This window comes from Lygodium microphyllum, chromosome 29 (assembly GCF_053477565.2).
Source record: "Lygodium microphyllum isolate KBCC chromosome 29, Lygodium_microphyllum_v1.1.10, whole genome shotgun sequence".
NCBI lineage: Eukaryota > Viridiplantae > Streptophyta > Polypodiopsida > Schizaeales > Lygodiaceae > Lygodium > Lygodium microphyllum.
This window is the reverse complement of record NC_141163.1, coordinates 36185110-36257198: the sequence shown is the minus strand read 5'-3', so window position 1 is coordinate 36257198 and position 72089 is coordinate 36185110. Positions and strand designations below refer to the sequence as shown.

General features: G+C 39.6%; 1 protein-coding gene across 1 annotated transcript; it reads left to right on the top strand.

The window, feature by feature from the left end:
- The first annotated feature begins 18021 nt into the window (after positions 1-18021).
- On the top strand, positions 18022-21698 carry LOC148010521 (uncharacterized). The gene is made up of 2 exons (XM_087671297.1): positions 18022-19125; positions 20602-21698. Exons 1-2 carry the CDS (start codon positions 18183-18185, stop codon positions 21273-21275), a joined length of 1617 nt encoding a protein of 538 aa, XP_087527423.1. The 5' UTR covers positions 18022-18182; the 3' UTR covers positions 21276-21698.
- The last annotated feature ends 50391 nt before the right edge of the window (positions 21699-72089 follow it).

Here is a 72089-nt window from a genome sequence, read left to right as displayed (position 1 = left end):
TAAACAAGATTCATGCTACTAAGCTTTAGGGTTTTTTGTGAACCATGTGGTTTTTTTCTAACTTCTTTTCTAAATGAGATATTCGTACACTGAATGAGCATTACAAAACCTTACGTAACTATTTACGTAGTTGATTGAGATTTAAGCCAATTGACTAGAGTTTAATCTACTTCATGCAGCTCAAGAACCATTTCCATGCCTTGCAATTTCCTATGGATTATTAGCAACTTTCTTTAATGAATCATTGCAAAGAAGAGATGTCTAATAATGCGACATGTAATTTATACTTTCCATGCATAATCAAAGTGTACAACAATAAACTCGACTTTGTAAAGATGATCATTAGTTGATCTAATTTCGTTACTTTGCAATGCCTAAAAAACCACTTGCTAGGAATGCATAAAGATCTTATGCTCTTTTTTTCATTCGTTTATTTGAAAAATACAAATGACCGATTCTTTGATCGTAAGCTATTTCCTTTAATTTATCCAAAGTATTTCAATCGAAAAAGTGCATCCTAATTTTCATAAATGATTCATGCACAATTGAAATATTACAACGTAAATCAAAATTAGGAAGAAAACCTGGACTTGTGGATTTGGTGAAATGTCCACATGGATGTTAGGAGATTATCCTCCTGCGGTTGCGCCTTGTGCCTTCTTAGGAGCCATCAAGATTTCGACCTTCTTGCCTTGGCCGCAGACTTATATTCTTGGCCCGTCTCCTTCTCACGCGAAACTTCCTTTGTGATTCGGCTTCCTTGACCGATTGCACCGGCTTTCGGAATCGGGCTTTAGAAGGCTTTATAGGCTTCCTCCTCGAAGTAGGGATTTCATTATTAGGACTTTACAACCGTCCAAAAATGACTTTGGAAAATGTAAGGGAAAGGGGATTTGGAAATCCTGGATATAATAGGGTTTCACGAAAAATGATATAATGGTTTTAAAAGGCTTGTGTGGGAAGGGTTTTTTTAAAAAGAACTTGGCTATGGTGGGATTTAAAAGGGAATGCTAGGGGAAAAAGGGGTGCTTAAAACCCGGGTGTAAAAATCACTTGATAAGGCCTATAGGAAAGGGGCCACTGTGTTCTGGTAAGAGGAGCAGTGTTTCTTTCATTTCCTGTTTTGGGAGCAGATCTCTGCAGGCAGCACAATCGGAAATTGCAAGAGTGCATTGTCTCAGGTTGAGACGCCCTTCGCGGTGAAGCAAGAGGGCAGTATATGCTGTGGGATTGGGCTAAAGCTCTTTGTGACCCTGTTTTTTTTATTTGAGGCCATTTCGGGGCCTGTTTTGGAGGCAGAAGTTTTCTGAAGAGAGGAGGAGAAGATGAAGAGAGAAGATGGAGAGCTTCTTCTCCAAGATCCCTCACTCTCACACAATCACTCCCTCACACTCTCTCAATCCCTCTCTCAAGCACAAGCAAGAAGGCAAGAAACAAGAGAAGAAGAAGAAGAAGCTTTGGCCACACACAAGAATGAGCTTCCCATTCACTTTTCAACTTTATATACATGCCCTATTTTTCATGGGCGGTCATCCCCCTTTTTTACATGGCCGGCCATTAGCCTAGGCCCATTTCTCATTTCCCACCGTTCTAGTCTATCCTATCCCCAACTAATGCATACAATTTGCATAAGAGTGAGCCTGGCGCTCTCTTACAAGGTTTTGGAAGTGTTTTTGCACTTAATGGTGCGCTTTCATTCTTTTACTCTCCTTGGGCAACTCTAAGACTTCTTGAGGGTCATGCCCGTGCATTTAATTTTTTCCAGGGTCTAGTTCCCAGTTAAGGCGCCTTTTCCTTCTTTTCTTTTTTTCCATTTTCCGCTCCTCTGTGTTGCGGTAAACACATCATACCACCATGATCATGGCTGATAGTAGTGGCAATACGCCCACTTGACTCCCCTACAGTATGAGTGCAGCTTGCCTTGCATATGTGCAGGATGCACTTGCTGGCATGCCACCCCTCCAGTGGAAAGGACTTGGATCTGGCTAATGCTGGCTGTTGGTAACCTCCTTCAATTTCTGAGATCAGGTTATGCCCAATAACTCCTGCACCAACCTTAACAACCAATTGAGGAGCACAAGTGACATCGTCTACTGTCTCAGCTTTGGTCAAGGGACCAATGCCAGCACACAGATCACAACTTGCAGCAGACAGAAGTTGACGAGACCGCTTATTGATTTTCATACTCCCAGAGGCATGCATTGAAAGTTTCTTGAAGCGTCGGATCTCCATGCGCTTCAGTCTTGCATTTGCAGGTGCATCAAAGATGACCATGGTTAGTAGTTAATGGATCAAACGATTGGTTACATGTTCCATCTATAGAGGCAGACCCAGTAACCCATGCATTTGAAGGCGTGTGTAGTTCAGCAATTTTTGTGCTGATAAAGCTTGATAGTGCTCCCTGGCCAGCTTGCTTCAGATTAAGAACTTCATTTGCCACTACAGATGATATATCTGGAAAAGACGATAATGACAAAGAGTTCTGTAAATTTAATGGCATGATTGAAGATTGATCGGGAATTTGTTGGGGAGCTCCTTTGTTTTGCAATAGAAAGAGGCAGTAGTGAGGCAACAATGGCTTAATGCTGGAGTAGATACAGGATATGGAGAATCATGGGCAGAAGCATGTATGTTGGAGTAGCGGCTGTAATAGCCAGTCTGCTTTTGTACAGAAAGAAATCTCATATATAGGTAGCAATATGCTGCCAGATGGATTGGGAATGCATGCAGGGTATCTAGACCGTTATGGCTATTACAATGCTCCAGGAGCACCTCTTTATAGCAATATGGATATGTCAAGTGTGAATGACAACCATGCATCACCCCCATATGGGCTTCAATCCATGCATAAACATCAACCATCATCTGGTTTTGGGCAGCACTATGCCTATATGTATGATGTTCATGCTTACTCTCATGGGCAATAGTGTGCATATGGAAAGGTCATCAAAAGTACCATAGAGAAAATTATGTTCAGCAAGCTTGATGCTAGAATGGTTGATATGATGGTTGCATTGGCACATGCGCTCATGATATTTGATGATACAATGATGGCTGCAAAAATAGTAGATGTTGTTCTAGTTGAGCGGGTACTTGTACAACAATTAACACTTAATACCCTTCAGTTGGTACAACAATGTATCGCACATGCTCTTGTAAACCTCTATGGCAATATTGTTTTGCGAGAAGGCCTAGATCATGTACAACACAAGAACATGCTGATTGATCTAATTGCTAGGACTGATGCAGAAGTTCAAGGGGACTCTATGCAATCATTGATTGAATTGTGCAGGAGTGAGTGTGGACAGCCACCCAGAATGCAGGAGTGGCAAGCAAGTGATTATGACCAACATCATGACGATACCTATGCTCATGGACTTGCCAATCTTCATACTTATGGTCAGCCTAGGATGCAAGGACACTGTTGTAGTCATGTTGGACAGTCATCATGCAATCTTGGGCAGCATGTTTATGGGCAACAATATGACCAAAGTTTTGGTAGTAGTCAACAACAAATAGATGTATTTGGACAATAGCATGAACATTTTTGTGACATGCATTCTCATAGAGATTATGGACACCATGACCAATGCTGTGGGATCAATGATCAAAGGCAGCATGCTTATGATGGTTATGCATGTGATGCACAGTAGGGCTATTATCACCACATGCAGTAGTATGGATAGCATGAGTATCATTATGAGCAGCAACCTCATTGCTACGACCATCCATATGGACAGCATGAGCATTATGGTCATGAGCATGGACAACCATCTGTTGTATATGAGCAGCATGCTTATGTACGTGAGCAACAAACATCAGTGGAAGTAAATGCATATGCTCAATCAAACTGTCCCTCTGATGCGCAACAGGGCTATTATCACCATATGCAGTATGGACAGCATGAATATCATTGTGAGCAACAGCCACATTCATATGACCATCCATATGGACAGCATGAGCATTATGGTCATGAGCATGGACAGCCATTTGTTGTACATGAGCAGCACGATGACTATGAGCAACATGTCAGAACTATTACTGAGCTGACCAATGGTGATGAGCAGGTGTGTAAATTGCTATCTAAGGCTAAACGCATTAGACACCTTACTAGTGATACGATATGGGAATTGCATGCTGCGGACTTATGCTATCGATGTGCTAAGCCAATATCTTGTAATCATCAAGCCACATGCAGGGCAAAGACTACCAAAATACTCTTTGTATTAGAATACTATGATGCAAAGGATGGTGAAGATCTTGTTGAAAACCATTTTGGTATGGGTCCACAACAAGAACCTCAGTTCAAGAAAGCAGATCATGGGTAACATGTGGATTTGGATTATCATGACCCCATGCGGGAGCCCCGTCAGTTCACAGACCTGCAGTTTAAATTCTTGGACATCACTAAGAATGTAGGGTCCATGAATATACATCACTTAGGGGTTGATGCAGTCCATGCAATGGTGACTTCAGCTTCATATGCTTCAATCATACAGAGCATGGTGATGCCTGAGAGGCCTATAGAAGAGCCAGAGAATACCACCATGCTGATCATGCTTCCGGCTGTACTTGACTTTGACCTTATGAAAGTTGATCCAATGCATGGCAGCGATACCACTTTCCCTTTTGATCCGGGTGGCTATAGGTTGACCTTGACCCTCTGCATAGACTAGTACTACTCTTGAATATTAGGCAATCTTTTACTGGGTCTATGCGAAGAACCCCCCCCCCACTATCTTTTGCTACTTGTAATGCTATACAGAGTAGTACTCTGTAGCCCACTACTTGGCTATACCAATAAGTCCGATCTTTGTTTTTTAGGACAAAAACTTCATTTTGAGTGGGGATGGATTGTAATGGAGAGAAATACTTAGGTCAAGTTGACCTAATTATAAAAGGTGTAAGGGGCACTGCATAGGCACCATTTGATGAATACACATTTGTCCTTTCACCTTCTTCACCTTCTTTCCTGTCCTTCCATGGCTGCCAGCCATTTCTCTCTCCTCTTCTTGCCTTTCTCTCTCTAGTCCTAGTCTTTCTCTCTCCTCATCACCCTCTTTCTCTCTCTTTCTCTCTCCTATCTGCAGTCTCTCCCTTCTCTCCTTCTCTCTCCATTAGGGGAGTTTTGAGGTCTAGAAAATGCCCTGTAAGAGATCCTAGAGAGAGAAAACAATTTAAGAAATAAAATCATTTTATAGAATTTTTAAAAGGTTTATATTTTGGTAAGTTAAAATATCAAAATTCGTTAATAAGTCATTGTCGTGATATTCTCGTGAGTGAAAAGTAATATTCAATTTGAATTTTGGTGGATACTCGATTGCCTCCCTCCATCGTTTCTCTCTTCTTTTTTTCTCCTCCTTAGTAGTCTCTTCTTTGTTTTCATTCTTGCTTCTAATCATATCCTTAGCTATGGATCAATCACCCAATGATCTCTGTAACTCAGCTATGGATCAATCATCTAATGATCTCTGTAGCTCTCATAAAAGACCTCTCTATCATCTTCATATTGAGTTGGACAGTGAGTATGAACCAATAAGAAAGAGAACAAAATCTATCACGGTTACAGAGTCTATGAAACATATACTGAGGTTTGAAGGAAAGAAGAATATTGATCTTTGGTTAGATGGAAAGCTATATCCCAAAGATCCTAGCAGAAATAGCACTCCTCCTTTCTATAATAGCTCATCATTAATTAGGTTTATTGGTGATGGCTACAATGGATTTTTAGGTTATACACTTAATCTTGTTGCAGAAAAGGATATCCTTGGACTAGAGAATCATCTTTTGATGAAACACAATATAGAGTTGTTGCAGAAGCTAGAAGATTGTCAACAAAAAATTCATTCATTGGAAAAGCGTATCAAAGCTTATCAACGAAAGCAAACTTTATTAGGCCTTCGAAATCGACAAAGAGCTCTTAAAAATATTGAGAATCTCAAACGAGGAGGAGGAGGCTATGGTAAAAGAATCCAAGCAGCAAGGTATATTTTTTTTCACTTGAAAAATCTTAAATATGGCTTTATTTAAACTACTTGCATTGATTTGTGATGTTAATTTTGCTTAGATCTCTTCTACAACCAAATGCAAGTGAAAGAGATTCTTTAAAAGCAGCTCGGTTTTATTATCATCTTCTTTCTTCAGTAGTTTCAAAGGATATTTTGGAGAAGAATAAATTTAAAAATGCAAAGAAACAATGCTTGGAGTCATTTGTAAAGGATCATTCTTTGGATTCTGAGTTAGTACAGAAGACACTGGATAGTATTGGTATTAGTCGAGATGCTTATATGCAACTTTTCCAGCTTTTACAATCAAATATGAAGCAAGGACAGGTACGCAATTGCATACTTCCGAAGCCATTTGTGGTTAGGACTATCAGACAGAGAGTTAATAACAAAGTGATGGAGATTCTAGGTGAGCCTTTTCATATCAAGGCTAGCTTCAAGGGCAAGAAAAGGGAGGTTACATTCAATGAATTTAACAATATTTTCCTTGACTTGCCCACCCTACAATGCTTAATGATCAAATTTTATGACTTGTCAGTAGAGCAGAGGCACAGGGAGTGTCTAGATTTGTGATTAAACTTGATGAAAGTGAGATTCTGAAATGTAAAAAATTGAAGAGAATCTCTATCATCTTGATGAATAGAGCACTTTCGTCAGGTCATTGCAATCACTCAGCATCATTTAGTGTTCAATCTGAATATAACATCTGGTGGCTAGGAGCATTTGAGGTAGATACTGAGAATTTTGATATACTATATTGGGTTTTTCATCAAACATCAATACCTAATGTTATTCAAAGGCACCAAGCAGGAGAAGAGCTATTTGTTGAAGGATTTGGGAACTACAGGATTGAGTGGCACATAGCTGGTGACCTAAAGACACTCAAATGTATGTATAATGTATCAAAGGGAGCTAACTCAAGCAATTGGAATAGAGCTCCCTCTAGGCACAATAAGGATCCACAGTTTAAACCAGTCTTGGACATTCCTTTAGCGAATGCCCATATTTGTACACTTTGTGCACTTTGCAGGATAATTGAAAAGCTTGTTCATCTCTATATAGGATTTGCATGGAAGCTAAAGCCATTATCAACTAGAACAGATGCTATAACAAAGGTTGAAAAAGTTCTCTCTGCAATTGGTTTGCATGGTGGCAATGTTGTTATTGAACCAGATCTTCAAAAGTCTAAGGATGGTAATTGTGTCCCAAAAAAACCATCTATTGGTGGAGTGAAGGCTAGAAGGTTTCTAGGCTTTCATGGGAGACTTGGCAAGATAAACTCGAGAAATGGTGGCTCAACTATTAAATTTAATCAGTGGAAATCCCTACATAATGCAATTAAGGATCACACTGATAATGGACAAGCTCGAAATAGAAAAGCTAAAGTTTGGGAAACACTAAACAAAGTGTTTTTTTATTGTGATAAGCTCGAATGGAATGATGATGATCTCAAAAACTTTAAAAACCAATTGAACCTTTTCAAAAAGGCAATGACAGAAGCTTGGGGTGATCAACACTTTACTCACTATATGGTAAGAAGTTTGTATATGTTTGTTTCTTCATTATCGAACTCATATAATGTTTTTTAATAACTTTCTTTATTTGTTGACTATGCAGCATATTCTATACAACCATGCTCCATACTTTATTAAACAATATGGATCTCTATCTATCTGGTCAACCCAAGGTATGGAAAAATCACATTATCAAGCAAGAACAAAATATTTCAGACACACAAGACATGGAGGTGGAAGACACAAAGCCAACAGTTTATTAGAGGTCTTTCAATGGTTCTATCGACAAATTTAAATTCAAGCTTAAAGATACAACCACATCAAGCAATACATCATCTTTAGCAAGGACTATACAAATTGTTACCCAAAGAAGAAAAGATAGATATTTAAATTATTGCGCAAAGCAAAGATTTACAGAATGGTTACAAACCAAACAAAGAGTTGGGAAAAGATGGGTTTCAAGAAACCCTTAATCTTTGGCATCTTCTAGTCTGATTGTGTTGCAGAAGAGTCCTTAGTTTCAGGCACCTCAATAGGGCCTTCAAAGGAGTCCTTGGTTTCAGGTAGCTCGACAGGGCCTCTAGAGGAATCTTTTGTTCCATCCCACTCAATAAGACCTCTGTATTTCAAAAACTCTTGTTTTCGATAGCCTGGAAGAAGCTTCAAATTCTTACTATCTCCTACATAAGAGAGCAAATAGGAGCTAAGAACTCCAAAATATCCAACTCTAGATCCACTGTATCCAGGCATGAAGCCAAAAACTCTTATGGCTTTTTCCTTCTCCACCAAAATTATCTTGTCCAAACCTCTGCTGAAAACTTGAGATCCAATTACCTTTGAGATAGCTCTCAAAGGCATCATTGGTAGACTTGGAGAGCTTGACAATCTACTATGATATATTACAATTGTTTGATTGTTTAAGTTTCCAATATAATGGCCAAGGCTTTGATTTTTTCCAAGCTTCATTGGCCTAGAGCCCTTGGCCCTTCCAAGAAAGTTGTCCAGATCTTCAATCTCAATCTACAGAATAAACCACAACAGTACAAGATATAAGATATTTATCTATAATGCATAATAAAGTCTAACATAAACTCAATGGGTAACTTCGAATTATATTTCATACCTTAGGGTGTTCGTCTTCTTCAAGAAGACTATCATCATAAAGATTTATTGAACTCTTGGGCTTCTCATCTGATGGAGACTTCAATCTCTCTTCATACCCTACATCATCAATATGAAGTTTCTTCTAGACCTGCAAGAACTCTTCTTCTGTAGGTAGCCCCCCCTTTTCGTATTCTATGATCTGATTAATACATGTATATAAGGCTATAGAGCTATCTTGGAAATTCTCTCGCTCAACATCAAGACTTGCTAGTGGTTCTTGTTCATAACCTATAAAATTCATGTCATTTTTGCCCCAACCTGCAAGGATTGCTAAGCAATAATCTTCTCTAAGATCAAAAAGATGTTGAATATCATTTAGCAACACATATCTGTTCTTGTTGATAAGATAAGTGGGAAATGTTGGAACACATGCAAGAGGACCTTCTTCATCAACCTGTGCACTTGGCTCGATCTCCTTTTCTTCCACCATTGTGATATTGTCACTCTTGAACAAACCTACATCAAAACCTTGGACAAGTTGATTCTCAACATCTTCTTGGAACATCTCCTCCTTCTCTTCGACCTCCTTATTCATACTTGCAATATCCTCTACCTTTCTCTATTGGTCTATATCTAGAGAAGAATTTTCCATGTACTGAAGATACACAATAAATCCAACGTCCTTGTGGATCAGAAGGCATTGGTGTTGATACCTGTGGAAAGAGTAACATGTTTCTTTCTTTCTGAATTCCTCATCAATGAGGTTGAACCTGCCTAGCAAAGTTGACCTGGATGTACTGGTGGCTCCCATGACATCACTATAATGAACAAATCCATTGACTTCCAAACCTTGCATTTGTCTATCATAAAAACATATGTACTCCTTAAGTTTATCTTCAAGATCCTCCAATAACTCCTTCAAATCAAAAGGAACATTGAAAAATTCCGTGATGTAGCCAAACTTGGAAGAATTTCCAGTGGTGTGTAAGAAATCAAAGAGCCTACTCATCAGATGTCTCAATTATCTCCTCCTCATCCATTCCTTCCAGAGATAGCTTCCTCTTTGTCATCTTGACAGGAAAAGATTTATCCCTGAAAACAAAGTAGAATAGAACCAATATCCAATAAAACAACATGGAACCATGGAAAGAGGCCCCAAAATTGCATTTTTCAAGATAAAAAAATCAAAAAATGAGAAATTTTTTTAGTTGACCGATGAAACGCGAAAATTAAAGTGTCCAAGGCAAATTCCTGTGAAGAAATCGTGTTTCACCGGACACTACCTTGAAGACGAAATTTTTTTCAATATCTCACCGGTGAAACGCGATACTTAGCAAAATATCACTAACAGGGACATTATTTCGCGTTTCACTGGTCAAAAGATGCAAATCAAGAAGAGAAACATGAACTATAAATTAATTCTATGGAAACACAAAAATTTATGATAAAATCCTTTCTGGAAAAGCAATCAAATTTATTTTGTTAAAATACTTGTAATTAAAAAAATTTGTTACCTATCAAAGATTGTTGAACTGCTCTCCACACAGGAAGCAAGGACCTTGAAGGGAAGTCGAGACGAAATTTCGGCAAAAAAGAAGACAATGTCGGAGAAATGGCTTTGAAATGCTTTTATATTGACCGTTAAGCATGTGGTGATAGTTCCAACGAAAAACTTTGTGTAATAATGGAAAAATACGTGCACACGTGTCTCACTTAACACACCGTATCAAACTCCTCAGAAGATGTGCGCACTCTCTTTTTTCGAAAATACGTCACACATGTGTTACATAACACTTTTCCAAGTTTTAAAAAAAATCCGGTAAGCGAGAATATGTCACACGTGTGTTATTAACACTTTGCCAAGAACGTTGAGTCCATACAAATTCATCGCCTTCGCCTTTCACCGCATTTCTAGCAAGCAGAAAACATTGCTACTCTGCCTTTACCTTTGGTGTTCCTTCCAATCTCTAAGCATTTCACTGCTTCCCCAACAAAGGAAACCTTCGAGCATATTCTAGTCATTAGGCTGAGATTGTGAAGAATAAGCTAAAAAGAAGGTGTGGTTTCTGCATCTTGCTTTTCAATAACAGGCTCCATTCAATGCATTCTTTTGATACTTTTTCTTAATCCTTTATGTAATTTTAAAAGCTTTCCTTAGATCAAAGCTCTTTTTTCTTGGTTTTGTCAATTTCGATGCTATTCATGAGTTGTCTGGTGAAACGCGAAAATAACGTGCTTCAAGGAGGCCTCCTGTCTTAAATTCGCGTTTCACTGGACACAATGGACAACAAGTCCAGTGAAACGCGAAAAGAAGCAGCTATAAGGAGGTGCCTTGCTTGACACTCGCATTTCACTAAACAGGCTCGAGAAAAATTCAGCTGAAACGCGAAAACGACATGTAGCATGGATACCTCTTGTCTGGGACTCGCGTTTCGCTGGACATGCTGGAGAAGAAGTAACATGTCTTTTTTTGGCAGATGGCTAGGACTAAAGCAACAGCAAGAAAGGAGAAGATTGATCCTAGGGATTTAGCATCAAAGATTCATGAGTCTTCAAAGCCTCAGAAGCTCTCTAGAAAGTCAAAGCCAAAGAGAAAGTTTTCTCAAAATGTCAGGTGCCTAAGGGAGATTAGGAAGGCAGTAAAGGCTCTTGACAATGCAATTCCAAAGTTGTCTTTTCAGAGGCTTGTCAGGGAAATTTGTGACAGATATAGTTTGGATAGTTTCAGATGGACAAGAACAGCTCTTAATTGTATACAAGAAGCCACAGAGGATTTTTTAGTTGAGTTTTTTCAAGATGCCTATATTTGTGCTGCTCATGCTCATAGGCTCACACTCATGGACAAGGACAAGGTAATTCTTAGGAGGCTAAGATATAGATTTTCAAAGGTCCTTGAGCCAATTCCCCTCATTGATGTGAAGACATTTAATATCCTTAATGTGCCCCCAGCTAGGAGAAAGAAAGATGATTCTGGTCTCAGGGTTGAGGATGTCACCCATGAGAAGGATACAAGGCAACATGAAAAAGAGGAGAAAGCTAAAGAGGAACATGCAGATAAATGGAGAGAGTATAGGAGGCAAAGGGTTGAAGAAAGGGAAACAGAGCAACTAGAGTCCTTTGAAAATGAGCTAGCCACCCTTCTTGAAGCAACTAATCCAAAAGGATTCAGTGTGTTTTGTTTCTTACCTAGTGACTTAGGCAAAAGAATTGAGGTTATCTCCTTTGATGTTGCATGTGTTCAGATTCTTAAGGATAAAAGAAGAGAAGTAAATGACAGTATTATTCTTGTTGGCCTAAGGTATATCCATCCATAATTACTTATACTTTTTGATATTTTTTTAACAATAAGATTTTTCTTGTTTATACTCACTATTTCTATGCCTTTTCTAGGTGTATAATGCATGAGTTTCCTTTGGATATACAACAAAAAATTGAGGTTCTTGATCCATCTATCTCATTCTTTATGAGGAACGAGCTTGATACAAGTTTTATTGAGCACTGGCTCAATCTGATTGACTTCGATACTTTGGAGCTCCTTATAATTCCATATAATGAAAAGTAAGTGATTCAATATTCTATTAGAGTTTTTGAGATTTTATCCTACTAATTTGTTGAGATATGATTGCTTTTAGTTCTCATTGGAGCTTGATTGCAATAGATATTGTGGATAAGCAATGTTTTTTAATCAACTCTATGAAAGGAAGCCATGGAAATGCTAAATTGTAAGTTATATTATCCAAGGGCTCCTTGATATTTCAATTCTTTTTTTTGTAAGTACTCTAAATTTCAACATATTTTATATATAGAGGTGCCAAAAGATTAATTGAAGAGCTAGAGAAAAGACCCCCTATGCCGTCTGATTTGCTTGCAACAATGCAATATAGACAAGTTGCGGTAAGTTATTCATTAAAATAATTGAAACATGAGTTTATTCTATGAACTACCATCCATCCTCTTTATAGTTTTACTTTGTGTTGGTGGTTGCAGTGTCCCCATTAGGATGATAGCCATTCTTCTGGGCTGGAGGGTGATCGCAAATGCTAGAAGAATGGTTAACTTTGTTTATCTTAATGATAATAAACATGTAAAGGTAATATAAAAGATGCTAAACTTTAAGATAGATATTAATTGCAAATAGTCCATTGATGATAAAAATATAGTCTATTGTAAGAATAATAATGAATTAAAACTCTTTTTTCTATAAATGTGTGACAATTTTCGAAGGATTGCTATACATCTGAGCATGTTTGGTACATCAGAGCAAAGCTCTTGAAGTATATAATGGTCAATTGTATACAACCAACAACAAAGATTGGTGGGGATTTGCACCATGAAGGAGATGCGGTGCCTATAACCATGGAAGGCAAAGCCACAGCTTCAACACCTTCTATACCCAAGACATCAAAGAAAGGCAAAAGGACTCCTAGAAAGGATAGTTCTCCAAAAAAGAAATAGCTTTGCCATATCGCCTTGTAAGCCTTCATATATAGAAATTTGCCCTTCGGCCCTTGTATATCTCATAGAGATGGCAGATAGACATCTGCTATAAAATTTGTACATATATTTTATATTGATAGTAAAGATATCTTTTCTTGAATGTCCTTGCAGTGTATATTATTTTCTCTCATTTTCGATATCTGTAAAAAAATAAATTACAAATGTTTGTTAGTTAGAAAGTGAGATCTTGATATACATCTAAGTAGATATAATATGATGTGAAAACTTACTCGTTTCTTGTCAAGTTGGAATACAAAGGAGCATGGTAGTTCAATGTCTTCATTTTGTAAATCCATCCTCACTTGATGTAGCGTACATGATTTTCTGATCTTTAAGATTGCAATAATATCCTCGTTGAACCAAATATCAAGATCCACTATAGGATCTTTGCTGAAATCATTAAGATTCTGGTCTAAAGCAACTAGACTACTACCAATAAAATGCCATCGACTATAGTAAAAGCTAAGGATAAAATTTTGAGTAGCAATCATATATTTACAAGCTATAGAGTCTTGATCTATCTTACATATAATTTTTCCTTCTGTCCTTGTATCCCATCCTTCATCAACAAATTGTATGATATGATCATATGTTAGTCTCTTCATTGAAAGCATGGTTTTTGTTATTCTTATCTCCATATTAGAGAAGAAATCAATAAATATATTAATAGGCATAAATAAAGTAACTTTGCTTAGCCTACTTGAGATATTAGATTTTAGTGCTTTCTAGATCTTAGAAAATATCTTACATCTATAGCCCTCACTAGTAGTAGCTGGACTTGGCAAAGGCCACTCAAAGCTTGAAAAATCTGGCAAAGGAAGGATTTTTATTGATCCCCATTGGCAACGCCGCATAGGAATAACATAAGAATGGTCATAAAAGAATATTCCATTCTCTGCAAGCTCTGTCTTCTTTCTGCCTCTATACATTTCTTCTCCAATTGAACCATGTATAACATGAATAACATCAATAATAGATTCCACTGCTCAAGATTAGAGGGATAGACATCTACAAGACAAACAAATATTATAATGGAAAAACCTAAACCATGTTTAAGAAAGGAAAAACTTTAAGAATCAAATTCTTACAATTTGGTCTATGCATTGGAAGCTTTGAAGATCTAGGTTTCAAACACAGCTCTCTATGCATGAATATATGTTGCACTAGTACCTCTTTGATGCTATTCTTATTTGCTCCAAGCTTAAAATCTCGGATTCTGCCTTTCCAAGCAGAGATAAACGAGCTCTCATGTCTTTGCCTTTTTCCACGTTTTGCTTGTTGCACGGTGATCCAACTACCTTTGCTAATGATAGTAGGAATCCATCTTCCATCAGTTTGGAATGAGTTAAACACTGATATGGATGTGATTTGGAAGCTTGGACGCCTTGTTGAAGGTCGAAATTCTGTATCCATGGTAGAAGAGAGAGATACATGCATAGAGAGAGAGAGAGAGAGAGAGAGAGAGAGAGAGAGAGAGAGAGAGAGAGAGGACTAGGCTACAATAACGGAGGGAAAAACAATAGAGGAATAAAAGAAAGGAGGGAAAAAACTAAGCGCCATGCTTGTCACTAATTTGAATTTCGATTACATCAGTCATTATCATTAATCTAGAAACATCATTAAATAAAAGTAGCCGAGACTCTATGCCATTAATGCAAAATATGTCATAATCACAAATATAAGAGACTAAAAATACATAATAAAAATACAAATTCTTAATATTATTATATTTATATATTTTTGTAAAATGATTTTTTAATTTTTTTAAAATAGAAGTTCCGTCGGAGGCTTTGCTCTTATTGGTCTAGAGCACTCTCTCTCCACATCCTAAAAGGCATTTTCGAGACCTCAAAACTCCCCTAATGCTAGGTCTCCTTCATTACACATGTAAGTTTAGGTTCATGATTGTTGGCGTTTGTTAATTTCTATAAATATGCATACATGGTTTATGATATGTGTGGTTTACAATGTTTAAGCACACATATGGAGGGTAATATGTGCATGTTTGTGTGTTGGTATGGATGTATAGATGTTTGTGTGGGTGTTGTATGGCTAGTTAAGGGTCTATGTGAGGGTGCTAGCTTTGTGCAAATGTGGGTTTTGTGAGCATTTTTGACATGCAGATGAGACTATCCTTCTGAATTTATGTGTAGTGTGTGGGGGGGGGGGGGGGGGGGACACATGCACACACATGTAATGCCTAATTTATAAGCCAAGTGTATATCTATACTATCTTCTTATTATATGATCACCCAAAGCAATTACTAAACATAATGGTAATTTCCCACTCTTATATGGCAAGCATTTGATGTATCATACAACCTCACATCTATCACACATTTTCAAGTTATCACATTAACCATGAATACTTACCTTGTGCACTTTTCCAATGTATGTGCATGTGCATGTTTGTGTATATGTGCACATTGGTCAAGGCTCCATTTATCTCTATAGTGAAAAGAACTTTCCCTTTCTCGTGCATTATTTTAAGTATCATTATAGACTCTCTTGTAAATACTACCTTTAAGTTTCCACTTTCCTTGCATTACGTTTTCTTTGAAATTCAAATTCTAAGATCATACAAAAGCATTGCATGTATCAATAATCTCCTTCTAGGGAAATGCCCCAAGTCTAAACACACATTCACCACATACACTAACCGCCTTAAGTTTCAAATTAGGATAGAATCTAGTCAAATTCTCTCAAATTTCAAATCTAATTTATGGGGTGTACATCAATGCTTAGATTTGAAGGCTAATAGACATTGGTATGCAATAAAGGAAGTGTTTCACTTGTGGTTCCAAGTGTTGTAACATATTATTCATTGTAGAAATACAAAAATGCTCTCTCTCTCTCTCTCTCTCTCTCTCTCTTCGAATGCCAAATTTAATCAACTCTATCAAGTTATTGTTAATAAGGATGAAGGCATTTTGCTTTAATTGTGTGGGAGGTGATTGGCTTCATCTCAAAACTTTGTCAGTTGCTTGGCATTTGCTCTAGCTATTTAAGAGCTATTCTGAAGACCAAATATATGATGTTAGAGAAATCATGGAGTAGAACTGGTTGCCCTCCATACTATAGTGCAAGCCTGTGTAGCCCTCTTTGTCCACCCAATGTACACCCCCAACACCTACAATAGAGCTATCTCACCACCCTTGCGTGCTCCTCAAAAGCCTCCTTGTGCAAGTTCAGTCTAGCCATGCTAGTTCACTGCACCAACATCCAAGCACTTTTGAATGTCCTTGTTTGCCCCCCTTCGGGCACCACCCAATATGTTCATAGTAGTAGCTCCAATGCTCGTATGTGCCCAGTTGTAGTATCATTTGGTCCTCTCACTCATGCCTTGCATATGGTTTAGGTATGTTTAACAAGGGATCATGCGAAAATCATGGACAAAGCACTCCAGTTGATGAGCATACAAACTAACTGCTTTGGGCAAAAGTATTGGAGTGGAGTGGAGCTAAGTAAGATGCAAATAGGATTAGGAGGAGAGCAATATTCTCTCTCTCTCTCTCTCTCTCCACACACACACACACATACACACACACATGTATATCACACTTGTGCAAAAGGCCAAATCCTAATTGTTGAAGAAGCAAAACCAAAATGTAATTAGAGAGGTCATATTGATGTTAATTATATTGAGGCATGAAGAGGACCCAACCATGGGAGATAATAATATTTAAATATAATTTCATGATGCTTTGATAAGTAATTCGCCACTCTACAACCACAGAGACATTAGAAGGGATCCAAGGGCCATTGAAAAGGATGCTAGCAATTGTGTAATTCTTAGCCTGAGAAGAGGTGAGCTATGGGGTGACACACTGCCAGTTGCTACAATTTGAGGTGTTGGAACTAGGACCATAATTATCTTGTGAGGGTGAGTGAGGTTCCACGAGAGTTATCCCTCGGAGTCAAGGTGGGGGCCGCTGTAGGATTGGAGTAAGATGGAGGTGGTGTAGACATCTAGGGGTGGCCATAGGAATAAATGTCATAAGGGAGGAGGCAAGGCCCTAACCTTGCATGAGGCTATAGAGGATACCTGTATGCATTGTCATGGTGATAGTTCTACATTACTAGGATCCACCTAAACTGTAGGGGATAGTAGGATGTTAGTGACTTGGGCAAGCAGTAACTCCATGATGAGGAATAGTTCTAGGATGTAGCCTTGGCCGACTAGCCCTCTATGGTGATTCAATGCACGCCATTTGCGAGAGAGAGAAAGAGAAAAGCGAGTCACACAGAGAGTGCTTGGGATGAGTGTATGTAAGCTTGTGTTAGGTTTGGTAATTGGCTTGGTAGATACAAAAATAAAGTAGTATAAGGCATGTTACACACCAAGTGACGAATGACTAAACCCTGCCCCTAGAGTGTGGGCATGCACTTTTTGAAACATGGCATGGACATGTGTGTCATACCTTTACACACCAAATGGACATAGTTTGTAAAAAAATAAAAAACAATTAACTTATAAACTTTTTGATTGGTTGTAAATGCAAAAAGTGCACCCTTGTCCATCACTTTACAAAGCACGCAAGGGAGACTCCCCGTCCAAAAGTGGGCAGGGAGTTCACTTGTTTAGCAGGTAAACAACATGTCATATCCTCTCCAGTGTGTAAAGAACTACGGACATCCAACTCTTAAATTAGTGTTTTGATTGGTTAAAGCTTACAAAGTGAGCGTCCGTCATTTGGTGTGTAACTAGCCTAAGTACATGTACATATAGCTACAAATATAGATATAGATGATAGAGTATGTGAATAATTTATGATTAAAATCAATACATCTCATTTTCCGCATTCAAAGGAAAACATCACTAGTCATCGCTAGTAACTATAGTAATACATACTAGTACTAATATATGCCGATATAAAGATATCTAGATACAGAAAAGGCAACAAAGTAATTCTCCAAACCATTGTGCCCTAACACACGGCTCGCATCTTGAGAGAGCGAGAGAGAGTAGGAAGCAACGCAGATCTGTTCCGTTTCATCAGAGACAGGCTTACACAGAGAGCTGAGAGAGACAGAGAGAGAGAGAGAGAGAGTGAGTTTCGTCATGGTGCCGCCTGTCCCTCCAGTGAAGCTTGGAGGGCACTGGGAGCCTCCTCCCGCAGCAGCAGCAGCAGGTGCCGCCAGAGCCACCAGATGGAGCGACGGCCCTCCCTCAGCTCAGGGCCCTCCTGCAGCCCAAGATAGCAGGGACAGACGACCCTCCCCTGGCCTGGATCCTCCTGCAAAGAAGTTTCGCCCTGAACCCGCCCTTGCCGCTATACCTCGCGCCACCACAGGCCCTGATGGCTATGGACCAAGCCCGGATGGTTTCGGCCCAGATGCTTTTGCATCAGACCCTGGTGTTGGCGATCCGGGCCTGCCCTACGGACGTTTGATGGCAGTCACTGCTGCAGCACCAACCCCTGGGATTGCAGGGGGAGTTAGTTCTCAAAGCTATGGCGGGCCTTCCAGCTATGGATCTGGTCAAAGTTACGGCACTAGCGCATATGCCAATACTGGATCTCAGCCTTCAACAGGGTTTGCCCCGGGGTCTGCCAAGGGTACTGGTGCTCTGTTCTACAAAACTAAGCTCTGCACCAAATTTATGCAAGGCGGATGCACTTTCAATGAGCGCTGCAACTTTGCACATGGCCAACAAGATTTAAGGAAGCCTCCTGTTGGCTGGGAAGACATGGTTGCTAGTGCAAAGGAGAGTGGGATGAACTTGGATGGAGGTGCCGTTAGAACCTCTGATGCACCACGGCGAAAGACTAACAAGCCTTGTCGATTTTTTGTAGCAGGAAGTTGCCCATATGGGGAGCGGTGTACTTTTCTTCATGGTGATGAAGAGCCTCAAAGGACTCCAGGTCTGGAACCTTTTGGTGGAGGTGGCATGAGAGGGCCTAATGCATCAAGAGCCAACTACAAGACTCGTATGTGTTCAAGCTGGGATAAAGGGGAACATTGTAACTTTGGAGATAAATGCCACTTTGCCCATGGCGTTGCCGGTATTTCCTTGTTGGTTAATGATTTACTGATTTTTTCACTTCAGAACATGCTGAATACTTTTCGTAAAGGGCATAGTGCTAAGTTTGTGTTTTGCTGTTTGATCATGCTCAGGAAGTGCTCATTTGATACTTATATTTTTACAACCCATTTTGAATTTGAAGCGTGTTAAAATTATTAAGGAGGTCACGGGTCTTACTCCCTTAAACTTTAAGAAGTCCAGCTATCTGCGCTCTTAAGTGAATTAAACATGGGAAGGCATGCGTTTTCAAATCATGATCTTAGTGCAAAGGAGAGCCTGTGACCTAGAGTCTTACTTCTTAAACTTTTAAGTTGTCCAATTCTCTATGCTAAAAGTGAATTAAACATGGGGAGATGTACGTTTTCAAATTATGCTCTTAGTGCAAAGGAGAGCCTGTGACCTAGAGTGAAGTTGAAATGGTAAGACATGGGGCGTTGTGTTCTCTAATAAATGTTTTTAGCGCCTTGTGACCTAGACCTAAGTGTTAATAAAGTATAGTTGAGGGTTATTACTGATTATGGTTACAGTCAATTGCACAAGTCAAGACTCTTAGTATGTTTTACAATTACTTAGTGATATAAGTTCTATAACTGTTTACTGCTATGAATTTAACACAATTGTGGGTGGGTGCCATTGTTTATTGTGTATAATACGGAACGCTGGTCATGTATGTAAAATTAATTGCATTAAAAGATCGTGTGAGATATCAAATGGTCAATTCCTAATGTAGATCCATGAATTGGTTCTAATATTTGAACCCAAATGTGTGGGGTTAATCAATTGTAACTGTTTCTGTATACTTGGTTGTCTTAGATATAATATTGAGTCAGTAATGCAGTTAGTTTTGTAATATTGACTTGGTAATGTGGTTGGTATTGTTTTTTTTTAAACGTTTTCAGTTAATTTAATTGTTCAGGTAAAAAAGCCAGTTCAAATTCATAATGTTATTATCAAGGGAGGTGTTAATATCAGGTGTAAATAATTGATAGACTCCTCTGTTGAAGCTTGCAAATTGCCTTTACTATGATTGATCTGCTACTAAATTTATTGAGGTGCAGAGCATAACTTGATTTATGAATATGAAGTTTGTAGTGTTAAAGATGGTACTGGCAGATCAGTAAGTTGAATTTAAACTCGATATCATAAGATATGAAAAGTTGGTATAAATCCTTCCCAATTAGTGTCAAGGCAACCAAGGTTTTTGCGAGCAAGTTTGTCATACTATGTACTTATGCATCCGCTAGAAGCCCTACTTGTAGTGGGAAAGAATCATGATGGGTCTAAATGAAGTTTTGTTAATCTGAATATCTTGAAACAGTGTTTTTTTGTTTGAAGTCTCTGCAAATATTTAAATGTGATCCCAGCTTCTGTTCAGTTTTTCAAACTGCTTCTTGCCTGAGTTTCATCACATCTGTGCTGAATGGTACTGTGGCTTTAACCAATATCATTTATGCAGAGTTGCAAAGGTATACTGGAGCTTCAACATACAACAGTAATGAGGCACTTTATTCAAGTGCCAAGCTAGAAGTACCTCCATCAGCAGCATATTCTGATCCTAGCATGATGAATGCTCCGCCTTCAGTGAATCCCTATGGAGCAGGAGCAAATTACCCAAGCACAGGAGGTCCGGGTGCAAATTTTAATCCTTATGCCCCAACTGCAGGAGCAGATCAGAAGGCTTATGGTGGCAGTGTTCAGGATGCTTCGAGTGGGCCACCTGCAAATTTCAATTACTGGGATACAGACAAGACATGGCAAGGTGCAAATGTTGCACCTGTCCAGTCAAGCATACCTAATCAGGGATATGCACAGACAAATCAAGGGGCACCTTGGATGGCCAGCTATCCCTCGGATGGGGGTTATTCCAATACTCCTCAATATCCTCACTCTTCTCAGTATCCTCAAGAGCTGGCTCAGTCACAGCCACAAAGTGGCTCTTTTTACAGTGGGGTAAATGATCAAAAACAGAACTTTAATACAAACTATGTTCAAGGCAGTTACCAGAATGAAGTCACGCATGGAGATGGGTCATATTATCAAGGTGCATACAATGGAGCTGGTCATCCTGGTCAGCAGACTGACAATAGTGGCAGATATAATGCAGCAGAAGCATGGGCTGGAAAGATGTGATAATGATGCATTTTGAAACACATGCACAATTTGTGTTTGTGTTGTGGCAGATTCTTGGTTTCGTTGTTGAGGAGAGGATGCATCTATTTTCTTCATCACAATTTTCTTGGGTGCAGAGCTGACTTATATTGCATGAGAGTATACCCTCTGCTTCAGATTCTGGTCCCAGCAATCACCAAACGTACATCATCAAGTCTTTTACCAGTTTGCAGACTAAGCTTGTTCAGTCAGTAGGTAGAATTGTTTGTGAGAGAGGATTAGATCGAGTGCAGGGAAGCAGGTGAGTTTGTCGGTCTTTTTGGAAGTTAATGAGGTATAGTCAATGTTTGACTACTTGATGTAGTTGTGCTTCTTTTAAGAGTTCATACATTAGTAATTGGAGTTTTTGAATAACTAAGTGGGAACACTGCAGATTTATGAGAAGTTCATTTTCATTTTCACTGCATATTATTTTTATTTTTAGGTTCCTGAATTACACAACCTGGTCTAATTGGCATTAGGAAATGAGGGTCCAATGCTAAGTGCAAAATCTTGAACTAGCCTGCATATGTGATGTCACTTGGCTATCTGTTGCCCTTATCAGGTCGAGGATTTTTTATGATTGTATTGAGGCTGGCAACTAACTGGTCATTGGAAATCTGAAAACTGAAAATAAATCTTCATGATCTTTACTTGTCTGTTTGTCATTCTATATATTCCTGGCCTAACAAATGAGGGTACTTATCTCATGTTTTTGGATGGTTGTGTTGGGGCCGGAAATTGAGATGGGTTTATAGCTGGTTTTTAATACCTGTAAACTTTAAGTACACCTATATTATTCCTCTTTCTCATTCTAATACTTCTGGCCTAGTCAACATACACAATTTATGTTAATGCCGTTCAGAATGACCTACTAACAGCTTCATGAAACTTAAAAGCTTGCAATCTAAGTCTTTCATATGTTATATATGCAAAGGAGACTTAGTAACAGCTTCTGTGAAGCTTTAGTCCCCCCAAAAGGTCAACAAATGCCTTAGACTGCAAGCTTTTAAGCATTTCATATGTTATTTATGTAAGATGCAAAAAACCGAAACCAAACAACCTACCCACCCAAATAGGAGACTTAGGATCAGCTTCTGTGAAGCTTTAGCCTCTCCAAGAGTCGACAAATTTACAAGGTTGGTTTGGTGCCATAGCTCTACTGCAGCTTCTGTCAAGATTAGTACCTCTGTGGTCCACTTCATGTCACCAGGCTTTTTTGATACCATAGCTGCACTTTATGCTTACTTGGAACAAGGTATTCTAGATGCTTCCCTCAATTGTGTGACATGCTGTCATGATGTGTTAATGTCATGGAATTCTGTCTGGAAGTGATTTTCAAAATCCCTCTGCATTGAACTATTCATCCTAAAAGTCTTACAGCCCACATGAGTGATGTGCTCCTATTGGAATTTTGCTGTATCATTTGTTAGGTCTCGAAAATACTATTATGTCTTATCAAATTCAATAAATCTACAATGATAATACCACATGCAGCACTAGAATTAAGGATTTTCAGATTAAGTGCTAAATAATTATCGGCTATCTTTAGCCCTGGACATATTCTCCTATCTAGTTGACTTTAATTAGTGATCTCTGGTGCTAATTTTGCGTCTAGGTTTTCTAAACCGTGGCTAACAGATTTGACACATACCAGTATATGTTGGAGGCTCTCATCACATGCACATACTCATATCTACTTTGACTTATTATAAAATAAGTGATCTCTAGTGCCACTTTTGTGTGAGGTTCTAAACCGTGTCAACAGACATGACAGCACATGTACCAATATAATACTGGAGATCGTTAATGCCCGTGTAAATTTTTATATTTTCTGTTATTGCTGTAGTCCTGGTCCAAAGTTAAGTGCTTTTGGTTGTTCTCTACCATTGCTGATGGGAATCTTTGACATAATTTAAGTCCTTGAATGGCAAGTTAAGTGCTTTTTTGTTCTGCTGTGTTCTATGGTTGTATGCTGATGGATCCAGCAGAGTTCACAGCTTGCTGAGCCTTTACTGTGTATGAAAGTGCTGTTTGCTTATTTGTAGGTGGCTTTGGGGCCTTAATTTGGTATGTAGACTTTTTTCAGCTGTACAGCAGTTGCTCTACGTTTGTGCTGTTAGAGAAGTAAAATTCTAGCACAACCTTTGCAATCGAGAAAAGGTTCAGGCAGTAGGCTTGAAAATGCTGCATCCTTGGATAATTAAATCAAATTGTTTACATCTTTGGATATTTTGGTTATCACAGAGTTTGATACAGATTTTGCCTTGCTTTGTTTCGCTGTTTTTCACTTCAATCTTACAAAGATCAACGTTGAGGTTTGAGTTGAAGCCATGTCTGTGTACATTTGGAAGAAATCATGGAACTTGGTGTAATGATAATGTGCATATTCATTGGTGTTTGAATGACTGCTGAAAAGGGAGACTAGTTGTGGTGCCATGGCTAAAAGTATCGAGAGTTGAGCTTGCTCTTGTTCTGGAACTTGTTTAAGCCCAAGAAAGGGAAGAGCTTGAAAAGAAGGGAAATGGTCTTCTCTGCGGACAAGTAGTACAAATCATAACTGTAGCATGTCTTCTATTATGGTATGAGAATGGTGAAATCCCAATGTTTGTCATGTGAATGTGTTGTTGATAGCAGCATCAATTTTAAATGCGGGCACACAAGGTGCTTTCTCAGAGTGATTGGGCATCGTGGCTGGTAATTTGGTCATAGTGGTCACTTATGGTGGCCGTTTGTGGTGGCAACTTACGGTGACATCGAGCATTGAGAGTGAGTATAGATTTGGAGAAAAGGCAACAGTGGAGAAGCTCAAGAGTACTGGTTTCCATGGATGAGAGTATTGTTATCATCTGCAAAGAGGTAGTGTTGTACAGTCATGGGTTTAAATTGGTGGTTCATCGGGAGGGCTAGTTGTATTTGCTAGTTTCAGAGAGGTGAACTTGTTGCATTTTTGATGTGGCATCTCCTGGGCACAGTGTGGAGTTGGAACCTTGTTGGAAATGTCCTTAGACAATTAGATATTGGACATGTATAATGACCCTAGATGTTTATTTTTTCTTAGTTAAAAAGTGAGACTATGCATCATTTGGTCATGGTTGGTTATTGATTTAAAGGTTTGGCCTACTTTGTAGTACTTGAAGTTATGATAATTTCTGCTGTTTCTCACATATATACTTGATACAAATTCAAGGTTATGGATGCGCATGTCAATGGATGCAAAAAGAATATTTGCCAGGTTTATGCATTTTAAAGGCAACATTTATGCACATCAAAGTAGTCCTAGCGATTTGATTGCATTTCTAGTGGTGAAGCCTTGGGTTCTATGTATAGTAAAATTGTATTGTATAGTTTTTATTTTGGTTGCTGAGCACAGTGCACTCATCACAAGTGCTTGTCAAGAATCTTGATACGAACAATAGCTATAAATATTGGAAGTTTGATTCTTGTCAAATTGGAGCTGCACTCATCACAAGTGCTTGTCAAGAATCTTGATACGAACAATAGCTATAAATATTGGAAGTTTGATTCTTGTCAAATTGGAGCTTTGGAATCACATTTTTTTTGATGGATGAGTTCTATGGGAGTTGAAGTTCTAAAATTTCAATACTAAGGCATGGAAAATTTAGTTAATCCAAGAGCTAAACAATATAAATGAGGAAACCTTTCACACTAATGATTAAATGTAGAAGATCAAGACCATTGTTGATGAAGTGCGATTTATAGGAGCACTATTTTTAGTGTTGCTTAAAAGGCAAGGTACACACCCTTCTCTACATCTTTCATGAGATATATAAGAGAATACTAAGGCATGGAAAATTGAGCCACGGTGAGTGTTAAACAATACAAAGAAGGAAAATCTTGCAATTAGTGATTGTGTTAAAAATCAAGAACATTGCCAATAAAAGCATTCACAGGAGAATAGGAGTAAGGTAATGATTGTGTTTCTAGCTAGTTTGAATCGCTTGAAGGGTACACTTTTATTTCAATCTCGTATGTTCGACACTAATCAAGCTTGACAACCTCAAGGAAACTCTTAAAATATTTTCAAGATCTAGTCTTATTCATTAATGCATGCGAGAAGAAGATTTCCTGTGTGCAAAAAAGGGTGGGTAAGGGGATCTTTGTAGTCACGGACTCACAAAATGGTGAGAGCAAGCACAAGTATTTACCTAGATTTTAATTGTGATAAAGGATGTACATACATTTGGTGAGCGCATGGTGTTTGTTGCTTTTTGAGTAGCAATTCTTGTTGCTATTGGTACAAACACTTTTAAGTACTTTTGCTCTTTCTCGTTTGGTTGCTGTCTATGCTTGGTCTTTCTTTTGCTATTCTCTTCTACTCAATCTTAAGCCTACTCCCTTGCTCACATTATGTAATCCTCATGTAGGTTGCACTCTCATTACACCCCACATGTCATTCGCAATAGTTTTTGTTTGCCTCCATTCCTATCGTCTAACTCTTCTTATTTGATGTGGTTTTTATAAATCTTCGCTATGCAACTTGCACTCAGCAAAGCTAATCTTGTTTGATTACGAGTTCCTCCAAATTGTCATTCGCAATAGTTTTTGTTTGCCTCCATTCCTATCGTCTAACTCTTCTTATTTGATGTGGTTTTTATAAATCTTTGCTATGCAACTTGCACTCAACAAAGCTAATCTTGTTTGATTATGAGTTCCTCCATTGAATCGAATCGTAGGACAGGATTGTCCTTGAAGATTTTTGGTAGTAGGGCTTGTGCCACACATATATACACCTAGAGGTTACAAGCATTAGTGAAAGTTGGATTTAAGAGTATCATTGTGTGTCTCCTTTTGCAAGCTTTATGGAGAATTTTATGGGACTTGTACGTCTTGAAGTTAAAGCAACACAGAAAAGTTCATAGAGGAGTATCAATTTATTTATTTTTAAAGGTTTTGTAGAGTTTTATGAACTTGTAGTGTAGAAGTTTTGAAGCATAAAAAAGCTCATGAAGATACTCTATTTTGAGTGCATCAAAGGTGCAATTTGCCGTAGAATTTGAAGTAAGGTTTAAGGGAAGTTTTGGTGATCTTGGGAGATTCATGGTTTCAAGTTTAGCTGTGAAATCTAGTTAATTTAATCAATTGATGTGTTAGAATGTCATTTGGAATGTATTGAAGTTGAGAGAGAGAGTTGAGAGAGAGAGAGAGAGAGAGAGAGAGAGAGAGGATGCTATGTTTGTGCCTTATCACTCAAGGAGTAAAGAATGAGTGTGTTCATATATAGTTAGGGTCAGTGAATAAGGTGGACAATTGACCACATTGGTAGTTACTCCAATAACTTTCCACTTAAAGGCCAATGTGGGAGATAAGGATATTAGAATGTGAGAGGTAAATACAAGTGAGTTATCCAATGTCCATTAACTCCTTGCAATGTGCAAACTTTTCAAAGTGTACTCTTATCGGGAAAGTATGTAGGGTTATCATCAATATGAACTTTGATAAGTTTAACTTGCTTGTACCCAAGCACTTGGAAAATTAAATGATACCTCACTTCTATATGCTTGGTTTTCACATGAAGCACGCCAACATGATGGCACTCTAACCATCATTGTGCAAGAATGCATATGTTTATTGAGGCCCAAGTCTTTTGGTAAATGAGCAAGCAATATGGCTTCTTTTCATACCTCTATGGTTGCAATGTACTTGGCTTTAGTACTAGATAATGTCACATTTTTACAAACAAAACATCCATGAGATTGCATCACCATACAAGGTAGAAATAGATCATGTGGTTGACTTTCTATCATTAACATTCCTTGCATAGTTTGCATTTGTGTATTTGAGTATATCACTAATATTCCTCCTAAAGCATATGCGTATATCTTTTGTTCCACTTGAGTACCTTAAGGTGCCTTTCACTATCTCATAATGCTTCTTAGGATTTGACATGTACTTGCTCACTACTACCATTGTAAAAGCAATGTCCAAGCAAGTGGCAAATCAAAGGATTCATCAGATTCATAGATGAGTATGGAACTTGGGTCATTTCATCCCACTCATTCGATTTGGGACAATCATTAGTAGTGAGTTTCACATTTGGAGGCAACGAAATACTATTTACCCTCTACATTGAAACACTAACACTATGTTGTTATACTTTTTTTTGAATAGAAAAAGTAATCTCTTTGTTTTATCCTTGATTATATACATATTACGAATGTGATAGCATGTCTCAATTCCTTCATTTCAAAGCTTTCCATTAACCTTTTTTTTAGGGCATTAATCTTATGCTTGTTGCTTTCAATTATCAATATATCATCCTCATAAAGAATCAACACTACTAAGTTGCTATCTTTATCCTTTCTAGTGTATACGTAGTGATCTGTTTCACTTCTTTTAGTTATCAATATAGCATCCTCATAAAGAATCTATACTATTAAGTTGCTATCTTTAGCATTTCTAGTGTATATGTAGTGATCTATCTCACTTCTTTTGTAGCTATGAGATTGCATAAAGGTGTCACAATTATTGCACCATTCTTATGGGGCCTTTTTTAATCCACACTCTTTTTTAGCTTGTAGACAAGCTTCTCTTTGCCATGTTCTACAAAACTCTCTAGTTGCTATATCTAAATCTCACCATCCAATTGTTCATTGTCCATGTTATCCCTAGTCACTAAGGTAAGCATAGTGCAATGAGTAGTCAATTTTACCATAGTTGAAAATATCTCATCAAAGTTCATGCCCTTTTCTTGCTTAAAATCTTTGGTCACTAATAACCTTGCCTTGCACTTTGGTTTAGCATCACATGTAACCTTCAACTTATAGATTTGTTTTTGATTCATTATGGAATCCATTTGAAAATGTATAGATGGCTCCGAGTTAAGCTTATCATCAATCATGGGCTCTTGTCAACATCACATAGTCAATATCAACGTGAAATCTCTCAGGGGAGTGAGAGATACAACTAGATTTGTATAGCATAACAAACTGCATTGGAGTGGGAATTTTAGTCTCCACTTTTTCTTCTTGAGGCAAAATAGGGCTGTCAACTTGCTACTCAAGAAATCTCTTACCTTTTTCTCACTAGTAGAAGCCATCTTTCTATACACTTGGTTTAGTAATACTTGCCCTATGGTAGCAAAATAATATGTGGTGATGCATCTTGGAAAGCAATCTTTCTTTTTTCCATTTTCTTAAGACATTACATGTGCATCTTCTTCTCATTGAATATCACATTATTACAATGGTGGACAATCTTTCTATCTTCTAGAACTTGAGACAATAACCCATCTCATCACTCTGTCCATAGTCCAAAAATATGCATTTATTGGATTTTGGCTCTAACTTGCTTCGCTTTTCCTTTGGTACACACACATAAGCTTCAAAGCCAAATATTCTTATAAGTGATTATAAAATGGATTTTTTTTTGTTTATTTAGGAATGAGACTATCCAAAGTAGTATTGGCGATATGTTATATCAAGTGTACATTAATCACCAGTCTTCGCTGTTATGTCGCTACATGGACACATTGTGAAAAAACAATGTATCATCATTTGACTTTCTTATGAATCTAGAGAGTCAATGTCATCTTAGCCATTAGTGCTAGTGCCCATAGTATGGTTAATTTCAAGATATATGATTTTTGGAGAAGTTTAGTCTATTTTTGATATTTTGAAAATTATTTCTTGTAAACATCCTAAAAGGGTGTAGAAAACTTTTAGAATAGGGTGACATGCAAAAAGCAAGTTACTTTTTCAACAAGTTTTGGAGATCCCATGTAAAAAGAAGGGCTTCTGAAATCGCGCGATGCACGATCGCAGAGTTGATAGGTAGCAAACAATACTTCGAAGAATGGGGAGAAGGAGCAATCTGGAAGAATTTTGAGTAAGTATCCTGGGTTTTTACCCCCCTTTCAGAGCCAACGAAACCATCAGATTTGCAGTGTGAGTAGTAGAGAAGAAGTTAATGTTTGGTGCGCGTTTTTGGTCTACCAGGGAGCTCCAGGAGATCTAATGCTTGGAGATTACTTCCAAGTAGTCCTAGATTAGGATTTTGCTTATTTTCTCAATTTCTATCAATACATAGTGCTTTGATTCATTGAGCTTTGCCTTTATCTTGTGTACCTCTTGTCTATTCTTTTTCTTTTCTTTGATATCCTATTCTCTACTTCTTTCTGTCTCTTATTCCCAGTGGATATGACCTTTCGACTAAAACCCCTTTGACATTGGTGAACTTGACATGAAAGGTCACCAAAAGGAAAGATTGGATGGGAGAATCTTTAAGCACAATTTCTAATGATGTTTTATAGTAGCTAGTGCAGAATATGAACATACTTATATATGTATAATAACAACAACATGCGATGCATGCTTTTGCTCAAACAGAAATTGTTGGGATAAATGTTTTGCTAGCAATAGAGCATGAGATTTAATTGTTTAATGGTAGGAATGTATTTGCATATTTTCATATCTATATTCAAAAGATGGAGTTCTTTGGGGTAGCTCAACTTGCATGGAGTTGGTATTTTGTACGAGTCACTGTACATGAATTGAAATCCCAAGTTATTGAATTGTACATATAGGATGCTGACTGGGTAGCTTTCAAGAAGACACTCAGGGAAGAATTTTACATTGAAGACACTGGTTTGATTACTCGCAAGACTTTCCAGGAGTGGATTCTAAAACCCAATAAGGGTCTTGTCGTTATACATAGTTATTAAGAGAACTTGAAAGTCAACTTGAGCAATTAGATCTTGCAGAACAATAAGCTCTTGCAAGTAAGAAAATTGAATTGCTTCTACAAACAATAGATCATGAGCTTTAAGAGAAGCTTGATGATTTGCTAGAGGACCAAACTATAGAGACATGGCAAAATAGAGTGGAGGCATGTTAAGGAAGCTGTTATTGCATTGGTGAAAAAGCATACAAGAAGAGAAAGATTGCATGTATCCAGCTTGCCCACTGTTATGTGCAATATTGTTGATGAATCTAGTAAACCACCCACTTTTGTGGCTAACCCTATGGTTGTACCTGTTGTTTTGACTGCTAGGAAAGATGTATTATATAAATTGGTTAAAGACATGCGGGATCTTCAGTTAAAGGTCGCAAAATTGGATGAGAAAGGATAAGAGGAAAGGGGATGGGCAACAACTACTAAACTAGGGAAAATATGTATGTGGTGTGATAGTTTGTAGCATGAAAGGAAGGATTGTGGTGCTTATCAGGAGGCCTTGGTATGACAGCTCATCTTTTGGAAAGATGGCAAGATCCATGCACAAGAAACATGATTGCCTCTTGCTTTGAATTTTGGAAAGGGAGGTATACAAAAGTTGTTGGAAGACTTGGCTGTTTGAAATGCTTATGTGGTTGTACATGCTTCTACTTTTGGTCTACAGTTGGATAGAATGCGTAGCCAAGTGATGATTGGTCCAAAGGCGACAATATGGACACATGCTTTGCATGCAACTGAAAAGAGGAAAGTTACTGATAATGAAATGTCTCATGCATGGCAAGAAATTTGCGACATAACTAGCTGAGAATCACTGAGAGATGCATATTCAGTGGATGCATATTTAGCAAAAGGGAAAAACACGAATGTACTTGTGGAAGAGAAACATAAGAGAGATAAAGATAATGCATGGATATCTAAGAGAGTGACAAGAAGAAGTGTGAATCCTCCTAAATCTGCAAATCAGTTACCTCTCGAGCATGTTATGGAAGAGGTTGGGCAAGAGTAAAAATAGGATAGTAACAAGAGGACAAAAAGAAGGGCACTTGGTAGTGATCCAAGTCACGTAAGTTAAATAGAGTAAGAAAGCCAATGTAGTGATTAACATATGATAGCTATGTAGCTCATCACCATGCATACATGGCTAAGGTTATGTAGGATATGAAATCCACTAGTTTTGAGGATGCAATGGATAATGAATATTGGGATCATACTATGGATAAAGAAATGGTTGTACTTATGGATAATGACACATGGAGTCAGTGTCCTTATCTGAAGGTAAGCTAAAAATGGGTTTACAAGGTCAAGTATAATTCATATGGATCTATTGAGCGCTATAAGGCACACCAGGTTGCCAAAGGGTATGTGCAAACGCATGGTATTGATTATGATGAGAACTTTTCTCAAGTGACTAAAATGGCCATTATAAGGGCCATTATAGTAGCGACTACATCAAAAGGTTGGATCATGCATTAAATAGATGTTAAGAGTACCTTCTTGTAATAAGGGGAGTTGCAAGAGAAAGTTTATGTGGAGCAGCCATCCGGTTATGTGAATGACAATCATCCAAATTATGTATGTAGGCTTTGCAAGGCCTTGTATGGGGGATGAAGAAAGTAGCTAGGGCAAGGCATGATAAGATTGTATAATACCTTGTTAGCATTGGACTTTGTAGAGCATAGGTTGATCACTCACTCTATGTATGTGAGAGTGATGTAGATATTGTGGTCATTACTATATATGTGGATGATTTGATCATTGTGGATGATAGTGAGATAGAGATGATTGACTATGTGAAGGGTCTCCTCAAGGTTGAATTTGTGATAAAGAATTTCGGAGAGCTTTGCTATTTTCTCAACATAGAGATAATCAAGACTCCAAAAAGGGTATATGGTTGTCATAGAGAGAGTATGCATTAGATATGTTAAAGGAGTATGGTATAGTTGATTGCAAGTCTATCTCTATATCTTTGGGTGTTAGTAATGAGCTTAGTACACATGAGGGTGACTTGATTGAGGATATCACTATGTATTGCAAGATTGTGGGCAGCCTGATCTATTTGATGATTATTAGGCCAAACCCAAACTACACAGTTGGTATAGAGAGTCAATTTATGTAGCCTCCACGAAAGCCACATTTGGATGCAATGTGACGCATGTTGCACTATTTCAAGTCCACATTGGACTATGCCTTATTCTATGGTGATATATGTGTACTATTGGACTTGTGTGATTACACAAATGAAGATTGGGGTAGTAGTATTTTAGACAAGAGATCTACCAGCGGTTTTATGTTTTCCTTTGGCAGTGGTGCTATTACTTGGAGTAGCAAGTAACAATCGACAATTGCCTTGTCTAGTGCAAAGGTAGAGTACATAGGTGCTGTAATAGGCAACATGTGAGGTAGCTTGGCTACATAAGCTGCTTGGTGATTTGGGGATGTAGGTGGATAAGAAGATTATCATCTCTATTGTGATAACCTTAGTTGGCTAGGAATCCAGTGTATCATATGTAAGGCAAAAACATAGAGGTCCATTACTATTTCATTCGAGAGAGAATTTTGACATGTGATATTGACTTAGTTTATATCAACATAGAGGAACAAGTTGGTGACATTTTTACCAAGGCCTTGAGAGTTGCAAAGCTTCAATGCTTTAGGACTATGCTTAAAGTTCATGAGCTCATACTAAGCTTGAGAGAAAGTATTGAGATGTCAAGCTCTACATGAGCTGACATTCACTATGTGCCTTGGTAATGTGGTATGATATTACTCACTTGCATGTTAGGTGATAGGATATGCAGGTGATTGTACAACTGGAATACACCCTTATAGTTTATCCTTAGTTATGGCACATTTATTATGTCATGTCTTCTTTTCAAGCGGGCTCACACTTAGTGATTGCATATACATATGTTGTGGTACTTTCATATTAGTCTTTTATAATGTTTTAGACTTAGTTCTTTAGTATGAAATAAGAAGGAATAAGAAGAAAGAAGAAGAAGAAGATTTTAGCCCTATCTCTCTGTGTTCTCAAGTCTCCATTATGTTTGGATGTGTGTATGCTCTTGAGTGCTTCATCCCTCTCCCTTCTAGTTTGTTTTCAGTCTTGGGGTGTGATTGGATGAAACACTTGGGTAAAATTTCTATGGACTTCTCTCAGCTCTACATGGAGTTTATGATGCATGGACAACTCATCTGCTTAGAGAGAGTTTGAGATAATGCTGATTTTTAGCTAATTACAACAAAGGAACTCAAAAGAGAGTTTAAGAAATGCTCATAAAACTTTGTCTTGCACTTGAATAATGAAAATTAAGATCAATCCTCCAAGGTATCCAAGAATTTAGCCTTGAAAGCCTTACTAAAGGAGTATGACGATTTGTTTTAAATGCCTACAACCCTTCCTTGTAAGAGGCAAGTGGACCATCCACTCAACTTAGAGTCCCATTCTAAGCCAGTCCAACAAGTCATCTTACGGACTCTCTAAATGTGAATGTGAAGAATTTGCAAAGTAAGTCAAAGAGCTACTTGAGATGGGGTTTATTGAACCGAGTTCCTTACCTTACACATCAGAAGAAAGATGGCTCTTTCCACATATTCATTGACTACATGGACTTGAATAATATCACATGCAAAATTGGTATCATTTCCCATGGATTGATGACTTGTTGGATGAGTTAAAAGGGGCATGACATTTTACTAAGATTGATTTTTGCTCTTGCTACCATCAAATATACATGCAGAACAATGATGAGCTCAAAACGGCCTTTCGGACTGATCATAGGCTCTATACTTTTCTAGTGATACCTTTTGGATTGACTAATGCCACCACCACATTTTAGAGCTTCATGAATAAAACCTTATATCCCTTCTTATTTAAGTTTGTGCTTTTATTCTTTGATGACATTCTCATTTACAACAAATCACAAGAGGAGCACTTGGCACATGTTAGAAGGGTATTTGATGTCTTGAGAGAGTATAGGCTATTTGCTAAGGAAGGTAAGTGCATTGTCATGCAAACACCAATGGAATATTTGGGGCACATTGTTAGTGAAAATGGTATACATGCTAACCCTAAAAAGGTGTAATTTGTTAATGACTAGCCCGCACCATCTAGTACTACCTCATTACATGGTTCCCTTGGTCTCTCTTCATTTTATAGACGCTTCATCAAGCATTATGCCACCATTGCAGCCCCTTTGTGATTTAACAATTAAAGAATAAATTATTCTTTTGGGATGCTATTGCTAATTGCAGCTCTAACCAATTCAAGGAAATGCTTACTTTAGTGCCCCATCCTTGTGTGCCCTAACTTGTCAAAAGAGCTTATCATTCAATGTGATGCTAATGGCCAAGGTATTGGTACTGTCTTGCTACAAGAGCATGGTATGATTGCTTTTGAGAACCATAATCTTGATGAAAGGGAGGTGCAAATGAATATTAAGACTGGGAGGGCCATCCTTCCTGTGATGTTCAGAAATGGCACCATTACCTATATGACAGTAGGTTTAAAGTGAAGAGTGACCATCGAGTCCTCTAGTACTTCCTAACACAATCTACTTTGACACCTAAGCAAAAGAGATAGGTTGCAACTTTGCAAAATTATGATTTTGATGTCTCTCACACTAGGGACAAAAACACAATATAGTGACTGACTCATTATCACGAATGTGGGCATGCGGAGTATCTTCTATTTCAGAGTTGCATGGTGATTGGATTGAGAAGCTTTAAGAGGCCTATTTGCTGAAAGAGAAAATTAGCCACATATTTCAAAAATTACAACATGGAATAATGGATGAAAACTCCCAAGATCAGTTAAAAAATGACCTTATTTGGCTTGCCTGTCACCAATAAAGGATGGAGCTGTATATATGTAGTACTTGACTATCTCACTAAGGATGCCCACTTCATTCTAAAGATCTAGTATACTGCATCTCAAGTGGTCACAATTTATGAAGTATGTGTTTAAGTTGCATGGGTTACTGAAAATCATAGTGCATGATTGGGATGCCAAGTTTATGAGCAACTTTTGGCAAGTGGCTTTCACATTTATGGGGCACCAAGCTTTCTCCATCCACCACAATACCACTCACAAAACAATAGTTAGACTAAAAGGGTAAATAAATGGCTTAAGACCTATCTACAACACATTTTCCATGATGTACAATATAGTTGGGATATGTGGCTCCACTTCGATAATTTTGCATATAATAACTCCACCCACTCTAGCATTGGGGTTTCTCCTTTTGAGGCACTTTATGGGTATAAGGTTCCCCTCCCTATGGTTCTATTCAATGACAAGATCAATCCACGAAGTAAAGAGGAGCTAGAGCACATGTAGACCGTGCTTTTGCAATGCAAAATGAATCTTCAAAAGGCACAAGATCACATGAACCTTTATGCCAATGAGAAAAGAAGGCATTTGGAATTCCAAGAGGGAGAGTTGATTCTCTTGAAAGTGCCTAGTTCCGTTACTCCACTCTCAAGGAGGGTAGCAATAGCAAGTTGGCACATCATTTCTATGGCTCCTATTGAATCCTCAAGAGAGTTGGTAACTTGGCTTAACAATTAGAGCTTCCTCCCACCACCAAGATTCACAAAGTGTTTCATATCTGTCACTTATAAATCCCTTCATTGGCACCTCAATGGACTATGTGCAAGAGCTACCTCCCATAGACAAAGAATATATCATTCAAGATTCACAAAGTGTTTCATATTTGTCAGCTAATAAAGCCCTTCATTGGCACCTCAGTGGACTATGTGCAAGAGCTACCTCCCATAAACAAAGAATATATCATTCAAGATATTCCTTAAGCAATCATTGGGACTAAGATAAACACTTGAGATCTCGATCCACTAAGAAATACATCATCAAATGGCAAGGCCTACTCTTGGAGGAAGCCTCTTGGTTTCAAGCCAGAGAAATGGGCTCAACCAAGGCATTTCTCAAAAACTTTAGCTAAGTGTCCAAGTAGGACCAGGTGGATATAGAACTTACACAATGATGCTCATGACTTCGATAGTTACACCAACAATTTGGAGGATATATCCTGTAAAATATTTAGTGCTCATTTTGATCAACTAGCCCCACTATCGTGGAAGAGTTTCCTCACCTCTGAGAGGCCCAACAATCGAAATACTAGATGGATATGCCTAGTTTTGACTCCTCACTACCTATAGACTACACATTTTTTATAATAGTTTTGTACCTACATTAATTACAACTATGCACTTCATACATAGGATAAAAGTGCTTGTTATAAGCTCTGTTTTGACATGTGGCATGTCCTATTTTGAGCATCTCATCAAAAGCTATAAACATTTACGTCACTAGGCCTCTGGTAGACAACATGCTTCTTATAGTCTTCACACCCTCAATTAAAATGAATTGGTGACACCATTCTCTTGCAACCATGTCCACAACATTTGCATGTCAAGCATACCTTGCCCTTGACCCTATTCTCCTAGGATATGCACCCCCCCATCCAATCTTCTCATTGTAATGCTGATCAGAGTAGTACTCTATAGTCCCACTCACTAGCCACTCTGACAAGTCCTTCTAGCCGTCCTTCATTTTTTAGGAAAAAAACTTTCAAGGTTGGGATGGAATGTAACGAGCGGGATGCATAGGAACTAGCAGTTAGATATAAAATGTGTAAAAGACCCAGTTTAGGACATCCATGTATAATCAAGAACTAACTCTTCACCTTTTCCTTCAACTTCCATGACTTTCTTTCTGTTTCCCCCTTCTTTTCTATCTTTCTCTCTCCACTTCTAATCTTTATCCCTCTTTTTTTTCTCTTTCTCCTCTCTCCTGTGTCAAGAATCACGTGGTAGGGGGACTTGCTTGAGTTGCTACGCCAAACACATACTGTACACATAAGAGGAAGTTGACTCAAGAACACAAGAAGAGAGATGGATACCATAACATATTCTTTCTGGTTTGTTCTTCTTCTTCCACACAAAATACTATGTACACAAGGTATACTAGATAAGATACAACATAAAGGAAAGTGGCCTACTATGTCAAGTAGTGCATAACTAACTATACTAATTGACTATGCTATATCTATGCCAACTGTAAGTAGGTGTAACAAACTAAATATAATAAGTGATAAGTCAATGGCTATGTGAGGATCATAATGAGCATCAATGTGCTATGTGTAGACGTGTAGATCCATCTAGCTAGGTGGTCTATCATCAATGTTTGCACGTGTTGAGCTTGCCATCTCAACACTCCCCCTCAAGCTCAACTCTATCTCTACAACTCCAAGTTAGTTTCAAAACTTTTGAAGCTTCTCTCCACCCAATGTCTTTGTGAAAATGTTAGCTATTTTATCATGTGTGCTGACATATACTAAGTCAATCTCTCCCGCAAGTACCTTCTCTCTCACAAAGTGGTAGTGCATTTCAATGGGTTTTGTCCTAGCATGGAACACTAGCTTCCTAGCTAGCTGTATGTTGCTCATGTTGTCATAGTGAATGCCAACTGGACCATCTCCCTGCACATCCAAATCACCCAATAACTTTTTTAGCCATACCACCTCACAGGCTACCATAGTAGCATCTCTATACTTAGTCTCCATAGTGCTCAATAAAGTAACTATAGGTTACTTTTTGCTACTCCATGTAATTATTGCACAACCAAGGGAAAACATGAATCCACTAGTAGATCTTTTGTCTAACATGCTACCAGCCAAATCTGCATCTGTGTATCCAAGCACTTGTATATCCTTATCCACCTCGTAAAAAAGTACATAATGTAAGGTGGACTTCACATACCTCAATATGAATCTAACATCCAAATGAGGCTTTCTAGGCATCTGTATAAATTGACTGAAAAGGATAACACTATATGTCAAGTATAGCCTTGTGATAGTCATGTAAATCATACTTCCTACTATCCTCCTAAACATAGTAGGGTCTTCTATCTCATCCCAAACATTAGCACTCAACTTCACATTTTGCTCCAATGGTACTAAAAGTGGCTTACATACTATCATATCATACTTGGATAACATATCCAAGCCATATTGCCTTTGGGCTAGCCATATACCATCATCACATATGATCACCTCAATACCAAGAAAGTATCTTGGCTCACCCAAATCCTTCATCTCAAACTTTTTCTTCAAAAAGTCCTCAACTTCAACAATCCCATTGTCACTGTTACCTGTAATAACCAAGTCATCCACATAGATGACTATGATGACCAAACTTGCTTCTCCCTTTCTCACATAAAATGAGTGATCAACATGAGAAATATAAAAGCCAATATTGACAAGATACTCTCTGATCTTGCCAGACCATGCTCTAGGTGCTTACTTCATCCCATAGAGCACCTTCTTTAACCTACATACATATGTGGGATGCTCTAAATCCTCATAACCTGTGGCTGCTCCATATACACCTCTTCTTGAAATTCACCATGAAAGAAGGCATTCTTAACATCCATTTGTTTCAAACTCCAACCTTTGGGGCTGCTACTAAAGCAATCACGCATCTAACAGTTGCCATCCTGACAACTGGACTGAATGTCTCTTCATAATCTATGGCATATATTTGAGCGTAGACTTTTGCAACCAGCCTAGCCTTATACATGCTAACCAAACCATATGCATTCTGCCTATTTTTTCTTTTTTGCAATCCCATTTTTTTGTGGAGTATACCTACAAGTAAACTATCTCTTTATCCCATGAGACCTCAAGAAGCCACTAAACTCATTAGAGAGGTACTCTTCCCCTCTATTTTATCTCAAGAGTTTAACTTTCAAGCATGTTTCTATTTCAATAGCTATCTTAAAATATTTGAAGTGCTCAAATATATCATTCTTTTCCTTCATAAATTATACCCATAGCTTCCTTGAACAATCATCAATAAACATGACAAAGTATTTGTTGCCATCAAGAGATACATTTTGTGTAGGCTTCCAAACATATGTATGCACAACATCAAGTATATTTATGCTCACATCTCTATCATGTGAAAAGGGTTGCCTTGTCTACTTATCAAACTGACATGCTTCACACACTATGAAATTCTACAACTCTAAAAGTAGGTAACATTCTAAACAATCCTTTGGATTGTATTAATTTTAGCCTTTGCACATTTGCATGTCCAATACATTTATGCCATATTTTAATGCCTGTAACCACTCCTTTTCCTATAGCATACATAACATCATTCATTGCAAGAATATCAACATCTAAAGTGAACATGCAATCAAATCTATTTCCTTTTGTGACCAACTTGCACTTATCATTAAAGTCTTCTACAAAACAATATTTTGCATTAAGTCAAGCCTATAACCCTTGCTCTACCATTTAGCCAACGAACACTTAATTCTTTGTGATTGATGGCACATGTAATACATGTGACAGACTCTTTATCTAGACATCATGCAAGGACAAGGGAACCTTTTCAATGTGTGAAATTGGGTGGGTGCACATAACCTAGATTTTGCAAGTCCTGCATCTCTCCAAACCATTCAACATGACTGGTCATATGATTATATGCACTTGAATCAACATACCATATTGTTAGAAGATAGGCATAGGAACCCACTATAAGCAAGGGAGTATGAGGGCATATGGGTGTGAATAGCCCTAGGGGCAGGGGAAACCCTAACCCTAGCCTGGCAAAGGCTATATAAATAGCCTATGGGTCACTATCAAGTGTGTGAGAGAGTGTACCCAAGTTGTACTCTAAGCAACTTAGTAAGCAAGATTTTGTTGTACTTTGAGCTCTCTTCTCCCTCTCGTGCACACATTCCATTGCTACAAACTCTGATTTTCCACATGGTATTAGAGCCATCTCTAATCTCCTTAGCTTCCCTCAGCCTCAGCTCACTAAGTGCACATGAGCTTTCATCTCATTCATCTTATCCTTCTTTCCTCCATAGCTGCTTGCAACCTACCTCCATTGGAGGACTTGGGGAGGACAAAGGAGGCCATATCTCCTTCTGATTTCTTCTAGGGACTTCTTGCCTATCCCAGGGTGACTCAGCCTGGCACAACAGAGGCGGACATTAGTCAACATGGTAGCTAACATTGCATGTTTTCCAGATCTGGTGCAGATTTCACATGCGACTGGTTCGAGTCTGGTATAGGGTGCAATAATGCCGACTACCTTAGGGCTATTGTGTTGGGGTAAAGGCCCCTCCGCCGTGCCGCCCCGTGTATTACTACACTGACAGTACCCACCACTGCACCCTGCAGGTGGCGGGCGCCCGTCACGTCACTTTATTCTTTACATTCATTTTAGTGGCTAGTAAATAAAGGAAGGCCTAGTCACACATTGTGACTGTTGGAGTTCCCATTTCTTGTCTCTCTCTTTCTTGCTCTTGCTCTCCTGCCATAGCTCGTGTGCAAGATTCGATCCTTCTCACCTTTCAACTGGTATCAGAGCTTGGCTTCCTCTTGCTCGAGCTCGACTCGGTGCTTCTCTACCTTCGCATCGACTCCCTTCACGCATTGGATCTCCATCCCGGGAGCCATATCCGATCTCCTCGAGCTCCCGTCACTCCCCGGCTTCCCAAGCACCTTCCCGGCCTATTGAAGCACCTTCAAGGCATTGGTACTGAGGTATTTGATCATTCTTTCAGGGTTTTATTTCAGTCTACAGGTTGCAAACAACAAGGACAGCCATGGCTTCAAACCCTTGAAGCTTATTCCCCTCATATTGTGCCTTACACTTTATCAAGGCTCAAAGAGGCTTGTCATAGGCCTTTGATAGGCCCTTCTTGAGCCCCCCATTACCCCCTTTCAGCCCATGTGGAGCAGCAGCAAGTTCAGCACCAACAGGGCAGATTGCGCCATTTTTTCCAGGCTATTAGCACTCGTCTACTTCAGCTCCACACTTGGCCATTGCTTCTTGCTCTCTACCTTGATCAAGAGGGCTATTAGACTTCATATTTGATGTCATTCAAGTTTTGGGCATTGGTCTTGATCATTCGGGGCTGATTTCTTTAGATTTGGGACTGTCATAAACTGTCATAATAGGCTAAAAACAAGGCAGCACCATTGGCATTAGCATTTGTTGCTTACACTCCATTCCGGTTGTGCTATTTGATGCTCGTATGCGGTCTACTTGATGCCTGAATGCCTTGGGAATGTATGCACATGATTATGCCATGATTTTGGCCTGAAATATTGGCTGATTTGGGACTGTCATTTATTGTTATACAGTGCTGGAAATAGGGCAGCCACACTTGGCATTGGCATTTGATGCTTATACTCTGCTCCGGTTACCTTGTTTGATGCCCGTATGCAGCCTACATGATGCCTAGTGCCTTGGGAATGTATGCACATGATTATGCCATGATTTTGGCCTGAAATATTGGCTGAAATTTCTCAGTTTTGACAGTCAAAATTGGCTGTAATAACAGTGGGCTGAAGGTACTTTGGATGATTTGTCACTTACCTATTGGTACCGGATGTATGCTTTGGGATTTGCCATCATGTATCTGACATTTGGGGATGACTTTGAGCTCATGTTTGAATCTATGGAATGTATTTGAGCTATGCATAAGCTCCGTCTTGATTGGTATTCATTGGCATTTGGACCGACTTGGCATGCTCTTGGACCGCTTATGCCTCATGTCTATGCTTGACAGTTAGGCTTTATGCATTACATGCTTTGGTTCGTGATATATGCCGCTTGGTTTGTCTATGCTTTACCAACATTGGGAGCTTTGCCTTGGATGTATTTGAGCATTTCCAACTCAGTTTGATCATTTACTTGGTTGCTTCCATCAGTTGCTTCATGTATGTCATGCTCTTGGGATGCGTATGACGCATTTACTTGGTCACTTGTCACTGGTACTTTGTCTTGGGTTGCTTGAGCCCTTGAGCTCGTTTGTACGCCTTTTGTGCTAGTGGGAGCATCTTGCATGCTTACTTGACCTTGAGCAGGGATTACATGCGATTGGAGCAGTTACATGTATTGGAGCAGTCTATGTCATTGAGCAGTTACAGATGTATTGAGACTTTGGGATTATACTCCGACAATTGGATGTTGCATTGAGTATATGTCTTGGTTCACACGATGCTTATGAGCTGAGTCTCAGTTTTGGATCCGCTTTCCTTTGAGCAGACACCTATTTGTGTCAGGTTTTGGCAGTTGCAGGTACATTTTGCCTGGATTGTCTAGGAGTGTGTCTCTTACTGGCAGATGCTATTTGACATCTCTCGGTGTTATGCTCATGTATTTTCACTGTCATTTGGCTTTGCTTTGTCCTCTTTATGCCGGCTTTGGACCTAGCATTGTTTAGTTGACATTAGATCCAGTTTTGGGACAGTTTGCTCTCATTATTGCAATTCTGAAATTTATTACAGCAAGCATTTATTGGTGGATTGAGCAGTATTTTTTATGCTGAAATATCCAGATTTGGTGTAGCGCACCTAGTACTAAGTGGGCAGCATCTTTTGGCACAGTTTTCTCGCCATTTGGAGCTCATTTCAACGGATTTTGAGCATTTTCTGCAGTAAAATAGCCAACAGTTTTACATTGTCTGTGCATTTCCAGCCTGCATTATGGCATCCTCTTCGACTGATAATGCCATATTTAACATCACTAAGTTGGATGGTACCAACTACTCTTATTGAAAGAGTAACTTCGGTTGAGCGGGGAGCAGCCTGAAACTATGGACAATGACGACTGGCTTGAACTTGATGAGCTATGCAAGTCCATGATTGTATTGTCTCTCACTGAACAGGTACATTATAATGTATTTGAGGAAGCACAGAGTGCATGGGATCTATGGAATAAGATCAAGAATCTTTATGATAAGAAAAGTTCGGCGAGTCAGATGTACTGGTTGAAGGAGCTTATGGATTTGCACATGAAGGATAATGTGACTATGTCTGCTCACTTGAGCCAGTTCCATGCTATACTGAAGAACCTGACTTCGCAGGATATCACCTTTGGAGAGGAAGTAACTCCTCTTTTCTTGCTTGGGACTCTGAATGAGTCATGGGATGTATTTCGCACTGCCCTATGTGCCTCTAGTGCTACTCTGAAATTGAATGATGTTGAGAGTGGTCTTCTGCAGGAAGAGGTTAATCGCAAAAACTTGGATGCCTCTCGTGTTTCACATGCTTTGACAGTTAGAGGCAGGAATGACAAGAATGAACGTGGGAATGGCCGTGGCCGTGACTCGTAGAAGGGTCAGTCTAAATCTCGTGGAAAGTCGTGTAGTAAGTCGCGTGGGCGCAACGCTAATGTCACTTGTCATCATTGTGGGAAAAAGGGCCATATCAGACCATAGTGTCATGAGTTGTGCAATGAGAAGCGCAAGGATAAGGGGAAAGAGAAAGTGCAGGAGAAGTCCTCTGATCGCAGCATAGTACCTGCGAAGTTCAGCGTCAAGATTGAGGAAATTAATGTCACGCAGACCGAGGATTCCAATGGTGGTGATGAGTTCATACTTGCAGCTAGTTCTTCTGATGCCTCACACTTGACTGAGATACCTAGTATGTATGCACAGTGCTGGTTATTGGATTCAGGTGCATCCTTCCATGTGACGCCTTACCGTGAGTGATTAGTCAGACTTGGAGATGATAGGTCTCTTGATATTGTGGGCTGTGGAGATATTCAGTTGCAGTTTTCCACTGGCAGTTCCTTTTTGCTCAAGGATGTACGTCATGTACCTGCGCTTACGTGTAGTCTTATGTCTGCAGGACAGTTGGATGATGTAGGGTTTCATGTCTGTTTTGGGGATTCTGCCTAGAAGATTACCAGAGGCAGACTTGTGCTTGCTAGAGGTGCCAAGGCTGGCAGCCTCTATCCTCTTCTTGTATCTGGGTCTTTTGTAGACCATGTTTTGGCAGTGGGCTCTATCCCACATGTATCACTTTGGCATGCCCGTTTGGGGCATATGTCTTTGAAGGGAATGAAAATGTTATCTGGTGTGCAGTATCTTTCGCCTTTGGACTATGCACGTTTTGACTTGTGTGATCATTGTCTTTATGGTAAGCAGAATAGGTCCACGGATAAGAAATCAGGTAGGCCATGCATGAGTGAGCCCTTGGCTTTGGTGCATTCAGATGTTTGTAGGCCCATGCCGTGTATGTCTATGGTGGGTGGCGCGAAGTACTTTATTACCTTCATTGATGATTTTTCTAGGAAAGTGTGGGCTTATCCCATAAAGCAAAAGTCCGATGTCTTGGCAGTCTTTCAGCGTTGGCTTGCTCTTGTTGAGAACCAGACTGGGTATAGGCTGAAATGCCTTAGGACTGACAATGGGGGAGAATATGTCTCACGTGCTTTTGAGCAGTTTTGTGATGACAGGGGTATTAAGCGTCAGTTGACCGCCCCTTACACCCCCGTCCAGAATGGTTTGGCTGAGCGCATGAACATGACTATTCAGGAGCGTGTCCGCTCTATGCTTAGCCATGCAGGCCTACCACAGAGCTTTTGGGCTGAGGCAGTTAGTACGGCAGTGCATGTCATAAACCGATCGCCTTCTAGTGGATTGGATTTCCAGGTTGTAGAGGAAGTTTGGGCTGGTAAGCCACCCTCTTATGCGCATCTCCGTGTCTTTGGATGTGAGGCATTCTGCCATGTGCCCAAGGACAAGAGGAGTAAGTTGGATCCAAAGAGAATTAAATGCATCTTTCTTGGTTATGGTGATTCAGGAGAGATGGGCTATCGCCTATGGGATCCGCAAGCGTGGAAAATAGTACGCATCCATGATGTAGTCTTCCATGAAGACAAGATGCACAGGCAGCCTGAGAAGGTGGTTGAGATCCACAGAGTGATCTTTCAGGAGAAGCCTAGAGCTCCTGCACAGCCAGTTGGACAGCCTACAGCTACAACAGATGCTCATGGTCAGGGTGTTGGACATGCAGCTGGGCAGGCATCAGAGCCTGCAGTGAGACGGTCTGCTAGAGACAGACGTCCACCTGATAGATTTCAGCTCTCTATGCATTATGTTTTGGTTACAAATGCAGGAGAGCCTTTCACCTATGATGAGGCTATGCGCAGGGGTGACAGTCACTCCTGGGAGAGGGCTGTGCAGTTTGAGATTGACTCCTTGCATAAAAATGAGACTTGGGATTTGGTTGCCTTGCCTAAGGGCAAGAAGGCTTTGCCATGCAAGTGGGTGTACAAGCTGAAAAGTACCCCTGGACACCCCAAGTTGGCATACAAGGCTAGATTGGTAGCAAAGGGTTTTAAGTAGGAGCATGGTGTAGACTTTGATGAGGTCTTTTCTCCTGTGGTTAAGATGACCACCCTGCGCTTGGTCTTGGCTTTGGTTGCTCAGCTTGACTTAGATCTATATTAGATGGATGTCAAGATGGCTTTCTTACATGGGGACTTGCATGATGAGATCTATATGGAGCAGACTAAGGGCTTTGCAGAACCTGGCAGGGAGCACCTAGTGTGCAAGTTGAAGAAAAGTCTTTATGGCTTGAAGCAGGCACCTAGGGAATGGTATCATAAGTTTGATGCCTCACAGGGCTACAATAGGAGTGCTATGGGTCCGTATCTTTACACGAAGAAAGCCCGTGATGGTTCATTGCTTATTTTGGTACTCTATGTGGATGATATGCTGATAGCAGGGAAAGCTCATGATGAGCTAGATGCTCTTAAATCTCAGCTGAAGAAGAGCTTTGAGATGAAGGATTTGGGACAAGCCTCTCACATACTTGGTATGCGCATTAGATGCGACAAGCATCAGGGACTCCTCTACTTGTCACAGAGGGAGTATATTCATAAAGTCCTTGAGCGCTTCCGCATGCAAGACGTAAAGCCTATTGGCTGTCCATTGCCTTCTTATGTGAAGGTATCACAGGTCGATTGTCCGCAGACAGATGAGCAGAGGGCCGAGATGGCCCAGATCCCTTATGCTTCAGCCATGGGTAGTTTGATGTATGCCATGATAGCCACTCGTCCAGATATTGCCTTTACAGTTGGTGTTGTGGCACACTATATGGCTACACTGTTGAGATATCGAGCTCCACTCGTGATACGCCAGGGTGACCATTGTGTATTTATGTCACCGATGTGTCAGTTGCAGACGCGGTTGGTACACCGCCCATGAATAATAGTTACATGATAGCTATCCTTATCTACTCTAGTTCGTGGCTCAGTTAGTATGCCACCTTAGTTAGTTGAGTTTGGTTTGAGACCCATATATAGGGTTCTTCTATTTCTTTGTATAGGAGTTCTTTTGGCTTACAAACTAAGAAGAGGAAAACTGTTTTCAACCTCCACCCTTGTGCGTCTTCCCCCATTGTGCAAGCAAGAAAGCTACAAGTGAGACTCCTTCCTTCTCTCCCATAATCTTGACATGCTATCAGAGCCTTGTTCGTGGTAAGGAGCTCAAGAAAGCAAGCCAAGCTCGCGATGTTCTGGTAAGAGGAGCAGTGTTGCTTTCATTTTCTGTTTTGGGAGCAGATCTCTGCAGGTAGCACAGCCGGAAAGTGCAGGAGTGCATTGTCTCAGGTTGAGACGCCCTTCGCGGTGAAGCAAGAGGGCAGTATATGCTGCGGGAATGGGCTTTAGCCCTTGGCGACCTTGTTTTTTTGATTTGAGGCCATTTCGGGGCCTGTTTTGGAGACGGAAGTTTTCTGCACGCACTCAGAAAAAGGCCCAGTTTTATGCTGTGCAGCCACTGTTCTACAGGTCGGTGAAAAGTTACTGTAGAAATTGCATCGTATGCTTGTGCGCAGAGACATTGGGAGTTACAGAATCTTCCCTGTTGCCTGTTGATGCAAAATCGTCACTAGGAAGTGACTGTGTGGTCAAATACCACTTTCGCCAGTTTTGCAGATTTTCCCTTGTGAGGGTGAAGCTGTGTTTTTTGCAGTGACAGAACTTTTTGCAGTGTTCTGTAATGGCATCTGATTCTCTTTCACAAATTGTCACTGAAAAGCTTGACAAGAACAACTTCCAAGCATGGAAGTTTAGAATGACGAATTTCCTTATGGGAAAAGGATATTGGAAATTTGTTGCAGGAAATGAAGAAGAACCAGTTCTTCCTGATGTTCCCAATCAACAGCAAATGCAGGCATTTAAAACATGGCATGAGAGAGCCAGGAAAGTTATGTATTGGCTGTCTATCAGTATTTCAGACTCTATGATTGTGCATATTCAGGATGCAAGTACGCCAAAGGAGGCATGGGATACTTTGTCAAAAATGTATAGCACAAATACGCAAGCCAGGAAAATGCAGCTCAAGCAAGAGTTGCATAATGTGCAAAGAGAAAGTATGAGCATCAATGACTACCACATGAAGGTGAAGAAGATTGCAGATGCACTTGCTTCCATTGGGTCGCCAGTGGAAGATGATGATTTAGTTTCCGTGACCTTGAATGGTCTAGGAAAGGATTATGCACAGTTCCGAACATCCATTTCCGTCCGTGAAAGATTTCCTGATTTTGAGGAGTTGATTGCTCTTCTAATTTCTGAGGAGCAGAGAAATGGTGGTGCATCTTCTTCAGGAGGAACTTCAAAAGAAGCTGTCTTCTACTCAAATGCTGGAAGAGGTAGAGGTAGAGGTAGAGGAGGCCGATTTGGAGGCCGTGGCAGAAATCAGAATATGCAGCAAACTCAAGAAAACCAGTCCTATGGAGGAGGACGTGGTAACTCTAGAGGCAGGGGGAGCCAAAGAGGTCGTGGTGGATGGCAAAGAGGCCAAAATGCAAACAGTAATGTTGAATGCTACTACTGTGGTAAAATGGGTCATATGGCTAAAGACTGCTATAAAAAGCAAAATGACATCATGAATGGAAAACTGCAACAAGGGAATTATGCATCTTCTAGTAGACAGGGTGATGACAAAAATGAGCATTTGTTCATGGTGCAGCACATGAACAATTCTGTGACAAGTGCAGAAGAAAGCAATGATGTATGGTATGTTGACTCAGGTGCATCAAACCACATGACAGGTCATGCAGAATGGATGGAGGATGCAAGAAAAATGGAAAAACCAGGATTTGTGGAGACTGGTGATGATACTGCACATCCTATTGTGCAGATTGGAAAAATTCCCTTGTCTATGCAGGATGGGAAAAAGAAATACCTGTCCGATGTATTTCATGTCCCGAATATCACCAAGAATCTGGTTTCTGTTGGTCAAATGGTTGAGCAGGGCTTGCAGGTCAGATTTAATCCTCATGGATGCTTTGTTGAGGATATGAAAAATAAAGGTCGCTTGATAGCAAAAGGAAAGAAGAAGGGCAGAATGTTTACATTGGATGCAGACATACCTGAATTGAGTGCAGCAATGTTTGCACATGGGACCGATGTAGTTGCAGATATTGATATCTGGCATAAACGCATTGGTCATGTTAATGTACAACGACTTAAATCAATGCAGGCCCAAAATATTGTTGCAGGATTGCCAAAATTCAAGGTTGTAGAAATGCATAAGGTATGTGAAGCTTGTCAGTGTGGAAAACAGGCAAGGAAACCATTTCCTAGACATGTTCAAGAGAGTGAGAAGCCATTGGAATTAATCCACTCTGATGTGTGGACTACTAAAGCTGCATCTCTTGGAGGCTGTCATTATTTTGTCACTTTTATTGATGACTATAGCAGAAAAGTTTGGGTGTATTTGATGAAAAAGAAAAGTGAAGTTTTTGGGCATTTCAAAACTCTTAAAGCTATGGTTGAAAAAGAAACAGGTCTGCAAATAAAATGCCTAAGGTCAGATGGAGGGGAAGAGTACCTCTCAAATGAGTTTGCAAAGTTCTTGCAGGAGCATGGCATAAAGCAGCAATATTCATGCAGTTATACCCCACAACAAAATGGAATTGCAGAAAGGAAAAACAGGCATATTGGAGAGGTATCTCGTGCCATGCTCAATGAAAAAGACTTGCCAGATTTTTATTGGGCTGAAGCAGTTGCTACAGCAGTCTACATAATGAACAGGACTCCCACTGCAGCAATACATGGAATGACTCCAGAGGAGAGGTATACTGGTAGGAAACCAGATATTTCTCATTTGAAAATTTTTGGTTGCATTGCCTATGTACATGTGCCAGATGAGTTGAGATCCAAGTTGGATCCAAAAGCTGAGAAGTGCATCTTTATTGGTTACTCTCTGCAGCAAAAAGGATATAGATGCTATAACCCTTCTACTCGTAAGTTTACAGTGAGCAGAGATGTTGTTTTTGATGAGATGAGTAGCTGGTATAAACCAGTAAATGTGATTGATGATGTAGATGCACAAAATGGTAATGCTGCACAGAATTCACAGCAGCAGTCACAAAATATTAGTGGACCTGGAGCGTCCTCTAGTAGTGGTTCACATTCTTCACCATGGACAGGCAGATTGAGATCAGGAGAACCTTCTCAAAGTAATGTAGATAGTGGTATGCAGGTATCACGAAAAGGAAAAGAGAAGGTTGATCAGCCCATGTTTGATGTGAATGCAGGTCACTCTTATGTGGATGGTGAATCCAGTGGCTCAGAACAGAGCATTGATGATGAGTTGGGTATTCCTTCTATTGTTACACCTGGAGTAAGGAAGACCAGGGATGTTTTGAGAGCACCTGGGAGTGAACCTACTTTGCGCAGGTCTACGAGAGCTAGGTACCCTGTGGATAGGCTGAAATATGATGGATTTACAGCCATTCACTATGCATATATGGTTAAAGTGATACAGGAACCAGAACCCACTTCTTTTGAGGAAGCCATGGGAAAAGAAAAATGGGAGAAAGCCATGGATGAAGAAATGGATGCCTTGGAAGCAAATGCTACATGGGAATTGGTACCTTTGCCTAAAGGTAAGAATGCAATTGGCTGTAAGTGGGTTTATAAGGTGAAGCACAATGCAGATGGTTCTGTGAACAGATACAAGGCAAGATTAGTAGTCAAGGGGTATGCACAAACATATGGCATTGACTATGAAGAAACATTCAGTCCGGTTGCAAGGATGGCAACTGTAAGAGCAGTCATTGCTATGGCTGCATCAAAGGAATGGTCTTTACATCAGATGGATGTAAAGAATGCCTTCTTGCATGGTGATTTACAAGAAGAGGTATATATGGAGCAGCCACCAGGTTATGTGCATGCTGTTCATCCTGAGTTTGTTTGCTGGTTAAAGAAAGCCTTGTATGGCTTGAAGCAAGCACCTAGAGCATGGTCTGACAAGATATGACAGTATCTTGTCACTATTGGCTTTCAGATTTCCAAGGCAGATTTCTCACTTTATGTGAGAAAAACAGAGAAAGGTATTATGCTACTTGTCATTTATGTTGATGATTTGATTATGACAGGTGACAGTGATGAAGATATCCTTCATGTGAAAATGCTATTGAAGCAGAAGTTTGAGATGAAGGATTTGGGAGAGCTGCGTTATTTCTTGGGCATTGAGGTGATTAGATCACCAAGTGGGATACAGCTCTTACAGAGACAGTATGGATTGGACATGCTGTCCAAATATGGGATGACAGGCTGTAAGCCTATTTCAGTTCCTTTGGAGCGGAATGTGAAGCTGAGCACAGATGCAGGTGAGCTTCTAGAAGACCCTACTATGTACAGACGCATAGTAGGAAGTTTGATTTATATGACTATTACCAGGCCAGATTTGAGCTATGCTGTTGGATTGGTAAGTCAGTTTATACAGGCTCCAAGGAAACCACATTTGGATGTGGCTAGATGCATACTCAGGTATGTGAAGTCCACATTGCATTATGGACTATTTTATGAGACTGGGGTTCAGATACAATTGCATGGATACACTAATGCTGATTGGGCTGGTAGTATTTCTGATAGACGATCTACCAGTGGATATGTGTTCTCTTTTGGGAGTGCTGCAGTCACTTGGAACAGCAAGAAACAGCCTACAGTTGCCTTGTCGAGCACAGAGGCTGAGTAAAGGGGTGCAGCAATGGCTGCATGTGAGGTAGCTTGGTTGCATAAGCTACTTTATGATATGCATCAGTCTACAGATGGGCCAGTTGTCATTTATTGTGACAACATGAGTAGTATACACTTGGCAAATAACCTAGTCTATCATGCTAGAACAAAGCACATTGAGGTGCATTATCACTATGTGCGAGAGAGGGTTTTACTAGGTCTTATTGATCTAGTTTATGTCAGCACAGAGGATCAGGTAGCTGACATATTCACAAAGGCATTGGGCGCAGAGAAGCTGCGCAAGTTCAGAGACCTGCTTGGTGTGCAGGAATTGGGATTGAGCTCGAGGGGGAGTGTTGAGATATCGAGCTCCACTCGTGATACGCCAGGGTGACCGTTGTGTATTTATGTCACCGATGTGTCAGTTGCAGACGCGGTTGGTACACCGCCCATGAATAATAGCTACATGATAGCTATCCTTATCTACTCTAGTTCGTGGCTCAGTTAGTATGCCACCTTAGTTAGTTGAGTTTGGTTTGAGACCCATATATAGGGTTCTTCTATTTCTTTGTATAGGAGTTCTTTTGGCTTACACAACTAAGAAGAGGAAAACTGTTTTCAGCCTCCACCCTTGTGTGTCTTCCCCCATTGTGCAAGCAAGAAAGCTACAAGTGAGACTCCTTCCTTCTCTCCCACAATCTTGACATACACCTGGCAGGAAACATTGGGATGCCGTGAAGGGTATCATGAGGTACCTGAAGGGCACAACAGATATGTGTATTTGCTATGGCAGCCAGGATACAAGGGTCGTGGGGTACACTGACTTCGATTATGCAGGACATGCAGATAGTAGGAAGTCCACTTCTGGCTATGTATTCACCTATGCTGGAGGTGCTGTCTCTTGGATGTCCAGGGTTCAGAAGTGTACGGCTTTGTCTACCACTGAGGCCGAGTATGTTGCAGCCACTGAGGCTTGCAAGGAGGCCATATGGCTAGGCCGTCTAGTTACTAACCTTGGGATTGATGCTATACCTACATTGCATTTGGATTCTATGAGTGCCATTCAGTTGGCTAAGAATCCGATCTTCCATGCGAAGACGAAACACATTGAGGTGAGGTATCACTTCATACGTGGTGTCGTGGAGGACAAGTCTATTGACCTTGTCAAGATCTCCACTAACGAGAATCCTGCAGATCTGCTCACGAAAAGCCTCACTACTGAGCGCTTTGCCTTCCTCAGGAGATTGATGGGCGTTGGATGAGATGTTTCCTTTCCTCATCCCTTGTACCTTTGTACAGTTGTACTGTCTTTTTCTTTTCTTTTCTCTCTCAATGGGGCAGATTCGCCTTTAAGTGGGAGGTTGTTGGGGTAAAGGTGCCTCCACCGTGCCGCCCCATGTATTACTACACTGACAGTACCCGCCACTGCACACTGCAGGTGGCGGGCGCCCGTCACGTCACTTTATTCTTTACATTCATTTTAGTGACTAGTAAATAAAGGAAGGCCCGGTCACACATTGTGACTGTTGGAGTTCCCATTTCTTGTCTCTCTCTTTCTTGCTCTTACTCTCCCACCATAGCTCGCGTGCAAGCTTCGATTCTTCTCACCTTTCATATTGTAGCCCCTATAGAGGACTATACTCACCTAAGAGGCTTTGTGCTGATTCATCTCCTATAGCCTATAATGATCAAAACCCTAACTGTGGGTCTCTGGCAGCCATAGCCAGCAAGCTCTAAGCTTGGCATTTTTCACCTTTTTTACTCTGAGCTTTATTAACAGTGATTCTAATCACTGAAGCATATTCTTTGAAGCTTATTCCAGATCTGAAAGCTCTTGGACATGCTCAATGGACATCACTAAGTGCATCGGGAAGCTGACTCTCAACCTACTTTCATTCAAGCATTTCACTAAGCTTGACATTAGTGTTTCTAAACACTAATCATTAATCATCTAATCATTTGCTTGCTGGGTATTTACTAAAATCTAGTGAGTGTTATTCCTCTTTGTATATTGTTGTAAGGTTATGCGTACAATTATAAACATATGGACCATCATACACTAGAAGTGTATTGCATATCTTGAGTGACTTTGTTTCAAGTACACTGGTCAATGTAATCAAAAGGATGAGTGTCATTGTACTCTCCTCGGAATCATTAGCAACAAGCATTGAGATCATAGACGAACCTTGTCCAACACAAGCTTCATCCACTAAGCCATACCACAAGGAGGAGCCTGAAGTCCAGTCTAGGTTTACTTCATTAAAACCTAAAAAGACTATTAAACCTTGGAAGAAAATTGCACATAAGAAAGGACCACCACAGTCATACCTTGAAATATTACATCTGTATGATTTTCAACCTTTCTCTTCATTGCAACTTTGATTTCAAATTGTTTGATTTGCTTCCGCATTCAGTGGAAAATTTGTAAGGGACTAGACACTGCCCTTGTCCTAACAAGTGGTAAGACCTTCCCAATGACCACAACATATGTTGATGTTTGTCCTCAAATTTGAAAGTTTGATGGCAAAAATTTTCACACATGGCACGTACTTATAAAGTATAAAATGATGGAGAGAGGGTATTGGCCTCTCATTCAAGGCACTAGAGTTGTAAACTATGCAAATTTGATTGATATAGAGGATGACCAACATGCCCAAGCAATCATAATGCTACACTTGGATGAGTCCCTAATTCATCATGTTGATCAACTAAACACTGCTAAAGAAAAATGGGATGAGCTTGAAAAACTCTATGGAGCCACTGGTAAAAATACAAAAATCTTCCTTAAAATTGAATTCTTTAGTTTAGAATATAAATTAGGAGAAGATTTGGAAAAATTCATCTCTCACATGAAGGGACTTATGGCACAGCTTGCCTCTGTACAAGCTCCAATACATGAAGAAGATGCTATTGCTATTCTCCTAAAAGCTGTAAAATAGATGTTTCCTACTCTTGTAACCACTCTCACCAACATTCTAGATCCTACATTGGCAAGTACCATTCAATCCTGTTTAGATGAAGAAAAGAGGAACCACAAGGAAAGCAGCAACGGTCAGGCATCTTCAACTTCCCTGATCAAGTATTGGTACATACAACTCTCACTAGATGTTCTTTCAGTAAGAAAAAAGGACATATGATGTACACAAAGAATTGGTGGCCAACTATGCCTCCAATCCATTTGAAGATCAATTGTTTTGACTCTTTAAATCATCTACCTAAAACACTCTTGTAAGCCTGATTTATAAAGGCATCCCAAGAGGGGGAGGGGGACATCTTACATGCCTTGTAATCCAATGCCACCCTGGCATTGAGGGGGGGTGTTAGAAGATAGGCATAGGAACCCACTATAAGCAAGGGAGTATGAGGGCAGATGGGTGTGAATAGCCCTAGGGGCAGGGAAAACCCTAACCCTAGCCTGGCAGAGGCTATATAAACAGCCTATGAGTCACTATCAAGTGTGTGAGAGAGTGTACCCAAGTTGTACTCTAAGCAACTTAGTAAGCAAGATTTTGTTCTTGTACTTTGAGCTCTCTTCTCTTTCGTGTGCACACATTCCATTGCTGCAAACTCTGATTTTCCACACATACATCATCATTTTCCCCTTTTCTTGTAATAGTATTCATCATATGTTGCATAACAAACATATACTCATTTTTGTCTTCATTCTGTTGTGAAGACGATGCATAGTTTTCTTGCTACAATTTACCATTACATATATCATCCTTAGTATAAAATGGGCTGTAATATGACCTGTTTTGCCATAATAATGAAAAATAGTAGCAGAATTTTAAAAACCTATATTTTTTCATCCATCTCTTCCTCTAGAGCTCCCTCTACCTCTAATGTTTTCATGGCCTTCTGAAAGCAACATTTTACCAAATTGCTGATCTAACATGTTTTGTTGGTTATCACTAGCACATCCTATACCATGGCCTCTTGAAGAGGATCTACCACGTCCCCTTCTTGAACTCGAGTAAAATGCTTGGACATGTTCACCATTTCTTTCATATGGGTCACCCTCCTACATATTGTTCTCTTCGATAATCATGAGAGAGACCAACTCATCAAAATCTGGAAATGGCTTCTGTACATATATAGAAGTGACAAATGATTTCCAAGCCTTATCATTATTAAGGCCACCCAAAGTAAAGTAGATGAGACAAAATCATCATCATCAATCATTGCATCAATCATTGCTAAGTCATCTGCAATATTCCTCATCTTCAAAGTATACTCATTGACATACATTTTTCATTTCTTCAATGTATTCAACTATTGCTTGAGTTGAATCTTTCATGCCTTTACATTTATTGAAAACATATTCTCAAAAATTGTCCAAGTTACATGTGAAGTTTTTGCATTCCTGATATGTCCTAGCATAGTATAATCAATGACTGCAAATAGCCAATACATCACCTTTTTGTCTTTTTTGCTTTCCATTTTTTCCACACCTTTAATTCATTTGGAGTTGCAAGGATAATCAGCTCTGGCTCCTTTTCTTCACCTGAAATAAACTCATAAAGGCCATTTCCAATGAGGAAGTTTGTCACATGGAACTTTTATGAAGGATAGTTATTCTTTTCCAGCTTCTCAATTATGAGATTTCCACTATTCTTTGCCATTATTACAAAAATGATATAAAATAGCAAGCAAGTCTTTTGTAACCTTTCATAACAAGTACACAACAATACACCAAGTAACTTTTTTTATTGATTACTCAATAGTACATGTAATCTGCAATCTATTTGCAGATAAAACTTATGTTTGCTTCTCGGAAAACACCTAAAAAATTTCAGATTCAAAATCTCCAAGATGTGCATCCACTTTTGGTTAATACAACCGAAATCACAGTATGCCTTGAATGAGTTTAGCTTCTTGTAAAGCAATCTTCTAGTTATAGTACAAAATAGAATATTGTTTGATTAAGCATTATTTTTTCTTTCAACTTTTTATTATTCAAGAAATATGCTATTGTGTATATGTTTCAATACAAATGGATTAAGTACATTCATATAAATTCATAATATCATGTAAGGATGAACATAAATCAAAATTTTACTATGGTTCTCAGCCAAATGAGACCAAGAAGGGTGGTTAGGGTGCAAAGCTTTGCTACCAATTTTTTTTTCCTACGATTGTCAAAATTATCATCATTATATTTATTTTCATGGTTATTTATGCTAATAATTTATAGCAATCATTGGTAATGACATTGCTATGATCATCATTCTATGGGTTCCTATTGTGTTGCTATATAGTGATGCCAATAGTGATAATTTTATATCAAGGCTTATAGTGAAGATGGAGAGGTTGGCATGACTATAGGCCTTGCTATAGGCCCAATATGTTATAGTGGGGGACTCATGACTCTCATAGTTGATAGTAACATCCGCAATTACACTATCACGTGTGACTTGATCAAGGGCCAACCATTCACCCTTGAGCATCCTAGATTTGTGATACTTGAATACTAAGTATGAAATAAAGCACCTACAATTGGATAGGAAAGTTAATTAAGCACCCTATGGTAAAAATATAATCACTCAAGAGTGAAAATTTACCTAAAACTCATGTACCTTATTGTGGCTCAATACTTTTCTATGTCAACTCTATGAGTGATTTTTAATGTCCTAGTTTCTATAAAAATTACATGGTACAACGGATAGAATCTAAGCAAGGAGTAGAGAACACACAATAAATATGAGAAGAATAGAGGCTAATTTAATTTCAAACAAATTGATACAAAGATGACTTTGTCCACCCGTGCATTTCCACTCTGAATCTTAGACGGTGATGTAGATAGATGATAAGTGAAGAGCTTAAGGGTAGTTGGAAGAACTCTGATTGGGTGAAATATATATTAATGATGGCTTTAGAGGGGTCTTCCTTTTATAGCCCAAGAAGTTAGTCAAGTGGTATGTCTAACCATATTATGAACCTTTCCTAGTCAACAAGGAATATTCCCTTTTAAACCATTAGGTTGGGAACATTGCCCTAGAGGGCTGCCGTTAAGGGGATCACTGTTCCCTTTAAGTCCCCCTAGATAGGGGCCGATTTTGCAACCCTCAAACCCCAAAATAGGGGTCTCTAGTAACTCCCACACCTTGCAACTCGAATTGTGCCTTGAGTTGCTACCAGTATAACTACTCTATCTAACCCAAAGGCTAGATCCACAAAGGTCACCTTTTTGCCATCTAATCACATAGATCTCATTTGACATACAAGTCAAGATCCATCCAATGTCCATGCTCACATATGGCTTCTCCTCATAATGGGTTCCTTATAACTTAGAGCACCATGGATCATTGGTAGCACCTTATGAGGGAGGGGTATTGAGCATATCTAATAGTTTTACCTAGAATTCTTATTATATAGTCTATCATTGCAAAATTTTACAATATATATACTTTTAATGCTTCTAAAATCATCACATTCCTTGAATATATACACAAAAATTACAATCGATATAAAAAAGCTTAGATATACATTCTTTGATCCATTGGTTCACTTCACAAAATTCAATATGTTTGCTAAAATTTTTGTGCTACATATGTATAAAATTTTGCTAGAATACAATAACCATTCTATGATATTGAAATTTTAGTACATGTATATACTCAATGGTTCCATATTCTCAACCCCATTATGTAGTATATACTCAAGAGTCATCTTCTTCTACTAGATATGACTTGAGACCATCAATAATAAAATGATTATGCAAGGAAGTGATTGTACATGCTTATTTTTTTTGAGTATTCAGGATCCACTTGGATAATAGTCATAATAATTGTACTGATATATTGTGTTTGTAACTATAATTACCATCATCAAGTTCTTATACTTGAGAGATCAAAGAAAAATGAGAGAGAGAGAGAGAGAGAGAGAGAGAGAGAGAGAGAGAGAGAGAGAGAGAGAGAGAGAGAGAGAGAGAGAGAGAGAGAGAGAGAGAGAGAGAGAGAGAGAGAGAGAGAGAGAGAGAGAGAGAGAGAGAGAGAGAGAGAGAGAGAGAGAGAGAGAGAGAGAGAGAGAATGGATGTGTGTGTGTGTGTGTTTATACATATATACATGCATAAATAAATAAATAAATAAATAAATATATATATATAGGTGAGGAGAGGGAGATGGTGTCTCATTTATGAGGTTCGGTCATTTTATGGAGGTCAACCTAATTAGAGTAATTGTATTTGGATGGTTGATCTTATGTATATTTGGTACTATTTTATAGCTATAAACCCAAGCTTGTTGAGAAACATGGATCTTGAACATAGTTTAGCTATGGATGCTTGAACTCATAAGCAAGGGACATGAAGATTGATGACTAGACACAACTTTCACTCAAGTGAATTAGGTTCCAAGATAGATTAGCTTGGACTCATAAACACAATCTTGAGTGGATACAATTACAGACGCTAAGTACAAAGTACAATAGCATTTCATTGAAAAGTGAACCAAGTACATGTCTTTATAGCTTTCTAGCTTCTCCACTCTCCTCACTTTGCTTATGGGATACAAGTCTCCTCATCATGCAACATACATCATTTGACCTATTTTCCAACACCCCCCCTCAAATGATGAATTCCTACACTTGCTGACTTTTGCCCCCCTACATGATGACATGGCTCGAGAGATTAGCTCATGGGCAGCCTAGTCAAGTCAAGCTTGAAATTTTACATTTTTGGCAAGGGTTTTTTTTTCAATACAAATACACTAAGGGAAAGAAAAGATCCACTATGGGAAAGATACAATGAAATACTCTTAAGATTTGTTGATGGTAGCGGAAGCATCTTCTTCTTCTTCTTCTTCTTCATGCATAAACTGGCTTTGGTGGTGATCTTCTTGCACCTATTGTGATCTTTTCTTGTGGAAACATTCACTGGCTATATGGCTAGTCTTGCCACAATAATAACAAATAATTCGGTCCTTATTGCTATTGGTGGTGAATCCTTGACCACGTCCTTTTGCTGCATAAGTACCCTTGGTGTACAAGAGGTTATCCCCTGAGGTGGTTTCTTTTACATCCTTGCTTTTAAATTTGCTTTCTCCATCAAGCAGTGAGTGCTCAATGTCTTTGAGTGAGAGACTGGGAACATTGCTTAGTGTTGAAACAAGGTTCTCATATGATTCATGATTAATATTGGCAAGTAGCAGTGCTATTGCCTCATCCTCATCAATGTTCTTTTTAAGAGTTGAAAGCTGAGTTTTACGACTCTTGAACTTATTGATGTGTATAGTCATACACGAACTGTCTTTAACATCCAACTTATAAAATTGCATGAGTAATTTTACCTTTGAGTTCTTTGCTTGTGTACCAAAGATCCTGTCAAGTTCTTCCCATGCCTTATTTGCATCTGTGATGCCAGAGATGTGGTGTAATACATCATCTGATAGACCCTAGGCAATAATACCTAGAGCTTTGTTGTTCATATTCTTCCATGCCTTTGTTTTAGGTTGGTCTTCTGCAGCATCTTCCTCTTTAGCATCTTCTTTCTTGTCATTTTCATCATCTTCCTCAAAGAGATCCAAGAGATCTTTCCTCACGAGATGGCACATGGTTTTCTCATTCCTTTGGGCATGAAAGCCTTCACCATTAAACTTTGCTATGTGCTCTACTTCAGTCATCTTAGAAGGAGGTCTTACCACGAGAACACTCAGGCAATTTCTATCCTTTTACAAAGAAATTGAGACTTACAAATGAATTTGATCAATAGGGCTTTAAATCATTACAAGTGTAAAGAATGAACTTTTGAGCAGTTGAGGTAAAATCAATGAATAGCTTGTTCATGAGTGAGCTAAATACACAAGTCACAAGAGACATTGATTGAGTATCAAGAGATACTATTGATGTTGAATCTTCTTGTTGAGCTAGATGTTGCTCAATGATATCCTCCCCTTACTGATTTGGAGTGCTATGGACTGAGCCAAAATTCAGATCAGAGTGGCAGCAACTTGAATTAGTTGGAGAAAGTGAGAGATTGAAGTGTAAGATGAGCTTGAACTTACACAAGCTATGGCTGCCTTGTATTAGGGTTTCTGTACTTGATTATTGTTTTGTCTGTATAGCAGTACATACATGCAATCAACTAACAAAAGATTTGATGGAGAGAAGGCTTATATACCAGGCTTTAAAAACCCTATGGTCTTGAGTTGGATTGCAACGTGTGTAGGTTGCACAGCTGTATGATAGCCTATTAGGCGTAGTCTTGACAGATTCAACGAATTTCCATAATACTGGAGATATAGCACACCAATGTCAGCAAAACTGAGGTGCCAGAGAGAAGCTCAGGAGCCAAGAAAGAAGTTTGCAAAATAGATCTTAGTGAGATGTTGCATGTACTAAGAGATCCAAGGGCTCCAATATAAGTGGGAGCAGGTTGGCTATGGTGGCCCCAAGAAGAGATGTGTGAGAATGAAGTAGGAGATGAACTCATACAGTTGTCCTAAGTTGGAGTTGTGAGTTGTGAGAAGTTGGAGGAACATGGAGAAGAGCTAAACTGAGCTCACCATGGCTTTGATACCATGTTGAGAAACATGGATCTTGAACACAATTTAACTATGGAGGCTTGAACTCATAAGCAAGAGGCATGAAGACTGATGACTAGACACAAACTTTCACTCAAGTGAATTAGGTTCCAAGATAGATTAGCTTGGACTCATAAACACAATCTTGAGTGGATAGGATTACATACTCTAAGTACAAAGTACAATAGCATTTCATTGAAAAGTGAACCAAGTACATGTCTTTATAGCTTTCCAGCTTCTCCACTCTCCTCACTTTGCTTATGGGATACAAGTCTCCTCATCATGCAACATACATAATTTGACCTATTTTCCAACAAAGCTCACTCCTCTTCGATTAGTTATTGATTTGTGCCATTCTATAGTAGGTATATATCCATAGCAAGTATCATTGGAGAGAGGAAGAGCCACTATAACTACCCATACAAATTGTGATTCATGTTGTTTTGAGATAGAGATTAGTATGATAGATGTGGTTGAGAGAAACAAGAAAGATGTATTCGAGAAAGAAATGATGAGAGAGAATAAAAAGAGCAATATATAGCATGGAAATATTATATTTTGTAGACACTCATAAGAATAAAGGCTTTGCATGTGCAAATGCACAATTAATTAAATTTTTATGTATTTGTTAAAATAATTAAAATTTTATATAAGGCTATTTAGAATATAATATGTTAGATTTATTTGCATAAAAGAAAATCATGCAAGAAAAAGGAAAAGGAAGAATGAAAAAATATGCATTTAATGTATTTTGAGCACAAAAGCTTAATTCATGTTTATATAAGTTATATTAATTTGTTATCTTTCTTTAATGTGAAATAATATAGAGTTTTATTTGATCATGTTTAATTTTTTATTTTAGTGTTTAGTATGCTTAAGTTTTTCTTTTTTCTTTCTTCTTTGTTAAACTTCTAATTATCTTCTTTTATTTGTGCATGGATATGGAGGACCAAATTTTTGTTTATCTTATTATAGGTGCTATTTTGCTTTGGCATGGTGGCTTGTATATTCAACAAAACATTATAAGGAAAGGTTGAGGCACATGATGAGGGGAAAAATATTGCAGTCATCCCATGCATGATGTATGTATCATTACGAGAAGGTCGAAAGCCTCATCTAGAATGAGCACTTCTTGGAGAGCAAGCCCAATTATACCAATAAAGCATGTAAGATAGATTTTACTAACTTCCAATTCTAAAACATTGTATTTAAGCTTGAGTTGAGATTCTTGTAAAGTGATCTTCTAATTATAGTAAAAAAATATTATTATTTGATTAAGTAGTATTTTTTCCTTCAACTTTCTATTGTTCAAGAAAAATGTTATTGTGCATATGTTTCAATACAAATGGATTATGTACATTCATATAAATTCATAATATCACATAAGCACAATCATAAATCAAATTTTACTATGTTTTTCAACCAAATGAGGCCAAGAAGGGTAGCTAGGGGGCAAAGCCTTGCCAAGAAAAAAAAGACAATTCTTTCATATAACTATTACTATTAGCATCACTATATTTACTATCTCCATCACTATTTATGCCACTAATTTATAGCAATCATCACTAATGGCATTGCTATGATTGTCGTTCTATGGATCCTTATTATGTTGCTATTTTGTAACTATATAACGATGCCAATAGCGGCAATTTTATATCGATGCTTATAGTGATCTTGGGGAGGTTCTTTTCCTAGGCTAAACATCACTATATACCTTGTTATAGACCCAATATGTTGTAGCGGGGGACTCATAAATCTCATAGTTGACAGTAACATCTACAACTATACTATCACATGTGACTTAATCAAGGGTCAACCATTCACCCTTGAGCATCCTACATCTATGATACTTGAACACTAAGTATAATTAAACAAAGCACTTGCAATTGGATAGGAAAGTTAGCTGAGCACCCTATGGTAATAATATAATCACTTAAGATAGTGAAAATTTACCTAAAACTCATGTACCTTGTTATGGCTTGATACTCTTCTGTGTCAACACTATGAGTGATTTTCGATGTCCTAGTTTTGCCTAGAATTCTTGTTATATAGTCCTTTGATGCAACATTTTACAATATACATACTTTTATGCATCTCAAACCCTCACATTCCTTCAATATATGTGCAAAAATTACAATCCATATAAACAAAACTAGGTGCACATTTTTTAATCAAATGGTTCACTTTATAGAATTCAATATGTCAACTAAAATTTTTGTGCTGCATATGTGTAAAATGTTACTAGTATACAATGGCCATTCTATGATATTGAAATCCAATACATACATATACACTTAAGGATTCCATATTCTTGAATCCCTTTTTGTAGTATGTACTCAAGAGTCATCTTCTTCTACTAGATATGACTTGACAGCATCAATAATAAAATGATTACAAAAGGAAGTGATTGCACATGAGTATTCTAGATTCATTTAGATAATAGTTCCAAGTACTGATATATTGTGTTCGTAACTATAATTACCATGATCAAGTTCTTACACTTGAGATATTGAGGAAGAAGGTAAGGGGCATATATATATATATATATATATATCCTTACTCTCTTGCCCATCCTTTTTATGAGAGTAAGGATATATATATATCGGGGAGGAGAGGGAGGTGGGACCTCATTTATGACGTTTTGGTCATTTTATGGAGGTTAACCTGATTAGAGTAATTTTATTTGAATGGTTGACCAAATTACAATTGGTATAAACAAACTTAAGTGCACATTCTTTGATCAAGTGGTTCACTTCATAGATTTCAATATGTCTCCTAAAAGTTTTGTGATGCATATGTGTAAAATTGTGCTAGTGTATAGTGACCATTCTATGATATTGAAATTCAATAGATGTATATACTCAAGGGTTCTATATTCTCGACCTCCTTATGTAGTATGTACATGAAATCATAGAAAAAAGGAATATCCTTTATAATCTACTTGGCTATATGCCCATAAAAAAGAAATCGACCAATTTTGATGTGATAATAGTTGAATGAACTTGTAAAACTCTGGATATTTTACCACTCGTGGCATTTGAAGTGTATCTTTCTATAAATACAAGACAATTAGTCTCGAAGATATCATGAAATGACTCATTCTCAATGCCTTGCAAAAGACTTACTATTTGTAATGTTTTATTGAATGGTTATAGTGGGTGCAATATGCATTTATTTTTGTATGAATATATATTATATCGTCATTGTATCAAGCCCTTTGTTACAAGGTGAGAATCACCTTTCTTTGTCTAAGAGCTAAACTTTTACCCTTCTAGTGCTTTGATACATCTACAATTGAAAATGCTTTCACCTTGAAAGCTCCCTTCGTACTTGGATGCATATACACCCAATATAAGTAATGATACATATCATGAACCAATTCCCTTCTTTGCCTAATAACCTAGGCAATAGATGTAAAGTTGTATATCCATTTACATTCATATGCAATTAGTAATCTCAAGAGCAAGATATCATCAAATCAAGATAGATCCTATATTGACCCTAAATAATAAGCATTTTAAGTCCAACCAATAATGACCAACATGCCATATGAATCAACTATGGGAGTAAGAGATATTCACACATTTGTAGCTAAACACAAATATTGATATCAAAATCGGGTGGGGATCCTTGTACCTCCCCTTACTATTGGGAGGTCACCCATCCTAGTATTGTTCACACTAGTGCATACTTAACTAGAAGTTTCCCATAATTGGGTTGGATGATTTCTAGCCCAACAACAACAAGATCTACTCCCCATTTTTGACAAAACCAAATGACAGTTGAATAGTTGGTTATGCCTAAATCTAAGATGTAGGTAGCATCACCAAAGTAAAAAATCCTAGGGTTACAAAGAGCACAAAAAAGTTTTAGAGGACCAGGGCAGGTACGATTTAGCTACCCCTGCTAGCTCAATAACACTTGGATAGCTTTGTCATGTTTAAAGTGAACAAAATTGTACATCAATATATGAGATGAGGCTCAAATTCTACAATATCCATAGAACCAAAATCTACAGGCTCCCATGTAGATAGTTAGAAGTTCTAAGGCAAGAGCAACAATGATAGGAACCTTCTGGAAATTCTTTACAAATGTTGGAGCATCAATATTACCAATTTCACAAGCTTTGTGTTTATCTCAACCAAAATGAAAGGACACAATTTGAAGTAGCCATTCTGAGAGAAGAATTCATCTCCTTTAAGCATGGAGAAGATTGCTTATTTGGGAAAGAAGTAAGTCACTCTTGCTAAGAAAATTAATTGCTTTCAATATAGTCACAATCAAATCTCTTAGAAGAGACTCTTGCCAGGATGATCTCCTGAGACACATAAGTGCTAGAATTCAAAGACATTTCTAATCAAAGACTCAATAGAATTAGTAAAACAATTGACAGGACACATGCCTGTTCTCTCTAAAACTGATGAGGCATTGTAATATATCAAATATTAAAAAAATCATGGGAAATTTTTTAAAATTCTTCTTCCGTCGGCGACGGTTTGTGCTGGAGGGGGAGAAGGATTTAGAAAGGCCAGCAAGCTCCTCGCTGTGGAGCTTTCCTAGCCTCCATGGCCATGCCTCATGACACGAAGGAGAGGGAGGATCCCCCTCCCTCCCCTATTTAACAGAGGGGGCTGTTGCCGTGGGGAGGAGGAATGAAAGGAGGAATGAAAGACGCCGTTGTGTTGCTGAAAGGAGGGCCGCCATTCTGAATGTGAAGGGACGAAAGGGGAGGACTGAGCGCTGCCCATACCCATGCGCCGCCTCCTCACCGTGCTGGACGAGGGATGGGCTGTCGTAAAGCCAACGGGAGCTGTCGCCTTCAATTTTCACCGCTGAGACTGACGGCTCACACCGCCCCCCCAGGCTTTGTAGCTATACCATGCCGTTGCTACCGATTGCACCTATATAGGGAGTAGTAATGACTCAAAGCCCTGCCTTATTTCCACTCTACATGTGATTCCCTATGCCCAGTGGTGAACCCTCTTATGTGCGGCGTCACGAGGGTGTAGTCCTGGGATGTGTCTATGTTGTCCCGCTTTTTGGATTGAGTAATACAAGAGTATACCTTGAGCTCATATCCTGTTACCTTTCTGTGCCGTGTTGAGTGCGTAACGAGTGCAGGTTTATCACACTTGGTATCAGAGTAACTCTTGCTCGGAGTGAAGGAGTGCTCACGGAAGCAGGAGAAAGGATCCAGTGCCTCGAAGAGATCGAAGTTGTAACGACCCACAGCGCGACGCCCCGTGTCGTGTCGCCCCACGTCGCGACGCCCCACGTCATGTCGACCCACGTCGCGTCGCCCCAAGTCGCGATGCCCCCCCGACGCGTCGCCCCAACCGCGACCTCCCACCATCTGAAGACGTGACGCGGCTTCCCCGCGGCACGACCCACACCACCACTGGCGAAACGTGGCTTCCCCGCGTCGACACCACCACCAACCACATGGAGGATGAAAGGGAGAACGTCACCCTCCCAACACTGGAGGAGAGGAAGAAGAGTAGGGGACAAGAATGGAGAGTGGCCCAGGAGGAGAAAGTGGCCGGACTAGAAAGACAGTTAGATGGTATGTCAGGCATGCTAGAATCAATATGGAGGAACATGCAGATGAAAGAAGAGGAGGAAGAAAGGAGGAAAAAACTAGAAGTAGAGCAGGGCTATAGAGAATGGGTGATTCAACAACAAGAAGAGGAGAAAAGACACCGAATGCAAGAGGAGATGGATAGAACGGGTAGAGAGGAGACATCTAGGAGGGTGCAAGATACAAGGAAGGAGAAGGAGAAAGTAGTAGAATTAGGAAGCAAAAAGAAAGACAAGAAGAAGGAGAAGAAGCACCATCGCAAAGAAGAGGGAGATAACAGTAGTTCAGAAGATGATTATGGAAAATTCAAGATGCCCCAACCCGCCAAGTACAAGGGAGAGAGGGATGGTTTGGTTCTGGAGAAGTGGATCACAGAGGTGGACATGTACTTAAAGTATTCACGAATTACTGAAGACACGAAGGCGGAGGTGGCAGCCATTTACTTGGAGGAGGACGCTGCCAGTTGGTACCTGCTAGAATAAGAGCAGGGCCACACAATCTGTTCGTGGAAAGAACTCCAGGAAGAACTGAAGGACTACTTTATTCCAAAGCTGGAGAAATTCAAAGTGAGAGATGAATGGAGGAACCTCAAGCAAACATAGGGAAAGATGAAAGAATATTTTAGCAAATATAGGCAGATCATGCTGCAGCTACCAAACATGGATACAGATACTAAGCTACATGGATTTTTGTTTGGGATGCAAGAATGGGCGAGAAGAGATGTGGAGAGATAGGAGCCAACAAGCTTAGCAGAAGCCATGAGAATGGCCGAACGACTGGTGGACCTGGAAGGCAGAAGAATAGCACAAGGGAATCAAAACAGATTCAACAACAACTTCAACAACACCTTCAACAACAACAACTCATGGAACCAGAGGCCCAATGCTCCTAGAGGGGCATTCACAAATACAAGGAGCCAAAACAACACTACCACCACGGCCATATCACAAACCGCCTTAGTTCCGAGAGGAGCAACAGGGAGATGGGGAAACAATCACTACAGGCCAACCCCTAGTACATCATATGGGCCAGCAGGATCAAACACATCATGGTGGAGACCCCCAGGCCCATCCGTCTGAATCAGATGCTTCAAATGCGGGGGTCCACACTACCAAAACAGATGCCCAATAGAAGATACACCTTCGTCAAGTGGATCAAGGGTGAATGCAACTAGTGCATATGGAGGAGAAGAACTACAACCACCATGAATCCAGGAAATCCCGAATGGGAGTGAAGAAAGCATGGACCACCCAAGGGTAGGGTCAGTTAGCGCCCGACCCCAATGCATGGCAGCCAGAGTAGCAACAATCCATCATCTATACATCAAAGGCCAAGTGGGCGAGGGTAACCAACCTATCATGGTGGACACAGGAGCAACACACAACTTCATGACACCAGGGTGTGCAGCAAAACATGGACTAAAATTGTCGAAGGCCCTAGAAGGATTAACAGTGACATTCGCACAAGGAGAAGCCAAGGAGGTGAAACAAGTCTTTGCAGTCCAAGTAGCAGCCGACAAGTGGAAGGCAAAACTCAACTTCTTAGTAATCCCCATGGATGATTTTGAAGTGATAATGGGATTGGAATTCTATGACAAGTATGTCATTGCAATGTTTGGTAAGGGTGTAAATGAAATGATGTTAGATATGCAAGGAGAAGGCGTCAGAGTACCATGTGAAAGAATGCAACTACCTGGTAGGACCCCAATCAAAGTGCAAATAAAGAAGAATAAGCCAGGAGTAGCATGCCAAACAATGAAACAGACTACAACCCAAACAAAGGGCCAGACCCAAAGTGTACCGGTCCATGGGACCGTTATCAGGCCACGTATCATGACTTGCAGTGCCAAGCAAGTCGAAAAATCAGTCAAACAAGGAGATATGGTCTATCTATGCATGATCCGACCGATTGAAGAAGAAGAAAGTGGCAAGAAACCCAGACAACAGAACAAGAAAATAGAGGTGGTAGAAATACTGGAAGAGTTCAAAGATGTGATGCCAGCCGAGCTGCCCAAGGGTCTACCACCCAGGCAAGATGTAGATCACAAAATTGAGCTAATCCCAAGGTCTGCCCCACCAGCCCGAGCTCCCTATCGCATGAATCACACTGAACTAATGGAACTGAAGAAGCAACTGCATGAACTAGAAGAACAAGGATTCATCCGCCCTAGCAAATCCCCCTTTGGTGCCCCAGTGCTATTTGTAAAGAAGAAGGATGGGAGACTCAGACTCTGTGTAGATTATAGGGCCCTTAACAAAATCACCATAAAAACAAATACCCCATGCCCCTAGTGGAGGATCTCTTAGATAGGTTACACGGGGCCAAGTACTTTAGCCGAATTGACCTTAGATCCGGATACCACCAAATCCGCATAGCAGAAGAAGATATCCCCAAAACAGCATTCCGCACCCGATATGGTAGTTTTGAGTGGCTAGTACTAGGATTCGGCCTAAGCAATGGGCCAGGCACATTTTGTGGCCTCATGGATGGAGTCTTTAGACCGGAGATAGATATCTTTGTCATTATCTACATAGATGATCTCCTAGTCTACATCAAAACATTAGAAGAACATAAGCAGCACCTACGCCGAGTTTTTGAGAAATGCGGCAGCACCAGTTATATGCCAAGCCGGAAAAATGTGAGTTTGTAGTGAAAGAGTTGGAGTTCTTAGGCTTTATTGTAGGAGCAGATGGAATCAAAGTGGATCCTAAGAAGGTGGAAGTCGTCCAAAGATGGCCCGTACTCAAGAATGTAAGAGAAGTGCGGGAGTTCCTTGGCTTCACAGTGTTTTGCCGAAGATTTATAAAAGATTACAGCCTCATCATTGCCCCCCTCTCCCACCTTACCAAGGAAGATCACCCTTTTACATGGGGGAATGCGCAACAGGAAGCCTTTGAGCAGATGAAGAAGTGCATGAGCCAAACTCCTGTCCTAAAGGTGCCAAACTTTACCAAACCCTTTGAAATTTCCACAGATGCATCTGACTACGGCATAGGAGGTGTCCTGGTACAGGAGAGTCACCCCATTGCTTATGAGTCAAAGAAGTTCACCGATGCTGAAACAAGGTGGAGCACACATGAGAAGGAAATGTTGGCAGTCATACACTGCCTTAGAAAATGGAAGCATTATGTTCAAGACAAGCATACAGTCATCTTCACAGACAACATCTCCCTCAAATACTTCCAATCTTAGCCCAAGTTATTGGCAAAGCAAGCATGTTGGCTAGACTTCCTAGCCAAATTTGACCTGGAGATTAAACACAAACCCGGCTCCACTAACAAGATAGCAGATGGATTGAGCCGAAAAGCTGACCTAAAAGCTGTCAGTGTGGTCAGCAGCAACTTCATAGAACTCGTCAAAGAGGCCCTAGAGCAAGACCAAGAAATGCACAAAATAATCAAATATGTGGAAGCAGAGAAGACCCCACACGGAATGTATACCTTAGAGGAAGGTATCCTCTTTCTAGGCAAGAGATTGTATATCCCCAACAATGTGGAATTGAAGAAACTCATACTGCATGAGATACATGATGGCAAGATTGGAGGCCACAAAGGGCAAAGCAAAACCTTGGAGGCCCTTAGGAAGAAATTCTTCTGGCCAAACATGAAGGAAGAAGTAATAGACTACATCAAAACTTGCCCCTCTTGCCAAATGGTCAAAGCACCACGATAGAGACCAGTAGGTCTACTACAACCATTACCAGTACCCAGCCGCCCTTGGGATGTCATCAGCATGGACTTCATTGTGGAACTACTTGAGTCCAATGGGTACACAATCATCTTTGTAGTGGTGGACTATTTTTCCAAACAAGCTCACTTCATCCTAGCCAAACCACCACTGAACGCCAAGGAGGTAGCACGCCTCTTCTTCACACATGTATTCAAACTTCATGGCTTACCGCTAGCTATTGTATCAGATAGAGATGGAAGATTCATGAGCGACATGTGGAAGGAACTTTTCAAGACTTTGGAAACACAATTGAGATTCTCATCATCCTTCCACCCAGAGACAGATGGACAGACAGAACGAGTCAACCAAGGCATTGAGGAATATCTCCGAAGCTATGCCCGAGTGGACCAGAAAGATTGGGCATTGTACCTTGATGTTTTGGAATTCCACTATAATAGCTCCATATACTCCGGCAACTGGGTACACCCCCTTCGAGTTAGCAACAGGAAAAGAAGTCATAACACCATTGGCTTTAGCATCCGGAGCAGCCAAAGCAGAAGATCAAGATGTAGAAGAATTCTTGAAGAAATGGAGAGACCGCAATGCAGCAGCTAAACAAAGCCTAGAGTAGAGTAAGATCACCATGACAGAGCAAGCAAACAAAAAGAGAAAGGTTGTACTATTTGCCAAAGGAGACATGGTCCTAGTGAGCTCTAAGAATATGTCACTTCCCAAAAACATGACCCCCAAATTCAATCACTGTTACTATGGACCCTACCGAATCACTCAAGTGCTGAACGAAGTCACCTACAAGCTGGACATGCCAGATAGTGTTTGTGTTCATAATGCATTTCATGTTCGTCTTCTGCACAGGTTCTATCCTGAAAACCAATGGGGATAGCGCGTACCAATGCTCCATTCCAACGGTCCCTTCGAAGTAGAAGCCTTCCTCCAACGCCGGAAACAAAGAGGCTTCCCCGAATACCTCACCAAGTGGCACGGGCGTCCACTCAAGGAGGCCACTTGGATCTCAGAAGCGGAGGCCCGCGAACGCGGAAAGGATGCCTTTGCCCTTTGGCTCGAGGAGAACCCCCCAGCTCCTTCCGACCCTTGAGCCTTTCCAATACTTCAACAAATAATGCGGTTCTCAAGCATAGACCCACACGTGCCCCCACTCCTCAAATGTAATTGAGTCGAGGGTGGACCCACATGGTAGCAATCATCCAAAAACAACTCCAGCAAATAAAAAACCCCAATGTCCTAGTGCGGCAGACACTGGCCAGTTTGATAGCATAGACTGTGTTAAGACCCCGCGGTCCCTTAGATTGGCAGACACTGACTAGCTTGATAGGAAAAGTTGCGTTAAGACCCCGGATGAGTCAAATAACAAACGCTACCCTTAGATTGCTGAGGTTAGCAATCCAGTAAGCGGGGGTGAGTGTAAGGGCTTTGTAGCTATACCATGCCGTTGCTATCAATTGCACCTATATAGGGAGTAGTAGTGACTCAAAGCCCTGCCTTGTTTCCACTCTACGTGTGATTCCCTATGCCCAGTGGTGAACCCTCTTATGTGCGGCGTCACGAGGGTGTAGTCCTGGGATGTGTCTATGTTGTCCCGCTTTTTGGATTGAGTAATACAAAAGTATACCTTGAGCTCATATCGTATTACCTTTCTGTGCCGTGTTGAGTGCGTAACGAGTGCAGGTTTATCACCCCCCCCTCCCTCACCGTTACTATGGACCCTATCGAATCACTGTTGAGTGTTGAAATGACTTGTTTTTTGGCTGATTTTTGTTGTTTTTGAGAGCTGAATGGATGATTTTATGAGATGATTGATTGGTTTGGAAGTGGTTTGAGAGTGTTTTGGATGATATTGATTGTGTTTTGGAAGTTCATGATGTTTATTAATGGAGATATGAGGTTCTGTGATGTTTTGATAGGTTCTGATTGGTTCTGTATACCTTCTGTATAGCTTTTGTTTTGTTCTGATTGTCTTCTGCAAGGAGGGATGGATTGATGATTGATGAAGATTGAGATCTTTGTGAAAGCTTATTGAATAGTTTTTGAGAGTTTGGAATGGTTTGAGTATGAGTTATGAGGTTTTGATGACCTTCTGTAACCTTCTGTAGGTCTTCTGTAGAGCTTCTGTCTCTGTTCTATTCTGTACTGTAGCTGTTCTGGTACTGTACTGTGACTGTTCTGTATGCTTCTATATGTGTTCTGTTGGATGAGAGTGTATCTTGGGAAAGTTTTATAGCCTTGGGAAGAGGTGAATACAAGTGCAAAAGAGCTGAAATAAGTGAAAGAAGTAGCTGCCGAAGACTCAAGTGAAGACTGGAGTGAAGTGACAGTAGTGAGCTATGAAAAGACACTGTAGTGGCTCTAGTGACTCTTCATATCAGACATACCTCTTGGGATGGGTATCCACGACCTAAGAAGGATTATTGTGAGTGATTATGAGAGATTGTAGTGAGGATATGATGTATTATTGATGGAGAGAGAGAGAGAGAGTCAGAGTTAGCCAATTCTAC

What these genes read in the sequence shown, in the direction of transcription:
- LOC148010521 (XM_087671297.1), top strand. Translation starts at nt 18,183, where the DNA reads ATGGTGCCGCCTGTCCCTCCAGTGAAGCTTGGAGGGCACTGGGAGCCT. An exon ending in CTTTGCCCATGGCGTTGCCG is followed by an intron (nt 19,126 to 20,601) that starts GTATTTCCTTGT and finishes TCATTTATGCAG; the next exon opens with AGTTGCAAAGGTATACTGGA.